Source organism: Chrysochloris asiatica, unplaced genomic scaffold, assembly GCF_000296735.1.
Source record: "Chrysochloris asiatica unplaced genomic scaffold, ChrAsi1.0 scaffold00104, whole genome shotgun sequence".
NCBI classification, from domain to species: domain Eukaryota; kingdom Metazoa; phylum Chordata; class Mammalia; order Afrosoricida; family Chrysochloridae; genus Chrysochloris; species Chrysochloris asiatica.
In genome coordinates, this window is record NW_006408622.1 from 9455679 (window position 1) to 9515531 (window position 59853).

Here is a 59853-nt window from a genome sequence, read left to right on the forward strand (position 1 = left end):
GGCTTGTTTCCTTTTTTTCTGCTTGTCCCGCTCCACAATCCCTGTTCAGGCCTTTTTTCTAGTTGTAAACAGTTCAGGGCCAGCTGTGGCTGTTTGGTTTTAATTGGAAACTGTCTCTTTAAATTTTGAGGAGATCTGTGCGCATGTGTAGTAGAACCCTCTGAGTTTGAGGCTGGGGTGTCCACTAGCTCAGGCACCCCTATAGTCACCCGAATGGAGGTGTGCAGACAGCAAGGGACCAATGAACAGATACCAAAAGGAAAGAATGTCCACATCTTTATCTCTGCGGCTCTGCCAGGCGTCTGTGGCCGCTCCGATCCTTCCCCCACGTGGTCTCAGCCAAGATGGCAGCTCCTGGAGCAGCTGAGCATCCCGAACTAGTAAGCAATGAATTTCTTGCTTCTGCCACAAATTCCCCCAGCTGTAAGCCTTCTGTCCTTATAAATATTCCTTTATATGTGGTTCAGAGTTCTGGGACCTTCCCCTGAACCTGCTTGGTTGGGTATTCTGTGTTGTTGCTAACAAAGCGCCTTATTGCACTTCCACTGGATCCGCCATCTTGTTTGTTCTTACATGTTTGTTTTGATGAAAAACTAATAGGCCTTTTTTAAAAAAGACTATTTGCCATTTTAAAATCCCACCAAGAATGTATGAAAGTCTAGTTTGCTACATTTTTTTCAACAGTTGTTGTTAGTCTTTTAAAGTGTAACAATTCTGGTATGTATTGCTATTGTATCATGACATTATATTTACATTTAAATATCTATAATGTTAAGAAATTTTTCAGAAATTGGTCATCTATATCACTTCTTTTGTTAAATCTTTAAAAAATCATTTTACCTATTTAAAAGTTGGGCTGTTTGTCCTTTTATTACTGAGTTGTTTTGCCCCAGGATGAACTTTGTACTTGGAATTGATTTAAAACTTTTCGAGTCATATGATGGGGTGAATGTGTTTTACATATGGCAAGGGCTTCAATTTTAAGAGGTCTCAGTGTGGCACTGCTGGATAACCACTGAACTGAAAGGTTGGCTTGAACCACAAGGTCAGCAGTTCAAACTCACTGGCTACTCTTCAGAAACCCTATACAGGTCACTATGAGATGGAACCAACTCAACTGCACTTAACAGTGATGACAAGAGTGAACTTTTATGGATTGAATTGTGTCCTCCCAAAATGTGTCAATCTCTCTAGGCCAGCATCATCAAGGTTAAGACACTTTTGTAAGCAATGATGCCATTTTGTCCATTCCTAAGGAACTGAGGGTCCTGGGAATTTAACTATGTCAATCCAATCTTTTTTACATTATGAACTGAAGAAAAAATGGTATTGTTATGTGCTGTTGAGTTGCTTCCGACTCATAGCAATGCTGTATAGGGTTTCCAAGGAGCAGCTGATGAGCTTGAACCACTGACCTTGTGATTCAAACCGACTTTGCAGCCCAGCGCATTAACCCACAGTGCTACATCAGGACTCCGAAGAAAAATCAATGCCTTTTATAAGATTAGAAAACAAAAAGTTGTTGTAGGCTGTTGAGTTGGTTCCAACTCATAGACCTTGTGTAGGGTTTCCAAGAGCAGCAGGTGGGCTTGAGCTGCTGTCCTTGTGGCTACCAGTCCAGTGTTTATTCTATAGTACCATATCAGGCCTCAAAAAGAGCCAAAATCAGGACTGTAAGGTGGATGGATGCTTAATGATTTCCCATCAAAACTCTCAAAAAATTGTCCTTGTTTTATGAGAATGAGCAAGCGCAATGTCATGGTGGAGGACTCTCTGGAAAAGCTCACTATTCTGGGCATTTTTCTGCTAAAGCTTTGGATAACTTTCTCAAAACACTCTCATAATAAGCAAATGTTATCATTCTTTGTCCTTCTAGGAAGCCAACAAACAAAGTGGCTTGAGAATGCCCAAAATCTGTTGTCATGACCTTTGTTCTTGACTGGTCCACTTTTTCTTTGACTGGACTACTTCCACCTCTTGGTAGCCATTGCTGTGATTGTGCATTGTCTTGCAGATCATCTTAGTAAAAAACCATGTTTCACCTATTACAATGATTTGAAGAAATGCTTCAGAATCTTGATCCTACTTGTTTAAAATTTTTCATTGAAAGTTCTGTTTTGTCTGTAGCTGATCTAGGCACAAGTTTTGGCACCCATTAAGTAGAAAGCTTGCTCAACTTTAATTTTCAGTCAGAATAGTATAACTAATTGTCACGTTGATAGTGTTAGCTATTATTTCTGCTGTAATTATTGGGCCTCTTCAATTAGGGCATGAACAAGACTGTTTCCTTGCAAATTGGTGTGGATGGTCTGCTGATATGGGCTTCATCTTCATCTTCCCTTCTTTTTTTTTTAATCTTCCCTTCTTAAAACAAGTTATTAATTTATAAGCTGATTTCTTTAGGGCATTGTCTCTATAAACTTTTTGTAAAGCATCAATGATTTTACCATTCTTCCACCCAAGCGTCACCATAAATTTGATGCTTCTTGGTTCAGTTTCAGCAGAATTCAGGCTGCTCTGATAGCTCTTTTCAAACTGATGTCTTATCCATCTTAGTGCCTCAAACTAGATCCTGTTCAGACATATAAGTTAGTACAAGTTTTATTTTGGTGTAAAAAGATTTTGAATTCATGGAAAGTTTCTCATAATATGTATTTTCCACGAACTTTTTAAAGACTGCTTATGCATAGCTATTTCACTTTCCCATACATAAAATGGAAATTGAGTTATCATTTTTCCCCTCAATAAGAACTTCCAATTCTATATTAATGGTCTTTTCAAAGGAAATATCCTTGGAGAAAGTTTATTTTATTATTGTGTGAATTTCTACTTTTATTATATGAATTACTCTCTGCTGCTTAGCTTAGAGCTTAGATTTTTATTTTTCTGGTTTAAGTCAACACACATCGATTGTTATTTGATAAGTTTTTCTATCAAGTGTGGGGAAAAAAGTGATAAACAAGACAAACACTTGTTCCCTCAATCCAAGTATTCTGAAGACGTTGTTCAAAATTTTTTAACAAGTAGAACTATAGAAACACCCACAAATTTCTATTTGTAGACATAACATTATCATTCACCTCTAGTCAAAATCTCAGATTTTATTTTCTATCTTAAAAGAAAATTTTATTAGAGAAATTTTCACATATATGTAAAGGTAGTAATAACAGCACATAAGAACCTGTGTACCCATTAGCCAGCTTCAACACTTAACAAACGTTTTCCAGTCTTTTCACCTATCCTTCACTACCTCCCCAAAGTACTTTAAAGCACATCAGACATGACATTAACTCACCTTGAATAATTAAGAACCTGTAACATATGAGTTATACACACACACACAATCACACCTTACAAAGTGAATAATAATTATTTATCATTTAATACAGGCTACAGGTAATTTCAAGTTCCCCCAAATTTTTATTCATCCAAATCAAGATTCAAATGCTTTCCATATACTGTGATGTCATTTAAATCTCAGACTCCATTTTCATTTTGCCATGACATGTATTGATTAAGAAACATCTCATCTCATATTCTAAGTTAGGTTACTTGCTTCCTTCAGTTGTTAGTTTATTCTTTCATTCCCCGAGTTTTCTATAAACTGATAATTAGATTGTAAGACTTAATTATAATTAATTATAGTTCAAGATTTTGAGTAATAATACCTGATAGGGGACCTGTGTACATTCAATTGCATCACTTCAAGAGGTTCATTGGTTGGTTGATCAAATATAGAGATGTTAATATGCATTGAAGGAGCTCTGGTAGTGTAGTGGTTATGAGTTGGGCTGCTAACCTCAAGGTCAGCAGTTTGATACTACCAGTGGTTCTGTGGGAGAAAGATGAGGCTTTCTGCTCCCATAAAAAGTTACAGCCTTGGAAACCCTATACAGGGTCACTATGGGTTGGAACCGACTCGACAGCACATAACAACAACAATATGCATTGAGCCCTGGTGTGGCACTGTAGGATAAGCACTGGAATGTTAACCACAAGATGGGCAGTTCTCTATGAGTTGGAACTGACTTGATAGCATACAAAAATACACATTAGTGTTTGGTTTGGTCTTTTAAATCATTCTACTCTATCCATTACTAAGCTTCCCAACAGCCTTTCACCTAATGGTCTTGGCATCCACTGATATCACCACCATTATATCGTAAGTTTTAAAATATAATTTATTAGCTGTAATTCTATAATATTTTCTGTCACCAACAGTTGGTTGCACTGAGATACGTAGTTGTTAAGTGTTGTCACGTCAGTTCCAACTCATAGTGACCCAGTATAGGTATCCTGTGAGCAGCTGGTGGGTTTGAACAGCTGATCATATGGTTTGTAGTCCAGTGCTTATCCTACTAAGGCATACCAGGTGTCCATAATTCCAACTCAACAGTGACCCTATGGGAATGAGTACAACTACTCTCATAGGTAGCAAGGCTTCTGTTCTTTATGGTAACAAACTGTCACAGCTTTCTCCCTTGGAATGGCTGGTGGTTTCAAATTGCTGACCTTTCGGTTAGCAGCCAAGCACTTAACTATTGCAACAGCAATGGTTCTCTCATAAAGGGAAGATAAATGACCCGTTCTCTGCCTTTCCCCTTACCACTCGGCGTTAACAACAATGTCCTGATATTCTTCACAGCCTAGTGGAGCCAGAAACAAAAGAAGCTATCAAAGGCTATGTTGTTGTTGTTAAGTGCAGTTGAGTTTGTTCCAACCCATAGTGACCCGGAATAGGGTTTCTGAGGCTCGTGAGTTGGAACCATAGACTTTGCAGTTCAAACTGACTTTGCATTCTAGTGCCACACCAGAACTCTATCAAAGACTATAGTTAGTGGCCATTATAAAAGGTCACTACAGAAACCAAGTTGAGAGGATTCCCACTAGCCAAAAATAGGAAAATTTGAGCATTACATTTTAAAAAAAACTTTAATTTTTGACTGAATTTAGAGTAGACATAGAATGGTTTGTAGAATATCTGCTTTTTTAAAACAAATTACTTTGCACTGATTTTTTAACATTTGCATTCCCAAAATCTCCACACACAAATTCAGGTTTTTTCCCCCCTAAAATTTCCATTGCAGCTTAATGAAGAATTTCTCACTTTCACAATAAAAATGATCTGAACTTCAATAAGGGATGAGTGATGGCAGAAGGCATTTTTAAGTCATTTTGCCCATAGTTTCTCCTATGAATTCTCGAGTATTAATAATATTTAGTGACTTTAAAACAATATTATCATCTCATGTCTCTGTGAGTCAAGAACTTGGCAATTCTTTTGTTTTATATGGTATTGAGGTCAGTTGGCATTCAGCTGGTGGCTGATTTGGAAGGTTCAAAATGATTTCCTAACATGTCTGATGTCTGGGTGGAGATGCCTTCAAATCGACAGGATCTTTCTTTCTCGCCATGTAGTCTCACTCAGAGCCTTTCCATCTAAATTCTTTGGCAGGGTCATCAAACTTTTTTAAATGACAGCTCAGGGTTCAAGTATCCCAAGAAATGATACAAAACCTGCCAGTAAAGCCTGGGTGCTAAAATTGGCACAGCAGTTTTAGATTCAAGAGTGTTACAGCAGCTCCAGGCCCAGAAGTGTCACAGCGGCCCTGGGCCTGAGAGTATCACAGCAGCTCTTGATCCATTGTCAAAGCAACCGAGGCCACTCAGAGAGGTGAAGTAGACTTTCAGATTTTATTAAGGCAGCCGGCTCAGAGGAGCTAGCTTCTCCAGATTCTGAGCCTGAATACAGGGCAGTGCAGACTTATATGGGGTCAGAATCGGGGAGGGGTTAGGTTGTGGACCTGTTTGAAGACAGGAGGGAAACCAGAGGACTGGTTCCACTCAATAACCTGATTAACATTTTAGCTTGTCTCCTGGGCGGAGAGGGCAGTGAATGTTTTTACCTTTTCCTGTTCAGCAGTACTTCTGTTTTCTATTCATCAGAACAGTCACAGATCCCACCCAGATTGAAGGGAAGGAGATGAGGATTCCTCCTCTTGATGGCAGGATTTGTGAACACACACACACTCACACACATACAAATCAATGGATTTGTAGTCATAGTATATAATCTGTCATTTGTTGTTGTTGCTAAGTACCATCAAGTTGTTTCTAACTCACAGAGACCCTGTATAGGGTTTCCAAGGAGCGGCTGGTGAGTTTGAACCACCAACATTGTGGTTCAAACTGACCTTGCAGTCCAGTGCTTGTCCTGCAGCACCATACCAGGATAATCTGCCATGATATACCAATATTTTACAAATGAAGCTGTAGCAGAAAGTTAAGTGACTTAATATGAGGGTAAATAAAAAAGTATTGTTATTAGGGTTCTAGGTCATACATGCACAGGCTTATTCCAAATATATGTAAACATACCTCTGCAATGAGTGGATGGCTGCTGCAAAAAACAAGAGACACTAACACTTCCTCCCACATCCCTCTCGATTCAGCTGGGTTCGATCATTTGTTGCAATGGCCACACAGAACCCAGACACTACAGTTATGGGGTTCATTAAGAAAGTTAACAGGGTCAGAAAATGCTCAGGGCAGTTATTTCAGTCAGTCGCTGATAAGTGCCCACAGGACACACCACTCCACCATAAACCTCAGCCTGAAGGCATTCAGCTCTAGCTCTATAGGTCAGCAAACCTAGCTCCCTCACTAAAGTGCCTACAAGCATCCCACTCTACAAGCAAGCTATCTGCCCCAAGTTACTCAGCTTCATTGGCTCCATGGGCTGGAAAGCCCACTACTCTGTCTCTTGCTCTGGTTCTTGGTTCTGCTGCTGCTGTTCCTCTGCCACTCCTCTGGTGTCACAGCTTTCTGTCCCTGAGTCAAGGAGGTTCAATGTGCAAGAATCTCGAAGTCCAAAGGATGCACTCCACTCCTGACTCTTCTTTGATGGTGCTGAGACACCCCCGCCTACTTCTGAGATGGCTCATTTTTAAACCCATTGTAGTTTTACAGCTACAATGAACTCTGCTAATATCCACAGCTGAATGCCACTCTCTCAGTATCTTCTCCCACATTATCTTACCCCAAACCAGCAGGGCAGAAACTTTGTTTTGTGGGAATTACAGACTAGGTTAAAAGAGACATTAGATAATTTATTACACTACAGCTGCTGACAAGTTCTCTTATAATACACTTGTCTTATTGTTGTTTGCACGACTTTAAAAAAGGTCCAATCAAATCAATGGCTTCCAAGGGGACCTGCCAGACCAGGTCAATTCAAGACAAAGAAGCTCAGAAGTTATAGTGACTGTTTTTTTTTGGGATTTAGAAAACTGAGAACTGCAATGTTTGGGAAAAAGACCAAGAAAGTTGATTTTTTTTTTTTTTCTTCCATCACAACAATGTACCTTCTAGTTCTTCCAGGGTAGCAAGGGCTGTCCTAAGAACGTTGTTGGGAAACCTTGCCCCATCCACCATACAGTCCTGATCTTTCTGTTTCCAAAACTCAAACAACATTTCAAAGGAACACAGTGTGAGTCCCTCAAACCCTTAAACCAAAATTGCCATTTTGACAGGTTTTAAATCAAAGCGCTCAAAATTCTTTGGGGAAAAGTTAAAGAAATAGAAACACTGCGTTCAAAAGTCTATAGGCCTGACAACAGCAACAACAAAAAAGTATATAGGCCTAGATAGAGGATATGTAGAGAAATAGTTTCACATCTTGATATTTTGTTTAATAAAAGTCTATGATTTTTATATCAATACTTTTTAAGTTACCTTCACAAGTAGAAAAGTGATAAGAAAGAGATATATTTTCCACATTTGTTATAGTAACAGGATTAGTCTTTAGAATGAATGTGCTAGCCTTTAGAAACCCTTCAGGTCTGGAACTAAACTCACCCCTGTAGCTCCACTTTGTCACATGACAGACATCCTGTCAGATGAACAATTAACACCAGTGAGGTCTGTACTCATTAGCTCAAGCATAGATCAAAAGGGTAGCAGTTGCCCAGGAATAAAGTTCAGAGGGTTGAAAGCTACAGGAAAGAAGGACGAAGGGAAATGGTAAACACAGGAATAAGTGGGAAGAATGCTGTTACATTGTGGAGACAGCAATCAATGCCAAAGAACAAAATGTGTATGAATTATTGAATGAAAAATGAATTGACTCTGTCAACTTTTACCCAAGTCACATTTTGAAAGAAAGAAAAGAAATGAACATGTTACAGTTTATTAGGATTGAGTGATGTTGGAATACATTGAATTAGCATATTCTTTTAATGGTATAAAAGCTCCTATGTCAAATCAGTTGTATGTATAAAGCAAAAAGAGATTCTACATTCACAGAATGTCATAAAACACAAGCCTGAGAAGTCTTTCCTATATTTTTACATTATGAATTTTCAGATGATGAGTAAGATGTGAATGTTGTCTAAAGGCCTTTTTACATTCCTTACACTCATAAGGTTTCTCACCAGAATGAATCCTCAGATGTTGAATGAGAGATGAATTAAGTCTAAAGGCCTTCCTACATTCCTTACATTCAAAAGGTTTCTCACCAGTATGAATGCTCTGATGTAATGTAAGTTTTTGGCGCAATCTAAAGGCTTTCCCACATTCCTTACATTTATAGGGCTTCTCACCAATATGAATACTCTGATGTTGAGTAAGCTGTGAGAGTAGTCTAAAGGCCTTGCCACATTCCTTACAGTCATAGGGTTTAACACCAATATGAATACTCTGATGTGAAATAAGTTGTGAGTACCGACTAAAGGCCTTCCAGCATTCCTTACATTCATAAGGTTTCTCACCAGTGTGAATTCTGTGATGAAGAATAAGATGATAACCACGACTAAAGGTCTTTCCACATTCCTTACATTCATAAGGTTTCTCACCAGTATGAATTCTCTGATGGAGAGTTAGCTGTTGTCGCACTCTGAAGGCCTTGCCACATTCCTTACAGTCATAGGGTTTCTCGCCAGTATGAATTTTGTGATGTACTCTAAGGCCTGAGCCACACAAAAAGGCTTCTCCACATTCTTTACATTCATAGAGTTTGTCAGCAATATTAAGTTTTTGATGTCGAGTAAGGTGTGCATATTGTCTAAAGGCCTTCCCACATTCTTTGCATACATAGGGTTTCTCACCAGTATGAATCCTCTGATGGAGAGTAAGTTGTCCCCGAACTCTAAAGGCCTTTCCACATTCCTTACATTCATAGGGCTTCTCACCAACATGATTTTTCTGATGTACTCTAAGGTCTGGGCCACACATGAAAGATTCTCCACAGTCTTTACATTTATAGAGTTTTTCACCAGAATGAAGTCTCTGATGTCGAGTAAGGTGTGCGGTCTGCCTAAAGACCATCCCACACTCCTTACACTCATAGGGTTTCTCACCAGTATGAATTCTGAGATGAAAAGTGAGTTGCTGGCGCACTCGAAAGGCCTTTCCACATTCTTTACATTCATAGGGTTTCTCAACTAAATTAATTCTCTGACGTGGATTATGAGATGTTTGTTTCTGGTAAGAAGATACTTTTTCAACAGTGATTTTCACTTGATTGAAACATTTCTCTTGAGGTCCCTCTTGTCCTTCAAATTTGCCTTTGTATTCCCAATCATTTTTTAGAACAAGGTCCTTAAGGCCATGGTTTTTCATTCTTTCCATTATCTTCCATTGTGATAAATTTATTTCATAAATACCATTTTCTGAAAATAACTTCTTGGTCTCATATCTGGTCTTCAAATCTGAAAGAATGCAAGAGAATAAACATATACTATTCATTTGTTTTAAAAGGAGTAAAATTTCTATGGTACAAATAAATGACAAAGTGTCTAATTCCTGACTGAATTAGAAAATATTGTTATTAAGTGCTATTGAGTAGGTTCCAACTCAGTGACCTTTAGGGTTTCCAAGGAGCAGCTGATGGGCTTGAACTGCCGACCTTATGGTTAGTAATCCAGTGTGTATCCTAGAGTCCCACACCAAGACTTTGAATTTTTAAAATATTGCCATTCAACTTGAAAAAAACAAATATAAGAATAATGAGTTTACATAAGATAATGATGTTGGAGATGAGGTAAATTAAGATGTGGCTCTGAATCATCTGGGAAGTTTGGATCAGATTCTACATTACTGGGCAGTCCTATATTTAACAGTCTCCATACTGTGATCCTGATGGAGCTCAAGGGATGAGACTCACTACTTAAAACACTTCAATATTCTTAGAATAAATCCCAAACTCACTATGTTCAACAAGGTCTCTATGTACTTTAAGACATCATCTTAAACCATATTCAGCTATATGTTAACTAGATGGATCTGCTCTCAGTTCCTGGAACATACGCCAATTTAATCCTACCTCGTAGGACTTTTTAAACTCTAGGTCTTTGCACATTTTATTATAATATTTGACTTTGTCTTCTCGAGCTGACCTTTGAAATTTTCTGTTCAGCTCTTGTACCTCCTCACTTCTCCATTTGTTATGCTGGAGATATAAATAACATCCATATCAATGGAGAAAAGATTGAAGTTGTCAATGAATTCATTTTGCTTGATTCAGCCATCAATACTCATGGAAGCAGCAGTAAAGAAATCAAATGACATAATGCATTGGGCAAATCTGCTGCACAAGACCTCTTTTTTAAAGTGTTGAAAAGCAAAGATACCAGTTTGAGGACTAAGGTATGCCTGACCCAAGCCATGGTATTTTCAATAACCTCATATGCATGCGAAAGTTGGACAGTGAGTAAGGAAGACCACAGAAGAACTGATGCATTTGAGTTATGGTGTTGGAGGAGAATACTGAATATTGGACTGCCAAAAGAACAAACAGATCTGCATTGGGAGAAGTACAGCCAGAATGCTCCTTGGAAGCAGGATGGCCAGACTTCATCTTTCATACTTAGGATATTGTCAGGAGGGACCAGTCACTGGAGAAGGATATCATGTTTGGTAAAATGGAGGGTCAGAGAAAAAGAGGACGACCCACAACGAGATGGACTGGCACAGTGGTAGCATTAGTGGGCTCAAACATAGCAACCATTGTGAGGTTGGCCCAGGATCTGGCAGTGGTTCATTCTGTTGTGCGTATTGTCTCTATGAATTGTTACCAACTCGATGGCACCTAACAACAACAACAACTTACTTTTAGTTTGCTCTTTCTTCTACAAATTATCTCATTGGGCTCTTTGCATGATTGGGTCCTAATCCTTGAACTCTCAGATTAAAAGTCACTTCAGTTATGACTGACCCTACTGATATATATCTACATCTATGGTTGTTCTTTTCTGTTCGTTGTCATTACAACACTGCTCATATTGGAAATCATTTCTTAGCTTTCCCACTTGTTCCTCTGCTTATTTTCTTGACCCTAAAACTCTAAGAGAAAACAATCTTTACTTTATTCTTCATTAAACAAACCTATAACATATAGTTGGTTTTACTCATTCAATTCCCACTCTTAACAAACTTGTTCTGAATATGAATATATATATTTATACCTCTCCTCTCTCACATTTTACAATTAATATCACCTTTATTCTTTTAAGGTAGCTCAGTAAATATATCAGTAGAAAAAGGTGATTATATATCCCTGTGTCTTCTTCCTTTTTTATATTTCTTCCTGGCTTCTATCCATGCAGTGTTCCCTTCATTGCCCATTTTATGCTTCACATAACCATAGAATTTCAAATATGAGAATTGAAAGCTGGGCAATGAATAGGAAGACTGAAGAAGAGCCGACACATTTGAATTATGGTATTGGAGAAGAATACTGACTACACCATGAACTACCAGTGAATAAATCAGTACTGAAAGAAGTACAACCAGAATGCTCCTTAGAAGCAAGGCTGGTGAGACATGGTCTCACGTACTTTAGAAATATTGTCAAGAGGGACCAGTCCCTAGAGAAGGCCATCATGCTTGGTGAAGTAGAGGGCTAGGGACAAAGACGAAGCCCCTCCTGAGCTGGACTGACAGTGGGCTCCAGCAGAGCAATGACTGGTGGGGATGGCACAGGACCAGGCAGTGTACATCAGGTCGTCATGAGCTGGAACCAACTTGATGACAGCTAACAGGAACAAATGCCATGTAATTAACTCAATATAAAAAAGATGAAATTTAAAAACACACACACATACACACACATACACACAAACAAAACCAGGTTTTGTTTCCTTAGAAAAAAGTCAAACAGTAACTATGTAACAGTGTGGACACAGAAATAGGCCCTATGGTTACAAAATAAGAACTGTTATCCCAAATGAATGTCCTCAGCCCAACTTGAATTTATAGCTAGCAAAATACAAAATGATGACGTATGTCTCTATGTAAAGAATTTATATAGATAATGGAATACTTTTTTTAAAAAAGTTCAAAACTTAGAGATAAAAATAGCAGAGACTTCTGTAGAAGCCAAACCAAGAGCCTTTCATGTTTCTCCCTAGACAAAGACGGACACATAGATGGAAAACAGCAAATAAGATAACCATAGTCTATGACCCAAGAAAGAATCTTCTAGAGTAATTCATATAAAACTTTAGTTATTGACAAAACATGTATTACTACAATGTCAAACATATCGTTTTTTGGTAGTTTTTATCTCTCATTTAATTTATGAGAAAAAATTTTTTAAAAAATTTTCTCTGACTGTGAGGCTTGCAATTAACTGTACCTGAGAATTTGGTTGTTGTCCTTCCTGAGAGATACATAACCTCTAAGATCTTGTGACTGAGGTGGCTTTGTTATCTAAGAGGGCCCCAGATCTGACAAATTATGCTAATGAGGTGACAAAGATTGGGGCTGGCAATGCCAGAAAACCCTACCATGTGTTATCAGCTGAGCTCAGGGGTGAGGTTGTTGTTAAGTGCCATTGAGTTGGTTCCAACCCACAGTGACCCTGTATAGGGTTTCCAAGGAGCAGCTGGTGAGTTTGAACCACTGACCTTCAGGTTCAAACTGACTTTGCAGTCCAGCGCATTTGCCCAAAGAGCCACACCAGGACTCCCAGGGCATGAGGAGGTATGATTAAATCAACCATGGCCATGTAATGAGACTCCAATAAAAGCTCTGGGTGAGGAAACGCCACTGGCTCCGTGTTTGGTGAAAGGCATGGATGCATGTGGGAGGACTGTGATTGTTTAAATGCTATGGAGTTAAACCCAAGGTGTGGGTGGGTGTGAACTGCTGGCTTTGCGGTTAGCAGTTCAGTGCTTATCCTACACCACACCAGGATTCCTGTGGAAGGATAGCATGTCCCTTGTGTGGGACTTGGAACTTTCACATGTATTTTTGCTATAATAAAATTGTAATTAAAGTACAGCATACTTCCTGAGTTCTGTGTATTGTCCTAGGAATTAGTGAACCTAAGGGAGTAGTGGGGGCCAGGCAGGTCAGCAGTGAAGGGGTAGTTGTTGTTGTTGCTGTTGTTAAGTGCTGTTGAGTCGATTCCAGCCCATAGCGACCCTGTATAGGGTTTCCAAGGAGCAGCTGGTGAGCTTGAACCACCTAGCTTGCAGTTCAACAACTGTGCAGTCTGATGCATTAGCTCACAGCACCACACCAGGACTCCAGTAGGAACCTCTAAATTTGTAGCCAGCAGGTCAAAAGTGAAGGGGTCATGGGGACCTCCCCCCGCCCCCCCATTGCAACTTGCGGCTGGTATTTAAAGTCTCGTATGGATTTGGCAGTCACTGTTTTTGTTTATTACTGTATTGACAGTGCCTGGCACTTAGGAAATATTTGCGGAGTAAACGGAAGAACGTACTTTAGGTACTGGAGACACGGACACAGCCTAACTGCAAAAGAAGACAGTAACTGAATCAGTAAGTGGAATGGTGGTCAACAAGGGACACAGAGATAATCTCCCAAACCACTTCCTTCAAAGAGGAAAATAAGAGAGAATGAAACTATGAAGAAATTATTTTAGTATCTCTAGTTTATTATCTCTAACTTAATTTGCTACAAGATTCACTCAGATCCTTCTTCCTCAGGCCATGGACCTTTAAATGGAGCTTTTTAAGGAACAACACAAAGGTCTGTCTATGTCTCTTCCTCAACCACTTGGATTCTTTCCTGTGGTAATGATTTCCCCTGCCCAGATGGCCTTCACTTACCTGGGTGTTGGCTCCTTCCTTTCCTCACAACCTTCCAGGGCTCTTTTCCTTGCTCCAGTAAGGAAATCACATCTGGTTTAGAAATGAAACATCCTGTTGCCATGAAAAGAAATGTTAAGATGATGTAGAAATAAAAAATTTGGTCAAAATTACTTTGATTCAGTCTAGGTTAAATTTATAAAAACCACAGGTTAAATGGAGTCCTGGAGCCACTACAGGATAAGCATTGGACTGCTAACATAAGGTGAGTGGTTCAAAAAGCCACCAACTGCTCCTTGGAAACTCTATACAGGGTTGCTGTGAATTGGAACCGACTGGATGACATTAAACAACGACATTAGCTATAACTGATAAAACCTTTAGAACAAAGAAAGGCAAGATAAAAAATATTTACACTAAGGTCCCAAAACAAACAGATTAGAAATGGAGGGGAAGAGGGCTTACTTTAATTCATATTCATCCAAGCATCTTTCTTGAGAAGCAATGGTGTTAAGGTTGAAAACAGTCTGCTTTGCCTAGGTTCAAATCTTGCCTCTGCTACATCCTAGTTGTGTGACCTTCAGCAGTTACTTCTATAGTTCATTTTCCTCACTGATAAAATATGAAGCAAGAGTATCTATTTTATATGGTTTTTGTAAAGATTATATATCTACATAGCTATAGCTCAGAACAATGCTTATAGTGTCAGAAGAGAATAAAAATCTATTATGCTTGAAAGACTGGTATGAGTGGGTTAAAGACGTTTTTTCACAAAATTCTGAAGTTTTCACTTGCCTTAGGCTATGACATTTTTAAAGACAGAAGCATATTTGGTCAAAATACAAAGTGTCTTACAAGTAAGAGTTTTGTTTCATTTTATTATTAAAGTACAAATACTTTGTAAATAAATTAGACATTGAATATTGAAAAAACAACTATGCTATACTATCTATGGGGAGTCCTGGTATGGCGCTGTAGGTTAAGCACTGGACCACAAGGTTGAGTTGAACTACAAAGTCGGTGGTTCAAACTCACCAGTCACTCCTTGGAAACCCTATACAGGGTCACTGTGAGTCAAAATAAACTTAACGGCACCTAACGACAACAACATACTACCTATACCTCAGAATAGTGCCTACAGTATTTTGTTGTTATATGCTGTTGAATTGGTTCAGATTCATAGTGACTTGTGTCGGGTTTCTGAGAGCAGCTGGTGGGTTTGAACTGCTGATCTTTAGGTTTACCAGTACAATGCTTATCCCAGAGCATCACACCAATGCTTGCCTATAGTGGGTTACGTTAACCATAGGCCAGCAGTTTGAATCTACAAGCTGCTCCACGGGAGAAGGATGAGGCTTTCTGCTCCCATAAAGATTTACAGTCTTGGAAACCCTATACAGGGTCTCTATGAGTTAGAATCGACTCCATAGCACACCACCACCACTACCATCATCATTATTGATATAAGTTGCACTGGACTGCTAACCACAAGGTTGGCGGTTCAAACCTACCAGCCACTCCTTGGAAACCCTATACAGGGTCATTATGAGTTGGAACCGACACGACGGCACACAACAAGAAGACGTTTACAGGAGTCCTGGTATGGCACTGTAGGATAAGCACTGGACTGCTAACCTAATGATAGATAGTTCAAACCCACTAGCTGCTCCCTGGAAATCCTATACAGGGTCACTATGAGTCAGAATCAACTCAGCAGCACTTAATAACAAAGCAAGACAGTTACAAGGAGTCCTAGTGATGCAGTAGCTTAAGTATAGAGCTGCTAACCAAAACGTCTGTGGATTTAACTCAGCTGTTCTATAGGAGAAAGATGAAGCAGTTTGCTTCTGTACAGATTTACAGCCTTGGAAATCCCATGGAGCAGTTCTATTACATCCTACAAAGTTGCATGATGTGGAATTGACTCAATGGTAGTGGATTTGTTTTGGGGGGAGACTTTAAGACATTACTGTTATTTCTTAGGACCATCATATGATGTAAATACAAAGTTCTTGGATTTTGAACTTTTGATCACAAAAGCAGGTAAAAATGAATATATTTATTTAAAAAATGAAATTCTCTTGAATTGTAAATAAATCCTACTGACCCAACTTACCACAGCAGTAATTATACATACTCTTGTAAAAGAGAAATCCAAGAATCCCAGTCTAGCTATTTTCCTTACAGATTTACTAACAAATAACAGGACAGTCTAACCTTACCCAATGAGACCAAGTTGCTATAGTTCTCCAACATCACATCTCTGTATAAGTCCTTCTGTTCCAAGTCCAGGTATTCCCATTCCTCCTGAGAGAAGACTATGGAAACATCACTGAACATCACTGACCCCTGAAATAACAAACCTATGTGTTAAAATCAAAATGGAAGGAAATCTGTTTTAACATGGAAGGAGAAAAGATGGAAGAGACAGTGTAGGAAAAGCGAACAAATAGCAAGTAAACAGGCTTGGCTAGAACCTGTAGCATAGTGAGTTTGGAAATTAGTGTGTGCCTATGTGTTTCTCTTGGACACCCTGGCATACCTTAATTATACAAACATGTCTGAAAAAGAAAAACAATCGGTAAATTTCCCAATTAGATGAAATACTGTTTATAAACCTTCTACATGCTGTAGGTTTCCCTCATAAATTCTCAAAAAGTGAGTTCTTCCTTTCTCCTTAAGAAGCACATTTTTAAAAATAATTTTCCCTACAATATTTCTATCTTAGAAAAGAATCTAAAGACAAAGAATATCTTCCAAGTTCATCACTGTGTCAGACTTTATCAGGCATTTTTCCTTGTTAATGCTAAATTAAAAAAACAAAAACAAAAAACACACCAAACAACCTTCTATACTTAATATTTGGGTGGGATAAATAAATCACTAAGTCTCTCCTCAATTCTGAGAGTCTCCAATCACCCACCACTTATGTATCTAGATGATCTTACCTGTTACCATTTTCTGTCCCTCCCTTGTTTCTGACAGTAATGGAGCATGATCCAGAATGGCTAGATGTCACCATAGTATAGCACCTACTGTTCAATTGCAAATGAACCTTTGTTCCTGGTACACAACTCTGGGGATACACAGAGATCTCTGCTCTCACTGTATGTAAGACCTAACCATATTCCTACACTGTCCTTTAGGACAGAACAAGCAAAGCAAGCCATCTCACCATATACTGAGGCTGAGGCCACCCAACAGCAAATTCTGTCATGCAGAGCTGAAAAACTCAAGTCTAGAAAAGTGCAGAGTTTTCCTGTGAGAAGTCACACGGGCCCATTCTCTCTCATCAGCTCACAGGGTGGATCAAACATCTCCCTCAAGGGATTTCATTTCTGTTTACTGCTGCTGTTGGCTACCAAAGGAGCTCTGGTAGCGGTTTTGTTGTTGTTGTTAAGTGCCGTCTGGTAGTGTAGTGGTTACAAATTGGGCTGCAAACCTCAAGGTCAGTCATTCCACGGGACAAAGATGAAGCTTTCTGATCCTGTAAAGATTTATAGCCTCAGAAACTCTATACAGGGTCGCTATGAGTCAGAACAGACTCCATGGCACATAACCAACCAACCAAACTGCTGTTGGCAGAGAACTGAGCACACAGGAGTTGATGAAAGGTTTTCCAATGAATATATGAACAGTGATTGGAAAAAGAGGGCACGCAGCACAACCATTGGAATGTTTCACTTTAAACCTGCTGGGTTTGATGGAGCTGATAGGTAGGAAGTTATAGTATAAAGGAATGCTCACAGAACCTAAATATGACAGTACTTCCAGAAAGAGAAAGAAACCATAACTTACATGGGCCATGGCTTAGAAACTCAAGAACTGGTCAGTCTTTCTTGGGGTTAATTTGCCTGGAGACACACAGAGTCCAGAGAAACCAGAACTGGTGGGGGAGGAAAAAGAAGCCATGAGATCAGATAGGCTTAAAAAACCAACATCAAAATAAAAACCAAACCAAACATACTGCCATCAAGTCAATCCAACACATAGTGACCCTATAGAGGAGAGGACACCCTATAGGGTTTCCAAATTGTAATGTTTATGGAAGCACACTGTCACATTTTTCTCCTGCAGATGGCTGGTGGCTTCAAACTATTGATATTTCATTAAGCAGCAAATCACTTTAGCTCCTGTACCACCAAAGCTCCAGAAGTGTGGACAGATGAAGTAAAGGTGGCAAAATCCTGTTAATTTTTAATCTGGTCACAGGGGAAAACACTGACTCACAACATAATAGTAACAGCACTTATGATGCACCAAATATAATCTAAAGGTTTTACACATATCATCTATAGAGTTGATTATATTATTATCCTCACATTACAAAAGGAACTGTAGCACAGAGATAAAATAATTTCTCCAAACTCACCCAGATCCTAATCGCTAGGTTTAGGATTGGAGGATTGGAATCCTGGTAATTCAGCTTCATAACTTCTACCATTGCTACTACACTAAACTACTGTCAAAAGATCTGTGTTGCAGTGAACTATTTAATGTCTCTTCTAGCCATAATCTTTGCAAACTCCCACCAAATGTCCTCTTCCTGATAGGTAGGGTAAGAGAAGGTAGGGGAAGATGCTGATGGAAGATTCAGCTATGAATGTTAACAGGGCTAATTGTGATTATAAAAACTTGTAACCTAACATGGGTATAAAATGAGCCATCTCAGAAGCAAGATGGGGGAACCTCACTAACATCAAAGAAAAAGCACCAGGAGTCATATCCTTTGGCCCCCGCAATCCCTATGCATTGAACCTCCTCAACCCTGGGTCAGAGTGCCATGACACTGGCGGAATGGCAGAGAAGAAGTATCAGAACCAGGAACCAGAACACAAATCAGACCAATGGGCTTCCCAGCCCTTGTAGCAAATAAAGCTGAGTGACTTTGGGCAGGAGGCTTGCTTGCACAGTGAGGTGCCTCCAGTCACTTAATCAGAGTACGGGGTGGGGTTGGGGAATGGTTGGTTTGCTGACCCAGAGCTAGACCTGAGTGCCTTCAGGTTAAGGCTTATGGTGGAGTGGTGTGTCCTGTGGGCATTTATCAGTAGCCCTAAAAACGCTCTTTTTTAACACTGGCTGGGCAGAGTCTACCTGTGGGCATGGCTGAGGAGAAGCTGTCCAAGCTGAAATAACTGTGCCCTGAGCATTTCTGACCCTGATTTGTAACCTGTTCACTTTCCTAATAAATCCCAGAACTGTGGGATTTATTCACTTCCCTAATAAATCCCAGAACTGTGGCCACACAGTGAGCTCTGTGTGGCCACTGGAACGAACTTTTTAACCCAATTGGGTAGAGTGTTGTGGGAGGGATGGTTTGGTGCCACTTTTCCCACTTTAAAAAAACACACACAAAAAAACAAGACCACAAAAATATGTGGCCTGAAACAAATTCATGCTGTTAAGACTTCAAATTATGTCTCAAATGTCTGCTGTTATTAATACTTGGAATAATCTCTGTCCTTGTTGACACAAACCTCTCTACTATCTCCACTAAATCCCTATCGCATTACATTCATCCAAAACTAGTTGCCATTTAGTTGACTCCATCCCATGGTGACTCCATGTATGTAAGAACAGATCTGTGCTCCATATGACTGTTTGCTAAGCCTTCTTCTGAGACACCTCTGGGTGAACTAGAACTGGCAACTTTCGTTTGGCAGACTAACATACACACACAACTCTCTCTCTCTCTGTCTCTCTCATAGACATTTAAGGGAGTTTAGACAAACTTAATCCCTACCTTTCAGAGCTAATATATCCCAACCATAACCTCTTTCAAAGCCTCACAAGTCGGCTTAGACTCACCTGACATAAAGAGGAAAATTCACAAGGACAAGTCTGGCAGCCTTTTCTCCTGTAGAACTGCTGCCCTGGGAGCCTGCCAACCCTCAGCCAGGAAAACTTCCACAGAATCCTCTGGGCTTAGTATCACTTTCTATTTCTAATCAGAATCAATCCTCATTGCTTTCCTATATGGTTTCATTTGCCACTTTCTTCTGTTTCTTACAACCTAGGCTGAAGAGGAGTAAATTCATGGCCTATGCAGCAATAAAGAGATTGTTAAATGCCAAGTTGGTTCCAATTCATCACAACCCTGTATACAGTTTTCAAGGCTGTAAATCCTTGTGGGAGCAGAAAGCCTCATCTTTCTCCCATGGAGCAGTTACTGGGTTCGAATTGCTGACCTTGTGGCTTGCAGTCCAGTGCTTATCCTACACTCCCCTAATAGCTTTCATGTAATCTATTTATTGAGAACCTCCACATGACAGATAGGTTTTTTTTATACACATTAACTTTATTCTCATGAATGGACCAGAAAATTCATTCTAAAAGGAGTGAACTCACTTGTAGAAATTCAGTTTATAAGTGTCAAAACTGCCACTTATTGTTCTAATTACAAAGTCAGCTCTCTTTCGATTTCTTTTGCCTCTGAAACCCAAAATTTCTTGTTCCCCAAATTAAAGAAGCTCTAACATGCGAAAGTCACTGACACAGTGACTATAACACACAAACTCACCAAAAGATATTAAATCTCACTTCATGTTCTGTAAGAGTAATTTTGTGAGGAAATGAACTATCACTGTACTGTAGATTTGTGTAAAACTAAATGTAGGTACAAGCAACATTTAGACAATGCAAACCCTTTGGCTCAGAAATTATACTTTTGGAACTAAAAATAATTGCACATGTGGACAAAGACGTATATATGTGCTATCAGATACTGTTTACATTGGAAAAGCCAGGAAGAACTTAAAGGTCCTTTAATAGCAAATAGATGAAATTATAAAGCATCCACAGAGTGAAAAACATGCTGCCATTTAAAAATAATGATGTAGATCTTTCATTGGAACGATGAGGATAAATGTTGTTGTTGTTGTTAAGTGCCATCAAGTCAGTTCTGACCTATAGGGTTTCCGAGGAGCAGCTGGTGAACGTGAACCTTGCAGTTCAAATAGCTTTGCAGTCTGGTACATTAACCCACAGCGCCACACCAGGACTCACACAGATAATAAAATAGTATGACAAGTGTATACTAATCCTGTTTTGGCAGATTTAAAATACCCGTATGTATACATGTTACATGTATGTGCATATTGTTGAATCTGCTATCAAGTCGGTTCTGACTCACAGTGACTCTGTAATAGGGTTTCCAAGGCTGTAATTCTTTGCAGGAGGAGAAAAGCCTTATCTTTCTCTTGTGAAGTGGTTGATGGGATCAAACTGCTGACCTGTGTTATCCAACACAGTCCAGTGCTATCCTACAATGCTGCCATGCTGTGTATGTGCATATTGTTGTTGTTAAGTGCTGTCAAGTTAGTTCCGACTCATAGTGAACCTGTATAATGCTTCCCAGGGGCACCTGGTAAGTTTGAACCACCAACCTTCGGGTTCCAACCAACATTGCAGTACAGCACCATTCCAATATGTACGTGCATGTTGTTGTTAGGTGCCATTGAGTCAGTACCAACTCATAGCGACCTTATGCACAACAGAACGAAACACTGCCCGATCCTGGGCCAACCTCACTACTGTTGACACGCTTGAGTCCACTGATGCTGCCACTTGGCCAATTCATCTCGTTGGGGGTCTTCCTCTTTTTCTCTGATGCTCCACCCTACCAAACATGATATCCTTCTCCAGCGACTGGTCCCTCCTGACAATATGTCTGAAGTATGAGGGACGAAGTTTGGCCATCCTGGCCTCCAAGGAGCACTCTACTTGCACTTCTTCCAAAACGGATCTATTGGGTTTTATGGGCAGCCCATGGCACTTTCAATATTCTCCTCCAACATCACAACTCAAAAGCATCAATGTGCATAGTAGTCACTAAATGCTGAATTGTAAAATTTATAAAACAGAAATATTCGAGCTCTATAATCTGTAGAAAAAATAGACATTATAATTACATTTATAAAGAGTACATATATATCAATATAAACAGACACCAACAGAAAAAAAATCTGGACACTGTGAGTGTATAGGTCTGTGACCTGAGTGAATCCAGCAAAGAAATCTGTATGATAAAAAGAGACACCACCAAATGGCCAACAAGACCATAAAAAGAAGAACAACATCATTAGCCACTGTTGTCACTGTGAGTGCAATTTAGTCAATTCTTACTCATAGAGCCCCTGTATAGGGTTTCTGAGGAGTGACTGGTGCGTCTGAACCTCCAACCTTGTGGTTAGCAGCCCAATGCTTATCCCATAGTGCCACACCAGGACTCCTTGTTGGCCATTCTTCTTGCTTAAGTGCCATTAACTTAATTCTGACTCATAGTGACCCTGTATAGGGTTTTTGAGGAGCAGCTGGTGGATTTCAACTGCCAACTTTGTGATTTGCAATCCAGTGCTTATCCTACAGCGCCACACACGGAGGCTGCTTAGGGAGATGCAAATCAAAACCATAATGAGATATACCATCTCACCAAATTAGAATGGCAGTGATTGGAAAGATGAATATATGTTTACTACATATCACTGAGGGATGAATATAAATCATAAAATAGTAGGATAAATGTATGGCAATCCCATTTTGGCAGGTTAAAAATACCTATATGTATAATGGGCTAATGCACCAGACTGCAAAGCCATTTGAACTGCAAGGTTGGTGGTTCAAGCTCACCAGCCGCTGTTTGGAAACCCTATAACAGGGTCGCTATGGGTTGGAACTGACTCAATGACACTTAACAGCAACATATGTATAATGCACTGACCAAAAGGTTGTTTGAATCACAAGGCTGGCGGTTCAAACGCACCTGTTGCTCATCGGAAACCCTATCAGGGTTGTTATGAGTTGGAACTGGCTCGAAGGCACTTAACAACAACAATATATATATATGTGTGTGTGTGTGTGTGTGTGTGTGTGTACGTATGTTCGTATTGTTATCTGCTGTTGAGAAAACCAGAAAACAATAGGTGCTGGCAAAGTTATAGAGAAAAAAGAACCTCATTCATTGCTGGTAAAAATGTAATTGTACAGCCACTGTGGAAATAGTTTGGCAGTTCCTCAAAAAGTTGAACATAGATTTACCATAAGACCCAGAAAGAACATGTAAGGTAGGAATGCAAACAGAAACCTGTCCACCAATGTTCACTGCAACACTTTTCACAACAGTCAAAAGGTGTTGTTAAGTGCCGCTGAGTCAGTTCTGTCCAACTCATAGTTGGGTCAGTTCCATCCTATATTCATAGTATAGGGTTTCCAGGAGTGACTGGTGAGCTTGAACCGCCGACCTTGCGGTCCAGTGCATTAACCCACAGCGCCACACTAGTACTTCAGTCAAAAGGTAGAAACACCCAAAATCTCCTTCAGGAGATGAGTAACAAAACATAAACCACATCGAATCTGTCATCGAATCTATCCTGACTCATAGCAGATCTATGTAGGGTTTCCGAGATTGTAAATCTTTATAAGATCAGAAAGCCTACTCTTTCTCCGGAGGAGTAACTGGTAGATTTGAACTGCTGACCTTGTGGTAAGCAGCACAATGTATAACCCACTATAACAAATGTGATATGTGCATACAATGGAATATTACTCAGCCAAAAAAGAAAGAAAACTCTGATGTAGGACACAAAAATGAATCTTGAAAACCTTCAAAAAAGGACAAATATTGTATGATCTCATTTATATGAAATAAGCAAGTATATAGAAACTAAAAATGAACAGTGGTTACCAAGGAAGGTTGCTGTTGTTGCAAGGTGTCAAACAGGTACCAACTCATAATGACAATATGCACAACAGAACAAAACACTGCCCAGTTCTGCACCAACCTCACCATCATTGCTGTGCTTGGGCCCATTGCTACTGTCACTGGGCCAATCCATCTCGTTGGGGGTCTACCTCTCTTTCTCTGCCCCTCCACTTTACCAAACATGATATTCTTCTCCAGGGATTGGTCTCTCCTGATAATAAGTCTGAAGTATGAGAGACAAAGTCTGGCCATCCTGCTTCCAAGGAACATTCTGGCTGTACTTCTAACACAGATCTGTTTTTTCTTTTGGCAGCCCATGAAACTGCTAATATTCTTTTCCAACACCATAACTCAAATGCATCAATTCTTCTATAGTCTTCCTTATTCACTGTCTAATTTTCACATGCAAGGAGGTTATTGAAAATACCATGGGTGGGTCAGGCGTACTCTAGTCCTCAAACTGACATCTTTGCTTTTCAACACTTTAAAGAGGTCTTGTGCAGCAGATTTGTGTAATGCAATACATCATTTGATTTTCTTGACTGCTGCTTCCGTGAATGTTGATGACTGATCCGAACAAAATGAAGTCTTTGACAACTTCAGTCTTTTCTGTTTATCTTGATGTTGTTTATTGGTCCAGTGATTAGGATTTTTGATTTCTTTACACTGAGGTGCAACCCATACTGAAGGCTGTGGTCTTTGATCTTCATCAGTAAGCAAGCATTTTAGGTGGGAGGGGGAAATTGGTAGTTCTTGCTTAGGAAGCTGTAAGTTTATGTTAATAGTGGCACAATAATTTGGAAAAGAATAGAGAGGATGGTTGCACAACTTAAAGAATGTACTCAAAGTCATTGAATATACATATAGAAATCGCTAAACTGGTAAGTTTTCCTGTGTATATTTTCACACTATGCTACCAGAGCTCCTTCAATGTGAGTATACCAAATTAAAATAGTATGTGGTACAAAATAGATACCTTATCCCTGGCCTTTCTTCATTGAATAACTAATTATACTTTCATAGTTTACATAATCTTTGTAAAATGTTTCATAAATCCCAACGCTATTAAGAGATTCATATATAATGAAGATTTTCTTGAGTCTTCTGTGTTCAAAGCAGACCAGACCATCAGACCTTTCTTTCTACGCACCTCTGAATAGACTTCCACCTCTAACTTTTCAGTCAGCAATGTGCCAACTGTTAATGCACTTGGCTGCTAACCAAAAAGTTGGAGGTTCAAGTCTACCCAGAGGCAAGCCGAAGAAAGGCCTGGCAATCTACTTCCAACAAATTAGATTAGAGGCACAGTTCCCCTCTAACTGTTACTGATCCGAACTTAGCACATTATTAACTGGTTCTGGTTTTATTCTTGTTCAAAACTATGACTGCTGCTTAACAGTAATCATCCCTTCGGGTTTTTTTCTTCCTATAATATTCACTGAGGCATGAAAATGTATCACACGGATGGAGTGTGATTCGATCACTTCTTATTGTTAAGACACTAATTTTTTATAAGCTCATTCCCAGACATTGCTGTCTTTGATTTTAGACCAGTGGTTATGAAACTTTTTTGGGTCACACGTGATAATCTCATTAAATTTTACTTTCTCCCCATAATGATATAACAAAATATGTACAACTACAAGTACTTTCTGGTTCTCCAAAAGCACCAAATGAATATTAACTATTTATTTAGCCTACAACACCCATAAAATAGTATTACTACTAAGAAACCTAATAGCTACCTCAGGTTAAAAATTCCTGTTCTTAATTTAAGCCTATGGTTCATTTTCTTACTAGCAAGTACCATTTCAATTAATCCATAAGTTTTCCCGATCTACAGGTTTCTGGATAACTGCCTGTTGCTGTTGTTAAGTACCGTGGAGTCCTTGGATAACTGCCTAGCTAATGTTCTAAGATCTTTACACATGGTTATAAAAAGCAAAGCTCACAGAACATAAATAAATAAATAGGTACTGGAAGGAATGGGCCGGCATTTAAGGAGAGCGGGGGTGGGGTGGGGTGGGGATGGAGTTTCAGGTCTAAAAAATAAAAATGCATTTTACAGAACGAAAAGGAAATACTAGCCTAGACCCTGGCTTTTAGATGGGCAACAGCAATTCTCGGCAACTTCTCCGGAGTCCTCCTTTTGTTAAAGTTCAGCAGGAATGGGGAAGAACCCTGGCTGTTCAGGTTATCACTGAGCTGATAACCAAAAGGTCGGAGGTTTGAACCCACCAGTTGCTCCTGGGGAGAAAGGTGTGGCAGTCCGCTTCCCAAGAGATTAACTGTCTTGGGAACCCTATGGGGTAATTCTTCTCTGTCCTACAGTTACTACGAGTTGGAGTCCACAACAATGGGTTTGGGTTTTGTATGTTTGTTTACAAAAGGGAATCTTAGGGCACCAGACGTTTTGGGGAGCCCAGTCCAGCTTGGCTGAAATCAGAGCCCCACCCCACAGCCACATCTGCCCCCATCAATCACCACCGGCACGGATCCAGAGGAAAGTATACGAAAGCCTAGAGTCCTCCTAGAAGCCGGCCAGTGGGAGCAGTGTCTGTTCTAACATTTTCAGAAATCTTCTTTCTGGAGCTCAGATGGCAAAACCAGGGGCTACTTCTTGGCTGCTTGAACTCCACGTAGCAAAAGGGCAGAAATCTACCGTGTCAACGCCGCACAACCCTCCGCCAGGGCGAGCTTAGCTCACACAAAAGGCTCTCCGTCCAATTCAGTTACACAGGCGCCATCACGTAGCTGTCTGGGTTTCACAACCGCAAGTAGTCCCGTTACTGACTACACTCCGACCCCGCCACGCCCACAGACACGCACACGCACACACCGCAGCCCTCAAAAACACTTGGGCCTGAGTCGCGGAACTCTCAGTGCCCTGCCGTACCGGAGCTCCTTTCTCATCCCCTGGGCCGCAGCGCCCTCCCTGCCGCTGGCCGGAGCCAATGCGGCCAGCCAGGACTGCTCACCTGGGGCGCCGAACCCGGCACGTGGTAACAGCCAACGGAGCCAAGAGCACCGCGGCCAAGCCAAGGGAGTACACCGTCCCGGGGCCTAACGGTCCACGCGCGGAGTCTGCTGGGAACGCCGGCCCTGCACATTGAGTGCGCAAGCGCACCCAGTCTCTGGAGCCCGAGCCCGAGCCCGAGCCTCAAGCCCGGCCACCTAGAGTGTGGTTAGGAGCTCGCGACAGACACAGCGAGGGTAAGATTTCCTGAGGAAGCAAGAGGGTCTGTAACGAGAGGTGGACGTACCACAGTCGCGTAAAGGGGCATGGAAGTATTTGAATGTGACGTTCTAGGGAGTAACGCGACTGTGGGTGGCGACGTGTGTCTTGTGACGTGATTCTAGGTCTAAGTGATTCTTTCATTTAGTGTGACTGATTTGTGTTTGAGACGATGTGACTGCGGGGAGGCACAGATGGTTTGCTAACTGGAATTGTGTGTTGGGGTCTTGTGGGACTGAGAATAACGTGGGCGCCTTGTGAGATCAGCGAGTTGACTTGAGTCCTTGAAATTATGTTTCTGTAAACGCCTGACTCTGAATGAAAATTGGTTTGCTAGATTTGCTTTCCTTGGGGACCATGGAAGTGGCTCAGTGGTTGTTCATAGGATTTTAGTTATTTATGTTGTAACCCTTTTAGATCATTGTTCCCAATCACTGCTGCCCTAACTTCTCCCTTGTGTACGTGCTCCCGGGACATAGAGCTGAAAGGACTGAGTTGTGTATTGTTGATTAAAACTCAGAAGAAAGAGAGAAGCGGGGAGGCGGAAAACCAGAGGAGAGAAAGTGTCTGGCGCCCAGGTGTCTTCAGTACCAACCACCACCCTGTCGGAAGGGGGAAAGAGGGAGCTGCTCCCAGAGTGTGAGGGGCCTTGAGCTGGGCACTGTGGGAGGACAGGGAGCTTAAAGCTCTGACAACAAATGGGAGGGTACTAAGGACCCCAACCGTCGGGGAACGTCGAGGCAGTCTTTCAGAGAAGGATTCTCGCTGCCTTCTAGATCTGTTACTAAAACGTCCGTTGATTCTCACCCCGTCTCTGTTATTGGCTGCAGCGACTTTTGTTGTCCTGGTAACCGTCTGTCTGAAAAAACACGGTCCTACGGATCTATGATGAGTTGGTTTCCTTGATTACTGGATATAATCAGGAGTTTCACGCCTCACATTTGAAATAAAAGACTCTTCTATTCCATCTTCAAGGAGCCCTGGTAGTGTAGTGGGTTACGAGCGGGACTGCTAACCACAAGATCAGCAGTTGGAATCTCCCAGCCACTCTGCGGAAGACCGATGAGGCCTGCTGCTCTAGTGAAGATTTACAGCCTCAGAAATTCTACGACAGGGTCATTGTGAGTCACACCCACTGTCGCCAAGGCACGCAACCACCACCGCCTCATCAGCTTTATGGGAGACTTTGGCTTGAAAAACAGTGGTTTTTCTGGATTAAACATTATTTAATCACACATGTTTATTGTGGAGAATGCAAATGAGCAAAAATTTAAGTAAGATTTCAAAGGAAATCTTGAGTTAGGTGATTTGCTTTTACCCCAGATTCCCAGAAGTGGGCTTTTCCTCGTCCTTTGTGTCAAGAAGATTTCGTTTGGAAACAATATTGTCAGAGTAGACAGCCCAGAATTAAGGAGTCAGATAACTTGGTCCTAGATCCCACACACTGTTTCTCATTATTCAAGTAGGGCAAGAAACATAAGACTTACAAAGCATGAGTTCATGCTGACATTTAAGCATGAAACTGAAATGTCAGTATAAACTCATAACTTTATCCTTACCTCTGTTAAAAATAAAAGCATTAATTCAAACTAGCAGTGTTTCAATAATTGACTGTCCTGACTTAATAGTTTGCAAATTAGGGCAACTTTTGCCTCCTGCAAAAGGAACCTATTTCCAGAGTGTGGAGAATTCACAGAGAATTAAATAAGTTTTTCTTAATAAATACAGGTTTTCAAGTTACTTACTTACTATTAACATTAAAAAGAAACTCCTGAAATTTTTGGCCCTTTGTGACACTGTAGGGTAAGTATTAAGGAGCTCTGATAGCTCAGTGGTTATGAGTCAGGCTGCTAACCTCGAGGTCAGCAGTTTGAAACTACCAGCTGTTCCGCAGGAGAAAGATAAGGCTTTCTGCTTGTGTAAAGATTTACAGCCTCAGAAACCCTGTACAGGGTCGCTGTGAGTCGGAACCAACTCCACAGCACATAACTACCAACCACCACCACCATAAGTACTGGACTGCTAACCAAAAGATTGACTATTCAAACCCACTAGCTGGTCCTTAGAAACCGTATACAGGATCACTAGGAATCAGAACAAATTCCACAGAACTTAACCACCCATTGTTAACTATGCCTAGATCTCTGGAAGTTAAAATTTAAAGAAGCCCAGATTTCATTAAATTACTTGGCTAATAGTTTTGTCATTGACTGCTCTTCCAATAGGAAAGAATTTTTGGTTGGAAAAACAGGCCAGCTAAGCTTCAGGCGAGAATAGTTGTGGGTCAGGAATTTTTAGACCCATGGACAAGAAAAGCCTCTTGAAATAAAATTTTAAAAAAATTTTTTAATAAAAGTCTTATACTATACCTTTTGTTGTATATTCATGTTTCTTTTGAAATGAAACCCTGGTTACTAGTAATATTAACATTTATTTAGCTTACAACCACCATAAATTAATATTAATAACTAAGAAACCTAATAGCGAAAATTAGGCTAAATTCAGCCTGCTGCCTATTACACATCTGGTGAGCTAAGAATAACTGGACTGACTCCCGATATGGCGCTGTAGGATCAGTATTGAACTGCAAACCACAAGGTTGTTGGCTCAAAACCACCAGTAGCTCCTCAGAAACCCTGTACAGGGCTACAGAGTCTGAATCGACTCAGTAGCACTTAAGCTACGAACAAGGTGCTCTAGCAGGTAGCTTTTCCAAAACTGGGCATCGCCTGAGCAGATGAGGTCTAATTACAGAAACAGTGCTGGTAGCTTGTGTTTTTCAACGTCATTACTAATGCTTCATCTAGGCCTTGTCTGCTGTTATTAGTCACTTCTCAGGTGTAGACGATTTGGGCCACAACTCATATTTGCTTACTCCTTCCCCATCACCCTTGCTGCTTGAGAAAGTAGCCTCCAAGTATGGATTGTCCTTCAGGGCTGGCAGGCAAAGACATTCTCATATTGACTTCAAAGTCTAAGAGAACTTGCAAATATATTTGTATCAACAGTGCATTCATATAAATGTGTTGTTGAGTTGCTTCTGACTCATAGTGACCCTGTATAGGTTTCTGAGGAGCAGCTGGTGGGTTTAAATGGCCAACATCGTGGCCAGCAGTCTAATGTGTATCCTACAGTGTCATACCAGGAACCCATATATTGTTTATTGTTTAGTGCAATGAAAAGAGGAATAAAAAAAGAAGTGAACATAGAAAAAGTGAGACAGGGTATAAATAGGCAGTTAAAAGAAAACAAAATTACTAGTACATACAAAATCAGTCCAGTTAATGAGAAAAAAATTGCGTTTCACAAGAAATGTTCATTAAAATTAGTTATTAGGCAACATTTTAAAAGATTAAGATCATTAAGTTAGGCACTGTGGGGTAAAGGATTTAACTTTATGCAGAGCATTTGGTCTTTGTCCTTCCTAAGAGAACTCATTTGTGTTGTAGATACTGTTGCATCAGTTCTGACTCGGAGTGATCCTATCTATGTACAACAGAATGAAACAATGCCAGATCCTGCACCATCTTCAAAATTGCTGCTATGTTTGAAACCATTTTTGCAGCCACTGTGTCAGTTCATCTCATTGAGGGTCTTCCTCTTTTTCTCTGACCCTCTACTAAGCATGATGTCCTTCTCCAGGGACCAGTCCCTCCTGATAACATATCCAAAGAATGTGACAGACGTCTTGCCATCCTCACTTGTAAGGAGCTCTCTGGTAGCTCTTCTAAGGCAGATTTGTTCATTTTTCTGGCAGGCCATAGTACATTCAGTATTCCTCACCAACACTATAATTCAGATCATCAGGGCTTCAGCCTTGCTTATTGTCCAACCTTCATATTCATACAAAGTGATGCCATGATTTGGACTTGACACACTCTACTCTCAAAGTGACATCTTTGCTTTTTAACACTTTAAAGAAGTCGTTTGCAGGCTTGTCCAGTACAATAAGTAAGTTTAGATTTCTTCACTGATACTTCCATGAGTGTTGTTGAATCCAAACAAAATGAAACCCAGGACAACTTCCATATATTCTCCGCTTATCGTATTAGTTAGAAGGATTTTGGTTTATGTTGATATGTAATCTATACTGAAAGCTGTTCTCCTGGATCTTCATCAGTAGGTGCTTCAAGTCAGTGCTTCAGCTGGCACCCCGCCTGCCTTGTTGCCCCAGCCCATCCCTCTTGCTTAGACTGTGGGACCAGCAACAGCAAACACTGGGGAGAGTGAGCCCCAGGAGAAGGCGGTGACTAGCTAAGCGCCTGGGTCTGCTGGGGAAACCATCTGACTGTTCCCTTTTCGCTTTCCCTTCTCTTATCCAGCCCCTTCTCCTTGCTCTTGGAGCAGCACCATTTCCTTGCCTGTGGCCAAAGTCAATAAAAAGCTTTACTGCTACCAGGGCAGGGCTAGACAGTAAATTCTTTGCTGCAGAAATGAAAGCAAGGATCTCCACCCTCCAGCAGCCTCTCCATACAGCTGGAAGCTAGGTGGATGGTTCTGACTCATAGCAACCCTGCATGGGGTTTTCAAGGCTGTAAATCTTAACATGAGCAGAAAGCCTCACGTTTCTTCCTGGGAACGGCTGGTAGTTTCAAACTGCTGACCTTGAGGTTAGCAGCCTGACTCATAGGAGTAGCCAACCTGGATGAAACTGGGAGACCTAGAGAGAAGGGGGTGTGACATGTGTTAAAGGGTAAAGCAAGGACTGAAGAAACTGTAGAATGTCAAACTGTCCAAAACCACTTTGAGAACCCTTGATAATAACCTGATTGCTTAATGTCATGGATAGCAGTAAAAGAAAGAACCTGTGTAAGTTCTAGCTGGAGCAGCACCAACACCCATTGGGTCTTACTGCCCCCCACCCATGAGAAGGTACCCCTTGCCTCCAGGTGGACTCTGATAGTACCTAGAAACTAAGAGTGGAGGCTGAGGTCACTTGCAAGTTAGAGTCAGGGGGGTGGGGAGGAGGAGGGTGTTAATTCCAGAGACCCCATGTAGAAGTCACAGTATATAGATCACGTACAAACAAGTCAAGGGTACTGATCAGAATGCACTTTTAGCTTTGGAAACCCTGAGCAGTTTCAAGGTCATCTGCTGCAGAATACATTTTTGGGGTGGGTTCCCTGTGAAAGAATTCTGAGGGTAAAAGTAGTGAAAGCAGTTTCAAACATGATGTCGCTGCTAGAAACTTCGTAGAGACCTGTGCATCTCATTCCACAAGCAAGTCTCCTGTCCAAAGACACTCAGCACTCTACTTGCTCCATGGACTGGGAGCGGTCTGCTTTGTCTTGTGCTCTTGGTTCTGTTGCCTCTACTTCTCTGCCGCTTTGTTGGTATCACAGCTCTCTCAAAGGTTCAGGGCATGGATCTCAGGTCTAAAGAATGTGTTCCACTCCTGGGTCTCCTTTCTTCATGGTAGTGAGATTACACTTTCTTGCTTCTGAAATGACTCATGTTAAACTTAGCAGGATGGCAAAATTGATCAGCCCCCTTGTTAGATTTCCATACACCATATTTGCCAGGTACCACAGTCATTTCCTGGTGTGGCACAATCAGTAAGTACAGGACTGCCAATCACAAGGTCGGCAGTTCAAACCCACCAGTCCCTCCTTGGAAACCCTATACAGAGTCCCTATGAGTTGGAACTGACTTGACAACACACAACACACTCATTTGGGGGGAGTTATAGACTGTGCTTCAAAGAGCCTTACTGTATCTCACTGCTTCATAGCTTATCTCTGACAGCACTGTACTTCAGAATAGATCCTAAAACTTTCCTTTTAGCAATGAATACAACACTGTTCCTCTTCAATTTGTACGTGTGGTTTCCAGACTAGGCTGTACAAATGGTCTTCTGTAACCTCAAGACGACATTTAGTTCCTGGGTATTCACAATGAAACCTATTCCGTAAGTATGCATTATGCATTATAAAGTCGTCTTGGTGTTTCTGGTGTTGAAATAACTAAAAAAGTATTACAACAAAATCACAGAAAACTTTTTATACAAACACATCAAAATATGAAGCTGTTGTTTCTTGATATATCCTTTTATCTGTACACTTCTGAAGGTGGTGTTTCCATCTAAACCTATTCACTGAATACAAGGAGCAGTATAGACAGAGGGGTCCTGGTAAGGCACTGTACGATAAGCAGTGGAATGCTAATTGCAAGATCAGCAGTTCAAACCCACCAGCCACACCTTGGAAACCCTATACAGGCAGACTCACCAGACCTCAATGAGCTGGAGTGGCAGCAGCAGTGGGCTGAAGCATAACAATTATGAGGATGGTTCAGCGTTTCATTCTGTTGCTGAGTCGGAATCAACTCGACAGCACTTAACAACCCTTCCCAAAGAATGATTTGTTCTTTGATTTATACCATATCTAACGACAGTCTTAGTATCCTTGAAGGACTCAAATTGTGTCCATTTTACATGCTCTTTGAATTTAGGGACTAAAAAGTATGAAGGGACAAGATCAGGGCTTAGGATGGGTGGGATAAAGTTTCCAAGAAAATTCTCAAAGGACAGCCCTTGCTACTACCCTCAAAGAATAAGTAGATGCATTAATGCGATGGGGAAAAAATTCCTTGGCACAACTTTCCTGGCCTTTTTTCTCACCAGTGCACTTTGCAGTTTTTTTTAAATTTCTTTATAAGCCCCCTGTGATCATCCTGTGTCCTTTGAGAAAATGATCAAGATTACATCTTTGGGATTCCTAAAAAACAGTTGCCATAATCTTTTGAGATGACCTTCCTCGTTCAATTTAACTGACCCAGCAGATCCCGGTTGGAAGCCACTGTTTGGATTGGCCCTTTTTCTGAAGAAACCCTACCTAGATTTAAGTGTATTACTGATCACAGAGACATGTTTAAACATGTTTTATTTGGAATAAACCCATGTATGCATGAACTGGAACCCTACAAGCAATACTTTTAAATTTATCCTTGTATTATATTATCAATTCCCTATTTATGGAAATTGAGATTTCTTTCTGATTTTTTGACATTATACACAGTACTCTGATGAATATTACCCCTCAGCAATCTTTGTGTACAGTCTTTGATTGATCACTGCAATTAAAAAAAAAAAAAAAGATCTGATACAAAGGTGTACTGGAGGATAATGTCTGTGAATAATGACAAAAAATCAGAAGGAAACCAAGGTCCAGCAGAAGAGAAGAAGTAGCATAATATTAGAGTGTAACAAGAAAACACATTAAAGATTTCTACTCACCGTGTGGAATATAGGTCATAAATGCTCATGCAATAAGAAAGCTTTAATTTTTTGTAAAGAAAAAAGAAAAAGAAAAAGCCATCTTCAAAAATGAAGAGGTCACTTCTCTCAAGTATTAAAGTATTTTCAAAATAAAATTATTTTAAAGTCTGTAATACAAACAACATGAAATGTAGAGTTAAATAAGATGGATTTAAAAATTAAGAATGAATTATAGACAAATTAGGGAAAAAATAAAATCACAGGATTGCATTTCAGCATTAGTTCTCTGATGTTTAAGATGAGGTTAGCAATGTGTCAGAAATGTGTTCAACTTCAATACTTTACATTAGTTGATGTAAAAAATATGAGCTTTTTTTTTAAAAGACTTCTAAAATGTATTAGCCATATGATAATGGTTCCCTTGCATGAATTTCTCCATGCTAAATATCTCAACAAAATGTCTCTAAATTATTTCATTTACAGAGATTATGATCAGGATTAATTCTTTGATATTGGATATCATTTTGAGCTGAAATTAAAAGATTTAATTATCTAGTTATCTTAAAAGTCTAGTTATCTAGTATTGCTTTAACAGAAATATCACAAGTGGGTGGGTTTAGCAAACAGAAGTTTATTTTCTCATTTTATGAGGCTGGAAGTTTGAATTAAGAGTGCCAATTCTTGGAGCAGTCTTGCTTTGTCTGTTGGCTCTGGAAGAAGTCCTTGTCTCATCAGCTTCTGCTTCCTGGTTCCTTGAAGATCTCCATAAGTCTTGGTAGATTTTAACCCATCTTTCTCTCTGCTTCCTTGTTTTATCTCTTTTATAGCTCAAAAGATCCACTCAAGATACAGCCTATACTCAGCCTGCCTTATTAATATATCAAAGGTACCCCATTTCCAATTGGGACTATAATCACAGGCATAGAAGTTAAGATTTACAGCACATTTTTTTTTGGTACAGATGAAAGTGAGTAAAAAATTATTTGCACCCTGGTTATATTAAAATGTCCATTCATATCCACGGCTGATGATTAACATTGAACGTGCAGGTGAAGTGATTCTGTGGTACAGAAAAGTGACAAAGGATTACGTGGCAAGTCATTTGCAAACCGGCCATGGCTCTGCCTATGAAATAATCCACAACAGACTTGAGTTTTGAAAAGTTTGTGTAAAATGGGTACCGGAAGAGCATTAGAACCGTTTGGACATCTGCAAACAAAATTTTGGATCAATACTCAAAGGAAGGCTAGAGTTTCTTTTGAAAAATTGTGACTGGTAACGAGACATGGGTTCATCATTACAAGCCTGAGTGTAAATGGCAGAGTATAGAATGGAAACATTCTTAGTAGCCTACCAAGAAAATATTCAAAAGTCAACCATCTGTTGGAAAACTGATACTTAAAAATGTCTGGGATTCTCAAGGGCCAGTATTAGAACACAATCAGGAAAAAGGTTCAATAGTCAATGTGCTCATTACAATGAGATGCTCAATGAAAAGCTGAAGCCTAAACTTCGGGTTAAACGCAGAGGACTGCTATCCAAGGGCCTTGTGATATTGCATGACAATGCATGTCTGCACACCTCTGCCCACACTACTGAGACTGCAAAACTTTGTTTTGAGGTGTTAAAGCATCTTCCCTATAGTCCTGATCTTGCTCCATGAGACTTTCAGCTGCTTGGCACCCTGAAAATAGGTTTTTAAGGCCGAAGATTCACCTCTGTTGAAGTGAAGACAGTGGTGCATTCATGGCTCATAGCTCAGCCTAAAACATTTTGTTGTAAGGAAATATGAAAACTTGCTGACAGTTAGATAGGGTATTGAAAAGTAAGGGGATTACATTTGAAAATTACGTATTTGTCGTTTCCAAAAGTTAAATTCTACAGCCAGAGTGCGGATAATTGTTGACTCACCCTTGTAAATCAATCCATAACACTCTTTCTTATCTTTGGCTCCCCAAAATTCATGCCTTTCCCCCCCACAAAACACATTCACCCTATTACATCATTCCCAAGATCTTAAATCAACTGCAAGTCCAAAATCTTATCTTCTGAATCATTTAAATTAAATATGGGTGAGATTTTAGGCATATTCCATTTTGGGGCAAAATCCCTCTTCATCTGTGTAACTGTGAAATTTAGACTACAAGTTGTCTGTTAGCAAGGTACAATGGTAGAGCAGGCACAAGGTGGGTTATTTCCATTATAAATGGCAGAAATTGGCAGGAAAGAGATACTGGGCATCAAGCGAGTCTGGAACAGCTTACATTACCTTAACACTTGTTAATAACCCTTTGTTGTCTGAGACGTCTGGGCAATGACCCCACCTTCAATCTCTGGGTGTTGGCCCCTTGGCCCTGGGCTTAAACTCCATCTTCCAGGCACTCTGCTCCCTTAGTCTGGGGTGGCCCATTCTCCTAGGTCAACTTGAGTGGCAACTCCACCTTCTCAGCCCTGTTCTTCTGCCCTACTGGCATGGTAACCCTGCCCCTTCAGCTTTGGAAGGTGGCCTCATTCCCCTGTCAAACCTTAATGGCAGCCCTCCACTCTCTGGAACCAAGTTGTCAACTAAGTTTAACTTAGGAGATTGTGAACCCATCCTTTGAGATCCATATGACCCATGGTCCCAATCCTTTAAAACCAAGAAGGCCTGCTTCCCATGCTACGTCAACAGTCTGCTTATCTCCGAGCTGTTCCAGGAATAGTCATTTTCTTTGCTTAGAGGACAACAGATATAGCTCCTTTGGCCTGTTTCCTGCTCGTAGAAATTCAAGAGGATGACAGCATTATCTTCTTCACATTCATTTAATATATTTTATAATGTGTCACCAGTATAAATTTTGATGTTGAATATGTTGTGAGCTATAGTTAAAGGTTTTTCCACATTGCCTATATTCATAGGGTTTCTCAACAATATGAATCCTATGATGACTGATAAGTTGTGAACTCTGAGAATATGCCTTACCACATTCCTTACATTCATAGGGTTTCTCACCAGTATGAGTTCTCTGATGTCGAGTCAGGTCTGAAGCAGAACGAAAAGCCTTTTCACATTGCTTGCATTCATAAGGCTTTTCACCTGTATGAATTCTTTGATGTTTAATAAGTTGTGAGCTCTGACTGAAGGCATTGCCACATTCCTTACATTCATACGGTTTCTCTCCAGTATGAATTCTCTGATGTTGAGTAAAGTTTGAACCACTACTAAAAGCCTTCCCACATTCTTTACAGACATAAGGTTTCTCACCAGTGTGAATTCTCTGATGTCGGGTAAAGTTTGAGCCACTACTAAAGGCCTTTCCACATTCTTTACATTTATAAGGTTTCTCACCAGTGTGAATTCTGTGATGTCGAGTAAGGTCTGAGCTACAAATAAAGGTTTTCCCACATACTGTACATTCAAATGGTTTTTTGCCAGTATGTATTTTTTGATGATGGGTGAGTCTTGAGAGATGTCTGAAGACTTTTCCACATTCCTTACATTCATAGGGTTTCTCAATGGTATCAATTATCTGCTGTGTAAGTTGTGAGCCATGTCTAAAGGCTTTCCCACACTCCTTAGTTTCAAAGTATTTCTCTTTATTGTTAATGATATGCTGTAATGTAAAGGATGGATGCTGACTGAAAGTGGACATGTCTTCATGAGTAAGTATCAATTGACTGAAGTACCCTTCTTGAGAGCCATGCTGTTTCTCAAAGTGGCCATTACATTCCCAATCATCTCTAATACTAGAGCACTGAAGATCATGTCTTTTAAGTTTTTCCATTATCCCCCACTGGGATGATTCTATTTCATAAATTTCCTTCTTCAGAAACAATTTCTTGGTCTCACATCTTGATTCTAGGACTGAAAGAAAATATAAAAGCAATCACTCGTATTTTTCTTATTCCGTGGGAAATTAAGCTTTACTTAAATTGGGAGAATTAAACAGAATTTTAAAAATGGACAAAAAAGGCAGAAAAATAGAAGACAGGTCACAAAGTAAGAAGAGGGTAGTGATTAGGGGAAGAAACTAAGTCATTGGTTCCCAAACATTGCTATGCATCAGAATGACTTAGGGGAGCTTACTAAATATACAGATCCTATATTAAGTATGACTCTCAATATATACAGTCCTCACATGGCATACACACACAGCATCACATAGCATTAAGTATAAAAGAAGGGAAAGTATCATAACAACTTAATAGGATCACACCAGGATTAAATGTACATGCCTAAGTAATGAGTTTTAGGAAAGTTGCCAAACTATAAAGTCTGGTTCTGTGCTTGTTTATGTAACATTTTATTAGAACGAAGCTACAATCATTTCTTATATATTGTATATGGCTGCTTTTAAGTTGCAATGGCAAAGGTAAGTAATTGTGACCGTAATTGCATGGCCTAAAATATTAATAATCTGGTCTTTTAAGAAAAAAGTTTATGGACCCTTGTTAAATATATATTCAGCTTATATAGTAACTACTAGCTATATGTGGCTATTTAAATTTAAAACAATTAAAATTAAATAGATTTTAAATAATGTTTAAAATTCATTTTCTCAGTTGTATTATCCAGTATTTAATATCCACATGTAGTTAGTAGTTACTAGAGGTTACCATACTGGAAATGACAAATATAGAAAAATTTCATCCTCACTGAAAGTTCTACAGGACAGCAGTTGTCTAGCTTCAGTAATTGGAGGGTAAAGGGCATTTTAACAAAATATACATGGATAGAGAGTGACAATGCAGATTGCAGAGCATCTTAAGAAAAGTCAGTGTTGAATGAATAGCTAGCTAAGATTCTTTTGCATATGAACAATGAGGAGACTTCAAAAAGGTACGAAAGAATTCCTTTGCATGATCTTTTTTTTTTTTTGCAATATCTTTTAATTTCACTTTCCACAAACGTTTTGAAGCACCCTCGCATTGTTGTGATTTAATCTATTTGTAAGTTTAAATAGAGAAAAGAGAATAAAATGGGAGATAGTAGTATGTTGCCACTGACGGCCCAGAGAAACTAGATTCAGATTATAACATCAAATTTTAAACTCAAACTCAGATATTTTACAAGTTTGATTTTCTTGGGGAAATTAAGTGATCTTTCTGAGTCCCCAGTTGATACAATCGGAATGATAACTCTTACAATTCTTGTGAGGATTGGAAGTGTTGTTGTTGTTGTCAGGTGCCATCGAGTCAGAACCGACTCATAGCGACCCCATGCACAGCAGGACGAAACAATGTCCGATCGTGGGCCAACCCCACCACCGCTGCCACACTTGATGGCCACTCCTGTTGTGGCAGCTACTGAGTAGTCTGGGAAGCTAGGAAGGAGGCAGAGGAGGGACAGGTGGAGTGAGGAAGGCAGATAGGCAGAAGGGAGAGAAGAAAGCCAGTGGCAGGTGGGCCCAAGGGCTTGATGGTTTGTGCATGCTGCCATGGGCAGGTAAGGGCTGGGCACAGCTCTTGGAGATGGGGCGGTTATCACAGAGGAATGGTGGTGGTGGACTCCCTAGGTTCTGTTGTAGCATCCCAGGTCAGGCCTGCCTAGCGACTGTCCTGCATGCCTCTCTCCTATATGGTGTTGGTAAAACACTTTTTATTATGAATTGAGTGGAGGTTTACAGACCAGATCATGAAGTTTACATTCAACAGTCATATACTTTGTTTCATCATAAAGACCACAATCCCCTCTATGCAACAACAGTTACCCGGCTTCCTCTCTGTGCTTCCTATTTGCATTACGCCCGCCTTCCGTCCCACCCCTTCTCAACTCTGTCCTCAGGAAAATGCTGCCCTTTTGATTCTGAAAGATTGACCATTCCATGCTAAGCATACTTTGCTGGTGTTCTTGTCACCTCCTATAAATCTTTCTACTGTTTGGCTGAAAAGTGGGCCACGAAGGTGTGGATTTGCCAAACTTCTTCAATCAGCAGGTTTATTATAACAACACAAAATTTACAAAGTTTTCAGTCATTGTATCTTCAAATACTGTTTTCGTCTATGTGCTTTCTTTTTTAGACTGTTAATTCTGAAATTGTGAATCCTTTTCATCTCAGTAACACCTAGCAGAGGACCTCATACACATGAAAGAATTAATAAATGCTGACGACAAGTATGAATTAATCAATGAATACATGAACTACTATATCTAAAACCTAGTTAAAGAAAATGAGTATTTGGCAATATAGAGGGGAAAATGTTACTTTAGAAGGCAGTGATGTTTTTATAATACAAAAAAGGATGAGACGCTAAAACAGAAATTGATCCAAAATATGCACAAAAGCGATGCCACTGGAGAATGGGGGAGGCTGGCACCAGTGAGTTACACTGACGTGGAAATATTACAAAAAGGAGAAAAACAGGCAGTGTGTTAGGCAAAGTCATTGTAAGCTCACGTTGAAAATGTCTTATTTTTACACATAGGTCTAAGGATTATCAGAGGGTCTACTTATCTCAGATAACATCTCAAAGGGGGCAGTCTTTTCACTTACCTGGCCACTGACCTCTTGTCAGCTCTCTGTCAACAAACCAGGGCTCCTTCCTTTGCTCCAAGAAGGATATAACATCTGGTTTAGAAATGGAATATCCTGCTATAAAAACACAATGAAAAACTTATGCTAAGACTGTACTAGGATACAAATCCAGTCCCGTTGTTATTAAGAAAGACATTATATTATTACAGGAAGAATCAGTAAACATGTAACAGATTATGAGAAGCAGAGGATTTGAAACATTCAATGCAGTTCCCCTTTTCTAACTCTATTATATTGAAAACATTCCTTTGAAAGCAGGAAGCAGAAATTCAACTGGTTACTTAAAAGGCAGCTGAACATTTCATATTGAAGGAAGCAGACCTCCTAAGGCTAGAATCTGAATGATTACAGGCAGGCATCCTTACCCATTGAAACCAGGTTACTATAATTCTCCAACATCACATCTCTGTATAAATCTCTCTGATCCTCATTCAGGTATTCCCACTCTTCCTGAGAGAAGTCTATGGATACATCACTGAACATCACTGACTCCTGGAATAACAATCAAGTATAATACTTGATTAATAAAAAGAAATGCTTCAGTGAAGGAGAAAGAGAAGAAAAATTAAGGCAGAGGGAGTGAGAAATAGCATACACAGAGGGGCTGAATGTCTGGGAAGCAAATGGAGGATTGTAAAGAAATTAGCATGAATGAATCAGTGTGCTTCTACGTCATTCCATTTCTAATAGGCAAAACTGCTTCCATTATCCAAACAGGTCTGAGAAGGTACAAAATCCAGTTAAGAGGAGTTTCCCAGTTCAATAACTTAGTGTATACAAACATCCACACAATAACCTGTTACAAAGTAAATCAACAGGTATTTCCTGTTTCAAAATATCTAAGAGTGAAATTTTAGAACAAGTGAAATGATAAGATATCAAAAGCTTCCAGGGAGGAAGAAAGCAAGTCATTTAAAACATATCAGGAATCAATATGACAATGGAATTTTCAAGAGCACCATTAAAAGCAAGAAGACAATAAAATAATTAACAGTCTGGAGAAAAAAATCTGACATACTATTCTATAGCCAACCTATCATTCTATTGTGAGGGCTGAGATAGATTGCTAGGCATGCAAGGACTCAAGCACCATTTCTTAGAGACTAGTAGAGGATGTGCTCCACTAAACAAGGGAGTAAATCAAATAGGAGGAAGACATCGGACTCAGAAAAAAATGAAGACAGGAAAACAGTAAAAGTAATAGAAAATACAGGAAAATAAAAGAGAAGTGTCAGGAAAACTGCTGTGCAGTAAACTTAGAGAGTAACTAGACCAAATGAAAGCAGTAGAAGCACTGGGAGATGTCTAACTTCAGGAGGGCCACTGAGAAGAACCATCAGTCTAATGCGTCCTATGAGGTCAGACAAACCATCACTCTCCAGTCTTTACCAATTCCAATCATCTTTAGTGCTTTAAGGTCAAGGGTTCTTAAACTAATTTAACATTTGTAGGGTCACTTCTCTTTTCCAATACATTTAACGAGTGCAAATCTGTCATTAACCATTAGTCCTTTGTTGTTAGGTGCCATCAAGTTGGGTTTGACTCATAGCGACCCCTACCTACAACAGAACAAAGTTTGAGTCCATTGATGGAACCACTGTGCTAGTCCATCTTGCTTCTCAGAAGCATTCTGGCTGTACTTCTTCCTAGACAGGCTTGTGCTTCTGGCAGCCCATGTTATTATATTCCATATTCTTCACCAGCATCATAATTCAAAGGCATGCATTCTTTTTCAGTTCATATACATACGAGATGACTAAACATACCAGAGCTGGCTCAGTGGCACCTTTGTCCTCAAAGTTCGTTCTTTAACACTTTAAAGAGGTCTTTTGTGGCAGATTTTGCCAATGCAATATGTTATTTGATTTCTTGACTTGAGGCTTCCATGGGTGTTGATTGTGAATACAAATAAAATGAAATCCTTGACAACTTCAATCTTTTCTGCATTTATCATGATGTTGTTTTTTTGATATTTGAGGATATTCGTCCTTTAAACTTTTTGTTGTTGTTATCGGCTTTCGAGTAGGTTCCAATTTGGAGCGATGCTGTGTAGGGTTTCTGAGGAGCCGCTTGTGGGCATGGGCCACTGATCTTGCAGTTAGCAGTCCAGTGCTTATTACCCTACAGCACCACACCAGAACCCTTTAGTAAGGCAGAAATCTCCTCAGGGTGAGGTCTGCGGTACGTGTCTGTCTCATCTGGCCAGATTTTCCAAGCCATCTTAGCTTCATCCTTTCTGGCCGCTGATAAAATTTAACCAAGAGAATATTATTCTCTTACTCTGAGCAAAACCCTTAAGAACGTTAGTTGTGGCCACTATACTGTTGTCTAACAGTGCCAATCCCTTACTCTTTATGTTGTTAAGTGTCATTAAATTAGTTCCAACTTATAAGGTTTCCGAGGAGCAGCTGTTAAGTTTGACATGCCGACCTGGCGGTTCAAACAGACCTTATGGTCAAATGCTTATCCTACAATGCCACACCTCTTAAACCCTTCTGGTTCCATCTTCTCTCCATACCATTACTATCTTCCTTCCTATTCATACACATTTAGCTTTAGGCCTCTAGCTGGGTAGAACCAGAAGGCCCTGGCCCCTTACCAATCATCTTGTTTAACCAGCTGAACTTTTTCCCCAAGTGACTCCAAATGGGCTTTCTTAGCCTCAATTTTCTTATCTGCAGCTCTAGCATAATGCTAATCTTTTACTTGCCATTACAGATAACACCAAAGTGTTGTATTTGCTGTTAAGTATGGTCAAGTCTGTTCTAGCCCAAAGCAACCCTGTATAGGGTTTCCAAAGAGCAGTTGCTGAGCTTGAACTGTCAACCTTGCAGTTCAAACAAACTTTTCAGTCCAGCGTGCCACACCAAGACTCCAACAGCCAAGTAACTATCCATAAATGAAAAGTTGCATTTTCCATACCCGTTTGTCATTTCTTTTCCAAAACCCCATGCTTTTGAGTCAGGAACCACTGCGACAAATCCCACTCTGATGCCAACTGACTTTAGGAGAAAGGAGAGGAAACATGACCCAAGTAGATGCTTATAATGTGGAAGTCACACATACCTTCATTCCCTAACCTTTTGTACCAATTTTGACACCGCCATCCTTCCCTCACCACTATGGCATTTTCTGTTTCTCTGCTGGGTTCGATGATTTATTGCAATGTCTCCACAGAACTCAGAGACAATACTCAGAGTTATGGGGTTTATTAGGGAAGTAACAGTTACAATTCAGGATGAAAATCAATTCAGAAGTTAACAGGAACAACTAAGGGACAGGATAAATTTGTCAATCAGGACAGCTTCCAATTAGGATACCTCTCAGCTTTCTCAGTCATGACCTCAATTCATAGTGTGGCTTATACCTCCAGGCCTTGTTCAGGCCTAGTCTCTGCCACATTTGGGCAAGTGCTACAGCTCTGTTGGTTCTGTCATTAAAGCACCCCAAACTACCAGCAAGTCTCCAGCCCAAAGGTGCTCAAGTCGCCTGTTCATGGTCCATAAGTCCACTGCTGTGTGCCACTGCCATCTCTCACAATGTTAAATTCTCTCTCTCTCCTGGGTCTAGGAGTTTCCAGTGCAGGGACCCAGGTCCAAAGAATGCACTCTACTTGAGGTTTTCTTTGATGGTAGTAAAGTTCCCCCCAACCCAACTGCTGTGGAATTAGCCCTTTTATAAACTTACTGCTCCCACCCAGACCCAAAACTGATAAATTACTTAGTAGTCCACAGACACAATAATGACATAGTTCATTGTCCAATCACTGTAGGGATTTTACAGACCTTATTTGCATAATAAACTGTTCAACCCTTTTGCAAGATTGTAGCCTAACAAATTATCATAGCAGAATTATAAACCCAGACCCAGAAAAGTCACATATAAAGAGAAACCCACTGTACTGAAGCTTGGGAAGAATGACTCCATATTCAAAAGGAACTGATGTTTGACCAGATAGAAAAACACTGGTGGTTGGCATATGGCAATAATGCTTAAAATTTTTAACATAAATTCATGACAACTAAGCAAACCCACAAATATGAAAAGCTGTCCTAGAATGAAGCCCTGAACTAGTATAAAACTTGTATCAGAAGTGAACAACATTTGCAGTCGTAATAATGTACACATAATTGACGTCAAAAACTATTTAATAATAACAGGCAGGAAAAATAAGGGATATAATATGGATAGTTTCTGGATGGTGTAAAAGGCTAAGTGCTTGGCTACTAACTAAACGTCTGTCCATTTGGATCACCCAGAAGCACTTAAGAAAAGAAAAGGATGATTATATACTTCCGAAAGATCACAATTTTTTATAAATGAGGGATTGCAATGTCTCCTTCCATTCTGCAGAAAGGCAATGGATTCATCAAAACGTAGCAATTAAAACATATTCAAGAGTTGAGGGCAGTTACCTTTTGGGAGTATGATCAGTAATGGGGCAAGACTTGAATTAAGTCTTATAAACATGTAAATGACTTTAAATCTCATAAAATTAAATTTGCATATAATTTAGAAATGAATTTTAAAGATGCTGGCCCATTCTAATTCCACACAATTTTGTACAAATTATTCTCTATTACAAAAAAAATTTCATAACTATGTATATAAACAATTTTTAAAACTGATTAATATCTCATTATATGAATATAAAGACAACTTTGCTATTGCTTTTAGATAATTAAACTGGAGGTGATCATTAAGTACATTCCTAGAATTGGCCCAATCTTAAATTATAGCCACTCAGCACCTAACTGTAAATTCTCCTTATTCTTAGATTCAAGAAGTAGATAGAGGATTATATAGATGCACACAATGACTTTACTTAAGTCCACCTTTCATGGATGCCTGGTGGGGTGTCAGAGCTTTGCACAGACCACCAGTCACACCCACAAACCTAAAGAGTCTCATACACCAGGAGATTGTATGTAAACATGACTGAACTTCATGTAACAAGACTGAAATCTAGTAAGAACACTGTATGTATTTTCTTACTAGAAAACCCAAGTCTGTGGAGATCATCAAGGTTTTCCCCTAAGAAGTATATATGCTACGATAGATAAGGTTTTGTGTCAGGCTGGCTTGGCTGTGTACCATGGAATTGGTTCCAACTCATAGCTACCGGGTACAGGGTTTCCAAGGCTGTAAATCTTTACAGGAGCAGAAAGCCTCATCTTTCTCCCGCGGAACAGCTGGTAGTTTCAAACTGCTGACCTTGCAGTTCGCAGCCCGATTCGTAACCACTACGTTACCAGAGCTCCTTAAACTGACTTAGCCAGGCAGGATTCTCAGTGGATTGGCAGTTAAGATGCAGTTATCACTTCTATGATGAGATCTAATACAATCAGCCCCATGGTATGGTCTGATGGATCATAGCTTCTATGATGTTAACGACAGCATATGTAATCTATAGGATTAGGTTGTGTCTTAAGCCAATTTCTTTTGTGATATAAAAGGAGAGAAAGGTGAACAGAAAAAGAGGGGCCTACTGCCACCAAGACGGAGTCCTGGTGTGGCGCTGTGGGTTAATGCACCAGACTGCAAAGCTGTTTGAACCGCAAGGTCGGTGGTTCAAGCTCACCAGCAGCTCTTTAGAAACCCTATACAGGGTCGCCATGGGTCGAAGTCAATGGCACTTAACAACCACCACCACCACCACCAAGACAGAAGAGTTAGGTGTGGCGTGTGCCCTTGGGACCTTGGTCCCTGCACTGTGAAGCTCCTAGATCCAGGAGAAGATTGGTATCGCTATGTATGGCAGTCTCTTAGGAATCCTAGGCTGACAGATGCTGAAAGGAGACAAGGACTTTCCCTAGTGCTCAGAAACCCAAAGCCTTCCCCTAGAGTCAGTCACCTGAATGTGGACTTATAGCCTCCTAAACTGTGAAAGAAAACATTTCTGGTTGTTAAAGCCATCCAATTGCGGTATTCTTTACTTTTAGCCAAGACCCATCTGACATCAGCAATGATACAATTAGTTCCACATCCTCTTATGAATCCGGGTTGAATTTCTGGCAGCTCCCTGTAAATGTACTGAAGCCAATAGTTTTTTACTTGCATGTGATATTAATGATATTATTCAATGATTTCCACATTCCATTGAGTCACCTTTGGAATGGGCACAAATGTGAATCTTTCCAATCAACTTGGCATAGAGAAGTGAGTACCTCCAGTGTTGCATCAATTTGTTGAAACATTTCAATTACTATTCTGTCAATTCCTGGAGCCTTGTTTCACTAATGTCTTCAGTGCTGCTTGGACTTTTTCCTACAATACCATTGGTTCTTGATCATACGGTACCTACTGAAATGACTGAACATTGACAGTGTACAGTGACTCTGTGTATTCGTTCCATCTTCTTTTGATGTTTCTAGCATCATTCAATATTTTGCCCACAGATTCAATATTGCAACCTAACACTTGAATTTGTTCTCTTCTTTCAGCTTGAGAAATGCAAAGTGTGTTCTCTCCTTTTGGTTTTCTAAGTCTTTGCACATTTCATTATAATGTGGGGTGGGATCATACAAATATGAAACCCTAAAGAGAAGACTAATCAGTTTCACCATCACAATAGGCTTAAAATGAGCCATCCAAGAAGCTGAAAGAGGGACCTAACTACTATCAAGAAAGAAAAGCTAGTGTGGAGTGCATCCTTTGGAACCAGGGTCCCTGACTTGAACCTCCCTGATCCAGGGGAAAAATGTTGTCACACCAGAGACAGAAATATGGCAGAGAAATTGAGACAGCTAGGCCATCAGAACCCCCATGAAACAGAATGGTGGGCTTCCCAACGCAGAGAGCAAAAGTTAAGTGGTGTTGGGCAGGAGGCTTGCTGGGAGAGTGGGGTTCCTCTGAGCACTTACAGGCTAAAAGAGCTTTATAACACTTGTCTGAGCAGGGTGGAGGGCTCTGCCAACCAAGGGGTCAAGGTCTAGAGAGAGGTATGCCTGCAGGCATGGCTGAGAAGTTATCTTGAGCACAGAACTGTATCATGAATGTTTCTGACCCTGAATTGTAACTTGTTACTTCCCAAACAAACTTCTTAACTCTGAGTATTGTGTATGAGTGATGTGTGGCCATTACAACAAATTATTGAACCCAGCCGAGAAGTAGAGAGTACCATGGGATGGACAATGGTGTCAGAATTGCAAAAAAGGTTGGAGGGTGAAAGGTAGACTTCACCTGTGCCTTTGGCCTCAAAGGAATTAGCTTTGTGCTATTGATTTTGAACCTTTTTTCCTCCTGTGAAGTTAGAGATCAGATGTCGCCCCCATGCCAGTTTTGCTCCATCCCATCAAATTACTGTCTAAACACATTAGTTTCATCAATAATTGGGGGACACATATCAGAACTTCTGGCAGAAATTTGAGGTAGGAGGCCCTGAGGGATTTGCTAATGAGTAAATAGCCATTATATAAAAGAAGAAAGGGGAACTGGGGATGGCACTGTATTGTTTTGAAGTAAAAAGGGTCAGCATCTTGATGGGTGACTCTGTTAAGAAGCATTAAAAAAAAAAAATCAAACTTGTTCAGAGTCAGAAAGAGATGATACATTCTTGAAGAAATTCATATGTAATTATTTGATGGATTTTAATGTGATCCAAACATCTACTAACAACTGATTGTCAGTTAAGAGTGCAAAAATCTTTAACTAGATATTGTTTTTTTTTGTCTAACAATGATTACCCAGCCACTTCTTTTTTCTATAATGTTTCCACTAAGAGAGAAATTTTTGACCTGGCCTGTTAGAAACCTGTTCCTTTAAAACAAAGGTAAGAGAACTTTGACATATGCTTATAACTAACTGTCAGAAAGTATCACAACAAAAAGTATCACAATGAGGAAAGCAAATGCTTACATGAACTGGTGGTAATAATGACTGTATTTGAGAAAAAGGAAACAGCACCTCACCTGAGTCATGGCTTTGATATTTGCTAAAAGGACCAGTCCTCTTCTAAGCGCCTCTTTTGGAAAAAGGCAGATCTGGAGAAGGAAAAAGAAGTGACATGAGCCTCCATCTCCCTCACATATTCCAGGATTGTCAGTTCCCTCGTTTCATCTCACACAAATATTTGAGGGGTATTATTAAGAAAAGTGGACAAATTTCTCATTATCCCTAACTCCAGAGATCCCAGTTCTGACTGGGACAGGATGGATTTGGGCAGCATGATCTGGCTTGGAGGATGTGTCTGTAGACACACACATACACACAAAGATACAATTTTTTTTTTTTAACGTAAATTGCAGGGTTGTTGTTGTTGTTGTTAAGTGCCGTCGAGTCGGTTCCGACCCATAGCGACCCTGTACAGGATTTCCGAGGGTAGCATATTGTTATTGTTGTTAAGTGCCACTGAGTTAGTTTTGACTCATATTGATCCTGTCTAGGGCTTCTGAGAAGTGGCTTGGGTCTGAACCACCAGCATTTCAGTTAACAAACTAGTACTTATCCCACAGTGCCACATCAGCATATTATAAACCCTATTATCCACATTGCTATTTTTAGAACTGTGGATAATAGGGTTTATATTTTAGAATATATCTTAGAACTTATGCCAAGTAGTACATCTTTCTCCTTCCTGTGAAGCAGCAGGTTCGAACCGTGGACCTTGTAGTTCAGAGTCCAGTGCTTATCATAGGGAACCACCGTGCTTCCAAGCAGTACACAGAACTAAATAATTGTCTTAATAGCTACACAGTATTCCAACAAATGAATATACCTAAATTTATTTAACCAATCTGCCAGTCTTTCACTATTACAAACAATACTATAATAAATACCATTATGAATACTTGTATATCACTTTACCCATACATGAGTTATGAAAGATTAATTTCCAAAATATATGATTGCTCAAAAGAACATATGTATGCATTTTAAGTTTGGATACACAGTGATCAAACCAGTTTTCAATGATATTGCATTGTGTAATCAGTCCCAAGTCCTGAAAGAGAATCAGTCAATAATAGCAGATTACCAAATATGATAACAAGAGCTTAATCAGTAAAAGAAAAATAGATGGAACCTCATAAAAATTAAACACTTTTCTACATCAGAGGAGTTTATCACAAAATGAAAAGAAGTTGGGGTTTCACATGGCTCAGCATTTTCAATTTAAGGAACATCTTGGCCTCAGCAAGCTTTCACCTCAAAGAGGGCCTAAAACATTGTGTAAAGATTAGCTAGCTCTAAGAGCTGAGTTTTCCACTAGCCTTTTAAGTAAGATTAAACAAAGCTAACGAAGACAAATCATACCGGGGATGAGTTTCGCATTTACTAATATGATGTAAAGAAGCAAGGTTTTATCAAAACAGTGGCTTCTGTGGGGATTTACTGGGCCAGTTAAATTCAAGGCAGAGTCCATTCAGTTTAGGAGGTGATGGTGACTATAGTTTTGGATTTCTAAGGAGGACTTTATATTTTCTCACAGGACACAAGATGATCACAGAAGTTTTAAACAATGAAAAATTGAATTAATGAGAAAAAGGCCAGGAAAGTATGGCAAAGAATTTTTTTTTTCCATTACAAAAATGCACCTGGCTCATTCTTCAAGGATATTAAGGGCTGTCCTATAAGAATTTAGTTGAAAAACCACCTCATCCACCTAACCCTGATTTTCCCCCATCAGACTTTTTTGTTCCCCAAACTCAAAGACTATTGAAGAAGAACATGATTTGAGACACTTGGGGTTATCAAAACTGTAGATTGAAAAACAGAATTCTTTGGAGAAGGGCTAGACAGATACAAATACCGCTTTCAAAAGTGAATAGACAATAGTGAGTAATTGTTATGATGACTAATTGCGACTGTCACAACTGTAAAGGTAGAAGTTTTGTAATAAAAGAGGGGAGTAGTTAATCTTACAGGAACAGAGGACCCTAGGACCATGAAGGGAGAAGAGCATAAGCAGAATGTGGGACCCTATCCAGAGAAGCAGTGACACCAAAGATGGAGACAGACATGAAGGCATGGAGAAATACAGCAGCTGAGGACTCTAGACTCATGCAAAGAGAAAGGCTATATGCTGGTGGCCAGGAGGCAGTCACACAGCATGTGCCCTTTGGTTATTTAAATGATCATATATTCCAGAGTATTTTTGTGTATACCCCCCCCCAAAAAAAAGGGAATAGAAGCAAACACTGTTGAATGATGATGGCCCCCCCCAAAGGGAATAGAAACACATACTGTTGAATGATGATGCATGGAAGAGATTGTAATCATTACAATAAAACAATGAATGTAAAACTGATGTTCCCCCATGTAAACTATCACTCAATTCACAATAAAAACTTAAAAAAAAAAAAAAAAAAAGAATATACCTAGATGGAAGATCATATTTTGATATTTTTACTTATAAAGGTTTCTATGATTTTATAGAAATACTTTTTGAGTTACCCTTACCATGCAAACAGCAACCATGTGAAAGCTAAATTCTGTTTTGCACATTAATAACATATGTCTGGCTTTGACAAGTGCCAAGGTACAAGGCAAGAGTACCACTGGCATTGATAGGTAAGGTTATGTATTATCAGACAAAAGATATTCAAAGCAAATGCTATTAGAGATTTTAAAAACTGACAGAATTACGAGAGAAATAGATAATTCAATAATTAAATGGATACATAAATAACCCACTTTCAATAATGACTAGAACTAGTCATAAGATTAAGAAAGAAAAGGAATACTTGAATAACACTTTAAACCAACTGTACCTAACAGATGTTCTATAGTCAACTACAAAGCAAAAGGAAGGAATAGTAAAGATAGATAACTTCCAAAGGGCAAGTAAGTCAAGTAGATTTCAAGATAAAACAGACTGATTTAAGCAGGGAAAAAACTAAATTACAGAGTATCCGCAAAGAAAAATAATACACCTACACATCAAAATAAAAAAAAAAAAAGAGGACGATCAGAAAGATTTAGTAAACATTAACACAACAGAAATGAAGATGACAAGAAAACCCACAAAATTAACTCAGTATAGAAAATTATGTGGAACATAGATTCCAGCAGCACCACACATAAAAAAAGAAAAATGAAACAATCTATCCATACCTATTGGTAACTATACTGAATGTAAATGGATTATATGTACCGTCAAGCAACATAAAAAGAAGTATGGATAAGAAAACAGGATCCTTCATTATACTGTCTACAAGAGACATATCAAAAAGATGGAGGCAGCCTAAGTGCCCATCAACAAAAGAATGGTCAAACAAACTTTGGTACATACACACAATGGAATAGTACAAAACATTGAGGAGTAATTGATGAATCTGTGAAATACCTCAGATGAGCTCTGGAGGATATTATTCTAAGTAACATTGTTGTCATTGTTGTTAAGTGCCGTCGAGTCGATTCCGACCCATAGAGACCCTGTATAGGGTTTCCAAGGAGCAGCTGGTGAGCTTGAACCGCCAACGTTGCAGTTCAGACGGCTTTGCAGTCTGGCGCATTAACCCACAGTCACAAAAGGACAAACACTGTATAACACCAATGATGTAAGAAGGTAAAAAAAGGTTTTAGTGTTAAAGAAACAATCTGTGATGGTTATAGGGGTGGGAGCAGATTATTCGTGGGCTACAGGGTAGACAAATGTTAACATGAGTTACAGGGCAGCCCATAAAAACAAGAGGGAGGTTAGAGGAAAGATGAAGGTAGCAGGAGACACAGGGAGGAATGCAATAGTTAAAGTGAATAGAGGTAAATGCTGTTAACTGTTGGTACATGGAGGGGATTGTAACCAAGTTAGTGAAATAAAGTATATGGTTTGTTGAATGTAAAACTGATGATCTGCTCTGTAAACCTTCACTCAATTCACAATAAAAAGTTAAAGGATAATAATTATATACCACAACTCAGTCAGATATATCCCAGGAATGCAGAGTTGGCTTAATATCTGAAAATCAATGTAATATAGCAATGTAGAATAAAAAACATCTGACAAAACGCAACACTCCTTCATAATAAAACACTCAACAAATTAGGAATAGAAGGGAATTTACTTACCCTGATAAAAGGCATCTATGAATGAATGCCCATAGCTAACATCATATCATACTTAATGGTGAAAGATTAGATGCTTTCTCCCTTATATCAAGCACAAGACAAAGATGTCTGATCTCCCCACATCTTTTCAACATTGGACTGGAGATTCTAAACAGGGCAATTAAGCAAGAAAAAAATAAAAGGGATACAGATTGAAAAGGAAGAAGCAGCACTATGTCTGGAGATGACACAGTCTAACAAACTGGAAATCCTAAAGAATCCACTAAAAACCGTTAGAACTAGTAAATAGCTCAGCAAAGATGCAAAGTCAATGCACAAAAATCAGTTGCATTTCTGAACAATTGAATGAACAATCTAAGAAATGAAATTAAGAAAATTTAATTCCCAAGACCATCAAATAGAATGAAACATTTAGGAATACATTTAAGAAAAGAAGTGCAAAAATTATACTCTGAAAACTACAAAACATGTTGAAAGGAATTATGGAAAATCTACATGAATAGACAAATATCTCATAACCATAGGACAGAAGACAGCATTGTTAAAATGGCAATTACCCCGAATGTGATCTACAGATCCAATGTAGTCCCTATCAGAATATCAGGTGATTTCTTGTTGTTGTTGTTGTGATGTGCCGTGGAGTCGGTTCCGACTCATAGCGACCCTGTACAGGGTTTCTGAGACTAAATCTTTACAGAAGCAGAAAGCCTCATCTTTCTCCCGCAGAACAGCTGGTAGTTTTGAACTGCTGACCGTGAGGTTTGCAGCCCGATTTGTAACTGCTATGCTACCAGAGCTCCTTAGGTGACTTCTTAGCAACATTAATTAAGATACTGACACAAGGACAGATATACAGATAAATGAAATCCACACATCTCTGGTCAACTGATTTTCAACTACGGTGACATGACCATTTAATGGGAAAAGAATAGTATTTTCAACAACTAGGGCTGAGACATTTCAATAGCTACATGCAAAAGAATGAATTTGGACCCATATCTCACACCACGTATAAAAATGAACTCAAAATTTATCAAAGACCTAAATTTAAGAGAGAGCAAAAACTCGTAACACTTTTAGAAGAAAATATGATCTTGGATTTGGCATTGGACTTCATCAAAATGAAAAACTTTTCTGCTTCAAAAAAACACCATTTTTTCTAAAAAGCAAACCTATAGAACAGGAGAAAACTTTTGCAAACCATATTTGAGAGAGATTTTCATTTAGAATACATAAAGAACTCTCTGTACACCTACTGTTCACTTATCAACTATCTCCTTATTCAACATTACATATTTATGATGACAGGAAAAATTCTGTTTTGCACATTAATAACATATGTCTGGCTTTGACAAGTGCCAAGGTACAAGGCAAGAATACCACTGGCATTGATAGGTAAGGTTATGTATTAAATTGCCTGGACCATGATTCTCAGTGGTTTGGCATCTAATGCAATGACATAATCTTACAGTTAGCATAATGACACAGCAGACTTACAGTCATAAAAAGATGAAAGTAATGCTGGGATTTAAGGCTTTTATAGGTGTGTGTATGAATTACATGAACCTCAAGGTCAGCATTTCAAACCCACCAGGGGCTCCTCGGAAATCCTACACAGGGTTGCTATGAGTCAGAACCAACTTGACACACTTAACAACAACAACAAGTAGTAGAGACAGAGTTTCATAAATACTTGGAGAAGTTGGAAAGTAGAGATATAGTCAACCTCTGCCTCATAGGAACCACCTTTGTGCTGAGTCTTATAGTAAAATTTAGTTATGTTTAAGTTATCCTAAAACTTATTCTACTTTTTCAATATGTATACAATATACAGAGAAACTCAACAAGAAAAAAACTAATAACCCAATTTAAAAATGACTTGAATAGAAATTTCTCCAAACAAAATATAAAATGGACAGTGTGCACGTGAAAAAAATGTTCAACAGATCAGTGATTAAACAAAATGGTTACCATCAAGTCAATTCTGACTCACAGCAACCCTGTAACTAAGTAGAATGGCCCCAGAAGGGTCTCAAATGCTGTAAGTCTTTATGGAAGCAGAATGCCACATCTGACTCCTGAGAAGCAGTAGGTAGATTCAAACCATCAACCTACTGGTTAGCAACTGATTGAGACCCCAGGGCTACTTGGTAGTCACTATTGTCAAGTGCCTTTGAGTCAGTCCCAACTCATAACAAACCTGTATAAGGTATCCGAAACTTGTCAATATTTACGGAAGCAGAAAGCCTCATCTCTCTCCCATGGAGAAGTTGGAGGGCTCAAACTTAACCTACAAAAGTTGGAGGCTCAGTGCTTAACCTACAGAATCAGAACGCTCCATGATTAGTCATCATTGTTAAGTGCTGTCAAGTGGGTTCTGATTCATAGAGACCCTGTATAATGTTTCCAAGGTGCAGCTGCTGGGTTTGAATGCCAACCTTGTGGTTTACAGTCCAGTGCTGACCCTACAATGTCACACCGGGAGTCATTACAGATATGCAAATCAAAACCATAAAACACCAGTTCAAATCCACTAAATCAAAACCCACCATCATCGAGTAGACTCTGACTCATAGTGACCCAATATAGGTTTCCAATACTGCAACTCTTTACAGATAGCATTCTTCCAGAAGCAGTTGGTGGATTTGAACCACAGACCTTGCGGTTAGCAGCCCAACACCCAACCCACAGCACCTTCAGGGCTCCTTTCAAACCCACTAAGATGGAGTCCTGGTGTGGCATTGTAGGATGAAGCACTAGAGTGGAAGGTGGGTTTGAAACTCTTGGAAACCCTATACAGGGTCACTGTGAGTCAGCACTAACTCCATTGACAGTTAACAACAACAAAGATGGGAAAAAAGGGAAAGGAAGGAAGGAAGAAAATAAGTATTGACAAAAATGGAGAAAAATCAGATTACTCATACAGTGTTAGCACAAAAGTAAAATGTGACAGCTGCTTTGTAGACAGTATGTCAGCTCATCAAATGATTCAATCATTACTGGACTGCTCACCGCAAGGTCAGTGATTCAAACCCATCAGCCACTCTTCTGAAACCTTATACAGGGTCCCTATGAGTTGAAACCGACTTGGTGGCACGTAACAAGTTTTAAAACCTGGAAAAGCTAGAGTGTAATGCTTAGAGAGCTATGCCTATGTGCTTGTACTGTCACACACTTATCTAGACTCACACCAGATAGAGGACACACTGCCCTCCGCAACCCACCCCCAAAGCAACAGGGCCTCACACTGCAGACCTCAAACCATCACTTAAGCACAATCACATGTACCAAATCACAGCCGGACTGTCAGAGGCACCCCACACCTGCACGTGGTCACACTAAGCACAGACACACACACACAACTATAATCACACAGTCACAGGGACCATCTCTGTTCAGTACCGCACACGATCAGACACACAAACCGCGAAGTCACGCAGTCACAGGCTTCTGGCTGCTGTTCACGGTGTTCCAGTTAGAACCACAGCCCGTCGCAACCGGTCATTCACCAAAATCACCACACTGACAATTTCATAACCTCACCTACCCCGCGCTTAAAGACCAAGGCTCTGGCTTCGGCCTCGCGCTGGACTCGAGATCCTTACCTTAAACCTTGCAAGCTTCTAAAGTACCAGACACCTCCACAACGCTGGAGTAGTTGCCGGTGCAACCCTGAGGGTCCCGCCAGCGCGTGACTTTGTGACTGAATTCCCGCGAGAAGTACAGTTATACCGCAGAGTCCTCTAGGAAACGTAGTTAGAGATGTACCCTCTGCGAAAAACTTGGCTCACGGTCCGTTAGCATTCTTCTCAGCGTTTAGCTGTGTCCCGAGAAAAGAATTGCACTACATTATCAAACTGGGCTCCGGAAGCCTCTCAGACTCCTGTCTCAATCTCAGGCCTTGATTCCCGAATAAGACCGGTCAGACACATTTGAGACGGGCTTCCTTTCCGAATCTGGCCAACTGTACCTTAGACCTTTTTAGGCCCGGAAGAGGAGGGCAAGTTTACAAGGGAAGAGAATTCGCACCGCTGATCCTTCTGGGAAATGTAGTTCTTGGAAGGTTAAACTTGGATGGACGGTTTGAAATTTTTTACTTGAATCCTCTCAAAGCTAAGCCTGAGCCTGGCGGTACTCCAGAGAGTAACGGGTGTGCTAGTGCCCCCAAGGACTGCATGAGCACAGACTTCTTGGGTCGCCCTTTTTGCCCTTGTGGATGAGTTTGGGTACAGGTATATTACACCGTGGTGTGATACTGCAGAATAATACACTAGATCACAACGTCGATTAGAACCACAAGGTCGGCAGTTTAAACCCACCAGCTGCTCCTTGGAAACCCTATACAGGGTCGCTATGATCGGAACCGACTCCACAGCACTTAACAACAACATATTACTCGCAGAAAGATGTGGGATGGGGGCTTCGGAGACCTATCCTGAGGGAAATTACCACAAAATTATATTTTTATTGGTGTCAAGTAGGTTCTGACTTATAGCGACCCTGTGTAAGATTTCCAGTCTTTGTGGGAACAAAAACCCTCGTCTTTCGCCCACAGAGCGGTTGGTGGGCTCAAACCGCCAACCATGTGGTTCGCAGTCCAGTACTTATCTTATGGAGCCACAAGTTCCCTGTCACAAAGGGAGTTGTGGGGGGGAAAGAGGTTTTATTTGGTGTAAGCGACAAAAAAGAAAATAAAGGTGGGAAACTGATAGACATCAGAAGAGTGTCTGCCTGATTCCAAAGAACATTACAAAAACCAACAGTATATATGCAGATTAAGAATCATTAAAAGCTTCACCCTTCCATGTTGTTGTTGTTATTATGTGCCGTGAAGTCGGTTCCGACTCATAGCGACCCTGTACAGGGTTTCCGAGACTGTAAATCTTTACAGGAGCAGAAAGTCTCATCTTTCTCCCACGGAACAGCTGGTACTTTCGAACTGCTGACCGATTCTACCAGAGCTCCTTCTCATCCTTCCATAGATATGCTAAAAACTACAGCAGCATCACGATGGTTTTTCAAATAATTATTGATACGTTTGCAGTAACAATAGTCAGGAGAGTCTTCATTTGTCTAGCAAGCTAGGAAAGGCAACCGATGTGATCATTGCTCTTCATCTAAATGTCTTTGTTCTGATAGGGATAAGCCTAAACCAAATTCTCTAGTCCTTTCAGTAACTACAAATCTACTCTGACTGAGGTGGTTGTTGTTAAGTACCGTCGAGTAGATTCTGACCCATAGCGACCCTGTATAGGGTTTCGGAGGAGCAGCTGGTGAGCATGAACCGCTGACCTTGCAGTTCAAACGGCTTTGCAGTCTGGCGCATTTACCCACAGCACCACACCAGGACTGCCTCAATTCACTTTCTGAGCTTTATCAGGGTCACTGCCTTTCCCTGTTTTTTAAGAATCATTACTGCCACTTTGGCAGTTCAATAGTCCAAAACCCAAACCGATTGCTATCAAGACAATTACAACTCATAAACGCTCTATATAGAGTTTCCAAGACTTTAAATCTATGGGAGCAGACAGCCACATCGTTCTCCTGCTGAGTGGCTGGTGGGTTTGAACCAATGACCTTTCAGTTAGCAGCCAAACGCCTACCCGCAACACCACCAGGGCTCCTAACTTCAATGATCATAAGTGTGTAAAGAATTCAGGATGTCAGAATGGAGTTGGGATTGCAAACCACAGCCTTCCACAAGCCAAATGCCTTTATACTTTAGGCACTAATGCATTTTCTCCTCTTGATCAGAATTTGAGTATTGCAAACTGATGATCAAACCAGTTCTTATTCAGGCTTCTAGATGGTTTTTGACTAAATGCTACCTGGTTCTTCAGTAGGACTTTAAGCAAGAGTGATATCTCCATCAAGCAAGTGAGCAAAGGCAATGTACATCATCTTGGTCCAAGTCTTTTTTCCCCTCTAACATGTGGAGGACACACTACAAATTGGGATAGTCAAACAAAAACTTTTTTGTTCCAAGTATTAAGGTAACTAAGCAAATAACACGCCTATAATAATCAGAATGCAAATGAAAACTATCACTATCCCTTGTGAGGGGCTCTGGTAGAGAGAGTAGTGGTTATGAGTCAGGCTGCTAACCTCAAGGTCAGCAGTTCAAAACTACCAGCCGTTCCATGGGACAAAGACGAGACTTTCTGCTCTTGTAAAGATTTACAGCCTCAGAAACCCTATGTGGGGTCCCTATGAGTTAGAACTGACTCCATAGTACACAAGCACCACCACCATCCCTTGTAAAAATCACCTAGCTACAAGAACAAGCAAGTTGTTCCCCGGGGAACCATCAAGGCAAGTGGTCAAGTTCTCTCAAGGCAAACCCCCTTCCAAGACTAAAACTCAAGGGGAATACACAAACAGGCAAGTGGTCTTGCTGCTGACCACATTGGTCACCAATAATGGGAAGTGGGGGGAAAACAGCAATGAAGTTGTGAGCTAAGTCTGAGCACATTCAATAGACTCCTGTCAACCTGAATTGAGACCTGGTTGGCCAGCAGTATGGCGAGACCTGGGGACTCCTGGGCCCAGGGACATGGACATGGCCACAGAGGACTAGAGTGGAGTGTGAAGCGTCCAGCTGATATGAAGTAAAGGGAGATGCACAAGAACACCCACACTTGCAGATAGTACCCACTTGACCTGGCTTCAATGGCTGAATGATCAGAACTCAACTAGAGGAAGAAAGAAGAGGAAAATAAATGAGTAATCCACTACAATTTGATGAACTTGACCTATGCTTGTGGGTTCAGTAGGGCAAAGGAGGGAATCATTCCCTTTACAGCGAGGATCATTCCCACCCCCTTGGTACACAGGATCGACAAGGATGGGCAACTTAGACATTTGCCACCCCAAATGGGGAGGGGGGGAGGCGGCTACAAAGGCAAGAAGTGACTGGCTTTCAAGAGGGAGCCTAGTTCCAGAGGGTGCAGGGAAAGGTAGAATCTCCACTGAGTGGTTTCCAACCTGTCTGGGCGGGGCTGATGAAAGGAGATGGGGATAAGACTCTTGTGGTTCCACAGGGAATGATTGCTATCAGGACTGACTGTGAGGGTTGGAAAGGTAAAGTAGACATTTTGTAACAGAATGAGGGGAGGTCCCTGGAACCA

General features: G+C 40.2%; 2 protein-coding genes across 2 annotated transcripts in view; both read right to left on the minus strand.

Annotated features, from left to right (window-relative positions):
* ZFP82 (ZFP82 zinc finger protein) overlaps positions 1 to 18498 on the minus strand; it is a 62362-nt gene extending 43864 nt beyond the window's left edge. The window contains exons 1-5 of the mRNA XM_006867401.1: positions 18427 to 18498; positions 16277 to 16403; positions 14076 to 14168; positions 9322 to 9707; positions 8379 to 9153 (exon numbers count right to left, since the gene is read on the minus strand). Of these exons, the coding sequence (XP_006867463.1) occupies positions 8379 to 9153; positions 9322 to 9707; positions 14076 to 14168; positions 16277 to 16403; positions 18427 to 18498 (1453 nt within the window). The remainder of the gene's footprint in view (positions 1 to 8378; positions 9154 to 9321; positions 9708 to 14075; positions 14169 to 16276; positions 16404 to 18426) is intronic.
* Positions 18499 to 37004: 18506 nt separating this feature from the next.
* ZNF566 (zinc finger protein 566) lies at positions 37005 to 48695 on the minus strand. The gene is made up of 4 exons (XM_006867328.1): positions 48631 to 48695; positions 41086 to 41212; positions 40679 to 40774; positions 37005 to 38049 (listed from the first exon to the last, which is right to left on the minus strand). Exons 1-4 carry the CDS (start codon positions 48637 to 48639, stop codon positions 37028 to 37030), a joined length of 1254 nt encoding a protein of 417 aa, XP_006867390.1. The 5' UTR covers positions 48640 to 48695; the 3' UTR covers positions 37005 to 37027.
* Positions 48696 to 59853: the final 11158 nt, after the last annotated feature.

Bases quoted from the DNA above. Each gene is read 5' to 3' on its own strand.
- ZNF566 (XM_006867328.1), bottom strand. The intron at 40,775-41,085 runs GTAAGGATGCCT...TTTTTATAGCAG, and splicing joins TAGTAACCTGGTTTCAATGG to GATATTCCATTTCTAAACCA. The intron at 38,050-40,678 runs GTAAGTGAAAAG...ATTTTCTTTCAG, and splicing joins GACAAGAGGTCAGTGGCCAG to TCCTAGAATCAAGATGTGAG.